At 36.4% G+C, this 50,874-nt stretch overlaps 1 protein-coding gene across 1 annotated transcript; it reads right to left on the reverse strand.

Moving 5' to 3' along the window:
• Positions 1-1,507: 1,507 nt before the first annotated feature.
• On the reverse strand, positions 1,508-38,852 carry LOC140227970 (uncharacterized). The gene is made up of 12 exons (XM_072308352.1): positions 38,831-38,852; positions 34,678-34,893; positions 12,597-12,674; positions 10,353-10,634; positions 8,879-9,073; positions 8,465-8,485; positions 6,817-6,882; positions 6,564-6,629; positions 5,159-5,180; positions 4,565-4,660; positions 3,111-3,261; positions 1,508-2,320 (listed from the first exon to the last, which is right to left on the reverse strand). Exons 1-12 carry the CDS (start codon positions 38,850-38,852, stop codon positions 1,508-1,510), a joined length of 2,028 nt encoding a protein of 675 aa, XP_072164453.1.
• Between the last annotated feature and the right edge of the window lie 12,022 nt (positions 38,853-50,874).

Raw genomic sequence — 50,874 nt, forward strand, 5'->3', positions numbered from 1 at the left:
ATAAATCAAAGCATGTATGTCGCCATTCCTAGGTTACTACCTGCCCACAGGCAGGTAAGTACAAGGAAATGATATAGAGTGCACTGTTACAGCACAATTGACAAGGGCGCACAGATATACTAACATTTCAAACAAATACGATACATTTGATAAGCTGATTTAAAAAAAAAAATAAATTAATGCGATTTAAATCATTTACAATACATCGTCATCTATAATTTTCATCACCACATTCTGATAACCATCACAGCTTCAATTATTTCGTGTTTCTGTATTTTCGGGAAACGTTCCTTATAGTCAAATTAACTCTGTATTACAATCCAATTTACTAACGGCGAAAGTGAACTCTTCTTTGGAGGCGCTCTTTATATGGGCATTAGTTTCCATACGTTTGGATTAATACAGAATGGATGCAATATAGGTTCATAAATCAGAGAATATAGGTTTGTGTTTGGGGTAACTGTCGTATAAAGATGAGGGCACTTACGCATTCTTTGATTTGATTCGATTTGATTGGTTCCTGCATTATATCATTGCTCATGCAGATACATACACATTATATTATATACATTGATGGTGCCATACATATATATATATATATATATATATGCATATATATATATATATATATATATATATATATGCATATATATATATATATATATATATATATATATGCATATATATATATATATATATATATGCATATATATATATATATATATAAACATTAATTGTTAACCAAGTAACTTTCTTCATTACCTTTAGAATATACAGCAATACAGTTTCTTCATTGCCTTTACAATGTTCAACAGATTATCTGCTTAAGCATTGCTTGATTTGCATGCAGCCCTCGTACATAATACATTACATATAGGAAAATAGGAGGGAGGGATGACTTGCATAGAGATAGGATAGAAGAAAGGAGAGAGGAGAGGTCTATCTGCTTTCGCTAATACACAAAGTTAGATCACCTTGATCACTGAATAGTAAAGCATGGCAAAGTATTTTCTCACCGAGATACAGGTGAACAGTTACAGGCCATGGTCGGCTACATAACATTACGTAATAAATTCAGAACGGTGATATTTGCACCAGGGAATTTCATATACATTGTACAACACAATTACAATGACATTATATGTCATACTTTGAATTTATACTCCGAGACCATTTAATGGTCCAACCCCTATGATTCCCTATTACCCCGTGAGGAATCATTCACAGATGGTTTTAACCAAAATATAAGTTACAAGTTTCGTTAATACAGAACCTTTTTTTTTTATAATTTGATTAACGAACCTTCGAAACATCAAGCTTCATAAAATGTTTAGATTAACGACCTTCTGAATTACTCCACAAATGTACAGATTATTTAACCCTATTCCCTTTTTGGAAAAACAAACATTTCGGTATTACAAACATTTGGAATGACGAACATCACACATCGTAATTCCGTCCTTATTGTGACATCAGTTGTCATACAGCTATCAGTATAAGAGCGTCTTTAGAGTTTTGGTTCATCAGGAATACTGTCATACACTGTTGAATTGAAGTGATCTTCTGTTCTCGGGGAAATTGTGCTTTTGTACAAAACTATTTTTGTGGGCAATAAGTTGTTTTGGTTCTCAAAACAATCATTGATGTTCCCATCAGTATCTGCTTCTAAAACGAGATAGCCATGTTCATCCACTTCATGCTCCTCTCTTGACGTGCTAGGATAGATAGATACCGAATATGAAGGGTCGTTCAGGGTCATCGCATAAGGACCTAATTCGTAATTTCCTTCGATATGCAAGTAAGTAGGAGAGTGTTTCGGTTCTGGAATAGCTGCAGATTGGTCAGAAGCTGAGGAAATTTCATGGTAAATTGACGATTGCACGTTCTCAGATTGACTAGTGTCACCTGCAGCTCTTGTGGGCTGATAAGATAATGCTGTGCCGACTTTGTTACCACAGGGTAATACTGTGTCAATGCCACGAGGCTCTTTCGAATCTTGACTTACTGCAGGTTGAAATCTTATACCTCTGTGCAGACTAACATTGGAAAGGAGGTAGCCGTCTTCATCAACATCTTCTTCCTCTTCACTGATATGCCTGGATTGAAGAATTACGACCTTCTTCTTCCCCTTCTTCCCTGCACCTGACATTTCCATGTATAGTGTTTTCGTGTTATCCGCGGCCTCATTTGTACACTCATGAACGTGTTTAAGGTGGTGTATGACGTCATAAGAAGAACGTGATCCAGTTTCAGTTGAACTTTCAATACCTCTCCCGCTGTTCACTGTAGTTTCAAGGGACAGGTTCGGTGACATGTGACCCTATGTAATAAAACACGCACAAAGTCGCCACGAGACATGTATATCACATGCAATAATATTGTGAAAAGGTTAGTATATTATACTTTAGAACGATATATTACTAATCAAGCTTCCACGTTCTCACATCATCAAACTCATAGAAAAAGCACTTTACAGAAAAAAAAACTGAGAAAAATAGGGTCAATTCTAGTACAGTGAATCAACTAATGTCAACGATTGTGTGTGGACTAAGTTAGCATTTAAAACTAATAGGCAACTACACTTAATTCACTGACAGATAAACGTAAACCTTCGGGCTTTTAGTAGCAATGTTTTACGCATGGTTATGTCAAGGTAGCGATCAAAGGCACTGCTATCCGTAGTTTCTAACACAGAGTTCATACACATTTTTACTTGTAACAGAAGTGTTGTGATCCACGAAAACTGCTAAAAGCTACTGCTGCTCTCAGGCAATGATTCTAAGGTCAAAATTTAAATTAAAGATGTGCACCCTTGTAAGGAAATACTATTACCTGTTTTGTGGATTTTTCTTTCTTTGGATAACCTTGAGAATATTTTTTTTTCAGGTTACTCGATACTGTCTCATGTAAGGTCAAATTCCATTCACAACCGCCACTCTGCGCTCTTAATTTCTAAAGAAAAACAAAGTTGAAGAGGGTTTCCTCTTTTATATTTCTTTTCAAGCCTGGGCTCAACTCCATAGAACACACGCGTGCACACACACACATACGTACAGTGAAATTCTAAAATCGAAACTGTAACTTAAAAGACGTAATTTGTATGTCATTACCGCTCCACGGTTCTCATACGTGTTCTCTGGATGAGATGAAGTGCCTCCGTGATCTCCCGTGCCTTCAGTATGAGTGGAAGTGTTTGGCGGATCCAGCTTCGACAGCCCTTCACTGGAGAGGACTTTCGAATGACTCGAAACTTGTCGACGCCTACGAATAACATTCCATAAATAAAGAGTGGAAACAATATTTCTTAGAACATGTTAATGAATTCATACATTTAAACTGCAGGGGATGTTACTGTAGAAAACATTGCAATTGAACATATGGTTTTAAAAAAAAATCATATTTTCATTTTACTGTTGCTCTAATAAACTAGGTGTGATACACGATTCCTGCAACTCTAACATTTTCTAACACAGGCTTCGTAGGTCAAATGATATCATGCTCCTCAGTCATCCACGGTGCAAGAGGAAAGTTACATCAGGAGACCGTACTTTCGTTAGTGCTGCACCAAGACTTTGGAATAACCTCCTCCTCTCTCTCAATCAGACATACATCACCAGTCGACAGTTTCAAAAATCTTCTTAAAACACATGTTTCAGGAAAGTTTCCCATAGTCGTGGTCCAATACATGTCTGCATGTTTCCCAGATATCAAATTTTTTATGAATTTGAATGATTATGCAATTATTAGTTCTTTAAAGTCACAATTTCATTATTTTGTAGGATTTTCAGTTAGGAATTAGTTTGTCTTACTTTTAGATTTTTAGAATAGATTTTTGTTTTTGTCATACCACGTTGAGTATTCTATGCTTCAAAGAAACTGCGCAATATAAATTTACAATCATTATTGTTATATCACTATCATCATAAAAATGAAATACACGTACCACAAAGAATTTATAACAGTTGTAGTACATAAAATAGGCCAAGTTAGTGTAAGTTCTGATCTTTCTTCTTCTCTTTAGATAACTTTGATCACAATTATTATGTTGCTACACATCACCAGAAGAACATCTCAATGGACTGAAGCATGCAATACTAGCACAGGTGCTTTCTCTTCTATGTGACACTTTGATTTATTTATAGAGATTTCGTGACATCTTACAACGGCTACAGAGCCAACAAATAAGTAAATAAATAGGCCCTGAATAAATAACACGTTCTATTAAAAAATTGAGCTTATTAATTGGTCGCCGTTGTAATTGTTTTCATGGTGACTTTCCGCGAATTCTGAGAAACAAATCTATTCCTTGAACTCTCCGATTCCAGCGGAAAGCAATTACAAAATCAGAATTTTTTTCTAGCGACCTGTTTGTTGTTGTTTGTTTTTTTCCGTGATGACCCGTCACACTTTCTGAACAACAAAGGGATATCTATATACAACAGCAATAAAGCATCCATATACTTCCTAGCAACGCACACACATTGCTGAATGTTAATCATCTATATATTTTGATGACTATCAAATAATTCACCACCCACTTCCCTACAGTTTACACAAAAGTCACCTTTTCTGCTGATGTTTGCGCCAAGCCGATAGTATGACAAGCACAGCGAAGACAACTCCGAAAAGGGTTCCCAGGATGTACGTAATAATCGGAGGTCTGAAGGACAAAGTAGTTTAGTTATCCCGTTGTTACCTTGGAAGTGAATGAATGACTGAACAATAACTTTCTCTCGTAAGGACTTTCTCTTGACAATGACTACAGACAGATATCTGCTGCTGTTAATCAGATTGGCAAAAATAGATATTTCAATTTCATAACCTGGCAAGAATTGTTAATTGCTTGATTCCTGTAGCATGCATGCCAGTATACGAATCATTGCATTATTAATTTTGCTGTTGGCGAGCTACCATACGCTTTCAAGATAGAATGACATGAGAAAATTAAGAAAATTAGCTTGGTTTCAGTATTGTACGTAGTTACCTCTGTACAACCTCACAAACTTGAAGAAAAGCTTAAATGGCGCATAATCAAAATTATAATTAGCCTATAAAGATCATCTGATGTTGGCAAAGTACTCAGACTTACCAAAATTATAAAACAATAACGAGGTTACAAGAAAAATTATACTTAATCAATATTCATTTTAGACTAGACCTTTTTTTGCGAAACGGCAGGGCTGTTTTGGTTGCAATGGCACGCTATTAACCCTTATCGATTTGTGAGTGTGTGTTTGCTTGTTTGTTTGTTTTTAGAAAATGCCATTTCATAAATACCAATGGGAGTTTTCAATAATAATAGTTACGTCTCCACGAGAGTCTGATGAAATCAACCAATATCAATTGCTTTTTAGCCCCTGTTTAAGGAAAGCGCATTACAAAAAAAGCCGTATTTTTGTGCACAGTGGACATCGTGACTTGCTATCACTTTCTCTGTCACTTTTTTTTTTTTTTTGCTTCAGTGTCTCCTTCTTCTTTAATGTGGCCATTAATAACATGTAATCTCATATCATGAACTTTCATTTAAATTTATATAATTTAATATTTAAATATGTCACATATATAGATATATATAATATATATGACCGTGCACCTCAAAACGAACATAAAGTCGCACACACTGATTTTGCGTGAGGACTGAAAATAAATGAAATTGGTCAACCTAGCCGAACTTGACTTTTTCATATTTTTTGAAAGAGCGGGTCTTCTTTCACATTATGCTAAAATTTGGTATCATAAAATGGGCAGGAAAGTGTGGGTTTTTGTTAGCAGTTTATCTCGAACATTTTTGGTAGAATAGTGTGATTAGGTGTCTCTTTAGAATCCCTTTTTCATTTCTGAAAAACCTTGTCCACACTCTTCACTTGCAACTCGTATAACTTTTGTGAGGATAGTGCTACTGCTTTGAAAGACAGCATTAATTATGGACAGAATGTGTTAATGAGGCATGCTTAATTTCAGTTTAATCTGATAATCCCTTCATTGTTGTTACTCTGGTGGTTTATTTCCTGTTTTTTGTCCCATTCATCGCACAGCCTTCACGGTTTGGTAAAGATTAAGCGCTTGAATAGACACTGTACTTCAGAGCCTCTTTTCTCAGTTCACACTTTTCCTGAGTTTGTGCTTTCTTTCCAATATTTAGATAGGTTTGGAGAGTCCATTTGATTCGAGTTATACATCATTTTAAAGCTTAAAGTCTGCTCTTTCAGAATATGGTCTTAACTAAAAATCCATGTCTGGCGACTTTTTGTTTGTTTTGAGGTGCAAGGTCACATATTATGTATATGTATATGTACATATATTTATATATATCTTTAAAATGATGCCTGCTGCATATGCCTCACCAACCATAATAAGGAAAAGAAGGTCCAATTTCCGCGAACCTTACCTATGCAATAAGGGCTACAAAATGATGGGAAAATGGCTCACACTTAAATTTTTCACAAACAAGACAGCAAGAATGATTTGTCACTATTTTTGTCAATGTATTATTGCAGCAGCATAATTGTATTTATGGCAGAAAACGCAAGCATAAGCATGGTGAGATTAGATTTATTCATCACCTGAAGGAGACACGACGGTTGTTTCTTTCATTGTCGTTGGCCATTGAGAAGCATAGCTGTCCGCAGCTTATGAAAATAAAAGAATGAAAATATGACACTGTAAGTACTAAGATCCTACCTACATCAATATTCAAATTATTATCATTGTTTTCATTATTTTTACTGCAGATGCTTCATTATCACTTATCATCCTATACAGGAAGACAGAGTGGCAGTGTACATTTTGGCTGGTTTTAAACGTATTACTACTCACCGCTATTACTGTAGTCTATACTATTTCTAGTGCTGGTGCTGGGTGTAACATTTTGTAGTGTATTTTCTGTAAACAAAAACAAAAACAAAAACAAAATACAAATTATGTTTATAAGAAGAAAAGATCTGTCAATGAATGCCATTTTGTTTGACAGAAAAGTCACATAGATGTAATATAATCCATGTCTTGCGACGTTTTGTTGGTTTTGTGATGCAGGATCAAATACTTTCACCCGTCCTTCTTCATATTTTTTTCCGTATTCTCTATCTTTTTCATGGGAATTAAGAGCTTCCTTTAACCAAGGAGGTTGAAGAGATGGAGTAACAACAGAGTTATTCCCTTTGATCTATGTTCGAAGCCGCCGCTCAAAAATATTTGAAGCATGTGCCAAACAGGATTAGCCGCGCCGATACGAAGATAATTGACTCGTGTCTCCATCATAGGCGTTTTTACATCAGCCCGATAAAAATGCAAGCTCGAGATATTCTTCGCGATCGCTAATTAGCACGCTATTTCATTTCCTATTCACATCAGCCCGAACATTATCAAATAGCGCGCTAGTTCGCATTAATTATCCTGCTATTTCCGAAATATCCCGCGTCGGACTCGAGAATTTTTTTTCGATCAATTAGCGCGCTAATTTGTGTTCACATTATCAAATAGCGCGCTATTTCGTGATCGGTTTAATTTCCCAAGTCAGAAAATAGCGCGCTATTTCGAAACATCGTGCTGATGTGAAAACGCCTATTGCCTAATCACCAGCCACTTTCAAAGGAAGATATGTCTTTGTGATGGTAATTACTTTTCGCTATGCCTTCTTATAAAAGCTTGGTGGTACAGACACGAGGATGCATGAACAGAAATTGAGGAAAAAAGTGCTGAGATGAAGATGAAAATTGCTCGACTGGACATACGCGGGCACTAATCTGATTATCTATCAATAAAGAATTATACTTGAAGATTATTACATGTCAGTTTCATTTGGAGAAATTAAGTCGAAAAGTGATAAAACCAGCTTGCCAGGATGGTATAGTTTTAAACATTTTCACATAATACAGCTCTGATTTACACTTTTGCGCAAATTTCTGAACGGAATTGACTTTTGTCTTACATGCTTTATTATTAAGTGAAATTTCATTTCATTTAATAATTAGATAAGCAATATTAAGTGAAATTTCATTTCATTTAATAAATAGATAAGCAAGATAAGATAAGATATGGCCAACATTATGATCACGTTCAAAATGAATCTTCATGTTGCTCAGCAAGAGGGCGGCTTGGAACATCGATCATCAAAAGCACATGTGCACCTGGGGAATTCTTTTGTACATGAATAGAAATCTGACAACTGTTTGAATGATTACAGCCAGTTGGAACTCCATGTATAAAACCTCCTTGCTTTAACCGATAGGATATGAAATTGTCCTGCTCGACAAAAAAAAAAAAAAAAAAGAAAAGCGTAGGGATTAGAATCGAGTTTCCTCTTGCTGTCTTGGTTGTATGAAGTGAAAAGTTAGCCCTTGTATTGTAACTCAAACTTGACGCAACGTTCGCGGAGATAGGGTTTTCTATCACTTTTTACTTGTTCGAGAGGTATACCATAATTTGATACATCATGCATCATCTTCAAGATCCAACATTATCTTACTATGGCATTCGTCAGGATACGCTCAAAAAGTTTCTCTTTCAAGAATAGGAAACTGGTGAAAGCGACGAAATACTCTGTGTGTGTAATCATTTACATTCAGATACACACTCTTAAAAAGAAAAGAGTAAATCAGCGTTTTAAAAGGGGCGAGGAGTGACAGCGTTTTAAAAATGTTGCATTCACCCCTTTTCTTGCTGTATCTAGCACATCTAACTGTTCGATTCAGCTGGATAAAAGGGGTGATTACAACATTTCAAAAACGCTGTCACTCCTCGGCCCTTTTAAATATTGATTTACCCTTTTCTTTTTAAGAGTGCATCCACAGAGATACGTGTGCTAAATTGCATTGAGGGAGAATGACTTTAGAAGGTGGAGTTTTATGAATATACATGTTTGTAAGAAAGATATATTCACGGCATGGGACTGTATCGTTCCAGACAGGAAAGTAGGTCGACTTTCCAGGTAGAGATAGACACTGCAATGTCTTGCTACCATTGGTGACGTAACCTTCGCCACAGCTAAGAGTTATTACGGACCCAAAGTTAGTGGTGTTGGAGTTCCATTGACCATTTGACACATTGCCTGGATGGTTACAGAACCCGACTGACACTGTAGAAAGAAGAAGAAACAAAACGGCTGATCTTCACGTAAACCCCATGAATTATGTTTAAGGGAAAATACCAACATGAGGAGTTGCAAAATAACTCACTGGTAATCTTTCAGGAGTTGTCTGGTTTGCCCTGTTGGTATCGTTCAACGATATCTGAAGAGTTTGTTCGCAAAAACCGATAAGTCCATTTTTGAAGATTTTGAAGTACGGTCTCTGTCATAAAGTACAAAATAATACATTTTAAGCCTAACTAGGCCCCCTCGACGTTCCGCTTGATGTATCGTAATCGCAAAAAGCTATTGCTGCGATGTTTCATGACTTTTTTCTTTCGAGTCTCTCGCATCTTTTGACACCAAATTTGCGACGCCCGGGCGCGCGGTTCCGAAGTTACCCATAAATATGTACATGCATGTCGGGCCAAAAATTGCTCAAAAACGTGAATTTCAATGCAAACTGTGCTTACAGGCAAATTTCATAAAAGCATGATTATTTGAGGGTTTATTGATTAAAGTCAATGAATAACATATTTTCTTGTTCGGAGCGATATCACGGACAAATTTCATCAAAAAAACAGTGAAAAACATAAAGTCGAAAAAAAAAAACAAAGATGTACATAAGAAATTCAAGAAAACAATAAAATACTTTCTGATATCACAATTTGTCACAAAAAGGACACTAGAAAGAATATCTACACAAAAAATGTGCCTGTTTTGAGCTTTATTTTGCGATTTATGCCAAACAGTCTGATTTCATGCATCGTTATGCATGAATTTGCATAGTTTAGCATAAATGATAATTTTTTTGAAAAATTAACTTCAAGGTATTTTAAACTACATCATACAAATATGGACTTATCGGTTTTTGCGAACAAACTCTTCATCTGCTCATCTCTGATTTCGAAGATTATTTGGGTAAACGTTTTACTTCTGAGAAAAAAAAATGCTAGAAGTTTCTGCAGTCACTATCAATTATTCATGCCTATAATTGATATTGATTTTATTGATATTGATTATAATTGACGTATTATAAGAGTATTTGCAGCGTTGTTAGTAAGAAGATATGATTGCTTCATTGGTATTAAAGTCACAAATTTGTCCCTTGTATAGCATTTCTTATCTATGGCATTAACGGCAATTGCGAATAGTAGCTCTGAAGGCCATAGAACCGATACCAGAGTTATCATTTTGATCCTTCTATCCACTCATCTTTGCCTTTTAAAACAGTCATGGAATTTGTTCTGAGAACAGTCATGCTGGGAAGTCACAGTTTTTAACTCACGATTAAATGCTGTAAAGAAAACTTGGTCGGAGTCAAGTTGTGTCTGGCTGGGACAGGTCCAGTTGTGGGAATATCTTCCGCCAGTAATAAAGTTTGCAAATTCCTCTAATTGCAAACACACACACGACCTTCGATGTACGACAGCAACGTCTTGGCCTCCGGACACTCGTTGACAGGTAGATATGCATTCGTCTTCAGAATGAACGTGAATTTCATCATTGTGTGAAAAGAGAGACTGGAGTGTTTGTCCGACACCTTTGTAGCAACCAATAAACGCAGGTTCTACATGGATACGATACAACATACAAGCGAGATGACACACTACCAGGAATAAACTATTGTGATTATGAACGTTTTCAAACATTACAAGGAGTAGTTATGTAGGGAAACACCAAATTTGCCACGTCACCTAAATGGACGGAATGTATATTCCAGGACTTACCGGAAATCAATCAGTTGGACCTCTGAGTATTTTGTGGGTCTGAGTCACAGGAAAAGCATGTGTTGATATAAAGGCAGGAAGTAAATCAAGCTAAGCTTTTCTTTTTATTCAAAGTATCGCTCATACACGTTCATTACGCATTGTGAATGAAGACTATGACCCCGTTTAGAGTGCGAGGCTCGACCGCGGCCGAGCCACCTTCAGTTCAGTGTAAACGCGCAAAAGGCCAAATGCGAGGCCAAAATTGGCCGCGCATTTGGCCACGCTCTGGAGGTGGTCTCGGTCGCGGCCGAGCTGCGGCTGAGCCCGGCCTTTTCTCAGACCCCGTTTACAGTGCGGGGCTGGGCTGAACCGCGGCCGAGCCTAACCTCAATTGCGGGGCCGAGCCCCGCAATTTTGTCGGTTTACACTGCCGGGCTAGTCCGCGCTTTTAATTCAAACCTTTCAATATTTTTGTCGTAGTGGCGCTCTGCTTGTAAACAAACGCAATTTGGTAAAGTCTGGTTTTCAGACCCTTTGCCAACTGGATTCCGTGACGTCGCCGTTCTGGCAAAGGCCTTTGCCGAAGGAAAAATCCTTTGCAGGACAATGCCACCTTAAACTATACTAGTTTTCGACGTTGAGGTGATTAATATCCTCAATAACGAAATAGTTCGGGCAGAGGGTTTGGAAGCCAGACGAAAATTGGCCGCGCATTTGGCCCAATTTGCGTTTACGCTGAAAAAAGGCCGGGCTCGGCCGCGGCCGAGCCGCGGCCGAGCCTCGCACTGTAAACGGGGTCCTTGTGTAAACGTAAACTGGGTCAAATGCGGGGCAATATTTTCGTCTGGCTTCCAAACCCTCTGCCTATACTATTTCGGTATTAACCCCCTCAACGTCGAAAACTAGTACAGTTTAAGGTGGTTTTGTCCTGCAAAGGATTTTTCCTTCGGCAAAGGCCTCTGCCCGAACGGCAACTTCGTCGCTACGGAATCCAGTTGGCAAAGGGTCTGAAAACCAGACTTTACCAAATTGCGTTTGTTTACAAGCACAACGCCACTACGACAAAATATTGAAAGGTTTGAATTAAAAGCGCGGCCGAGCCCGGTAGTGTAAACGGACAAAATTGCGGGGCTCGGCCCCGCAATTGAGGCTGGGCTCGGCCGCGGCTCGGCCCAGCCCCGCACTGTGTTACGGGGTCTAAATCACTGTGAACGCAACTCATGCATCATTATGCTACCACCAATGTGTGTCAATATACAATGACATAGTAATCACAAACCATTAAGAAATAATCAATAATTACTGGAACTCATCAAATTGTGATCTAAGTCCACTAAGATTTTTTTTTTTTATTTTCAATCAAGTATGTGTGGGTGGCAAAAAAAAAAAAATCAAACATGTGCCAATGAAAGATCTGGTAACGTGCAATGAGACACACTTTATTGAGCGGAGCAAAAGGGGATCCACTACATCATGTTAGTGGCTTGAAAGCTACATTTAAATTGTACCCAAAATTAAAGCTAGAGTCATACTGTAATGCAAACAATATTTATTCTTCTTGATAATTTTAAAGTATCAAATTTATCTTTGACTGTATGTAATTCGTAAGGTTTCAATAAACACTTCCAAATACCTCAGTTATGAAAACTAAAGAATCCGAAACTGAGAATGGAAATATCTATCAAACCCGAAAGAGGCATTATAATATGCTAATGATAATTGTGCTTCCAGACATTGATCTAGACACGTCGCTAGATAAGCCGTGCCATAAAACTCCAAACTCTCCCAATATAAACCATAATTTTCATGCAAATTCTCACCTCGGCATTTCAGTCTAACAACTTGGTTCGAGGGACATTCGATGGTTGTCAATGAGCACTCCTCGAGGAACTTGTCAGCTATCGATTGATATTGAATATTAATACAAAATTATGTTTTATTCAGGGAACCCAAAAGCCAAAGAGAAGTGTGGATTGAGTGAATACAGCAACATTAGTCATGTTAGTTGAACACATCAGTGAAAGTTTGAGGAAAATCGGACAAGCGATGCAGAAGTTATGAATTTTTAATGCTTTGCCGTTGGTACCGCTGGATGAGGAGACTAACATAATGAATGAGCACTTAATCAACCATTATATAAGAAAGCAGGAGGAATAATTTTCATTATACCCTTAACATATGTGACCCTGCACAACAAAACCAACAAAAAGTCGCCAGACATGGGTTTTTAGTTAAGGGCAGATTCTGAAAGATCAGGCTCTGAGCTTTAAAATGATGAATAACTCAATTCCAATGGACTCCCCTAACCTACCCAAATTCTGAAAGAAAGCACACACTCTAGAAAAGTGTGAACTGAGAAAAGCGGCTCTGAAGTACACGGTCTATCCAAGCGCCTAATCGTTACCGACCCGTGCTGGCTGTGCCATGAAAGGGACAAATCACAGGATGTAAAATCACCGAAGCAACAACAATAAAGGATTTATCAGATTGACTTGAAATTGAGCATGATCTATTAACACATTCTTCCCATGAATAATGCTAACTTTCAAAGCAGTAGTGTCATCCTTTCAAAAGGTATTAGACTTGAAAGTGAAGAGTGTGAAAAGGATTTCAAGAAATGAAAAGGGACCTCTAAGACATACCTGATCATTGTAATCTTTATAAAAGATTAAATTTTTGTGGAATTCCATTTGAATTCCATTTTTTCTTCGAACTGTTGTCCACATGACGTCATAACCTCCAGTAGTCTCCTCATCCAGTGGTTTTAACGCCAAAACTTTAAATATTCCTAACTTTTGCATCGATTTTACGATTTTCCTCAAACTTTTACTGATGTTTTTTACTAGTGTTAAGTACTGCTTTTACTCAATCTACATTTCTCTTTGGGTATTGGTTTCCTTTGATTTAGGTATAACAAGAACATAAAAGATAAAAGATTAATACTTTACGGTGACTTATTTCATTGCCGAAGTGAGAGAGAGTGATTGTTTGTGTCTATGAACATTTAGGACTGTTTAGCTATACTTGGGAGACGATTTATTGTGCAGCTCCCGATAATGTCCGATTTCATTGAAATAATCATGACAACATTTGCTTATCACTGCGCCATATCCTCGCTCAAGCGGTGAGACGAATATGGACAAGCCATAAAAAGACAAATCGCGTTAAGAAATACGGAAAATATCACACTCTTCGTGTAAGAATTAAATCTTTGTTTGTTTACATTTGTTTTGCTTTTCGTACAACCTGCAAATGAATGTACGCTGTTGTGAAGACTAAACAGAACATAACAAAACTACAAAAAAAGAAAGAAAACGAAAATACAAGTTCAAGTGATACTACAGCATAATAATAATCCATCTCCCAGGGTTGTGCTTTCAAAATGTAGATTTTGCAATACTGAATAAAATGCAGTGGGAAAAAGATGTATGATAGCGCTGACACGTGCAGTTGTATTTCTAGTCCAGATACTGGACAATTTTAATCGTCCGCATTCCCCACACTAAAGCCCCAGTCACATAATGCTCTGCGTCTGGCGTTACGTCCAAAAAAGTCATTTTTTTCCGCGGACCACCGCGGATCCTTTGCCGTCACCAGAAATTTGTACAAAACATGCGGGCAAAAAATGCGGGCGATACGGACAGATACGACCAGATGCGAATACTTTCGTCCACTTGCGGATATTCTTACGAATTGGCACATAATAGTTCTGGACACTTGCGGAGAGTTATGCATTTTTCGGATAGTTACGGATAGTTACAGATTGCTATGAATAATTATGGACAATTTGGTTTTCTCTTACGATCCCTGCTAAGTCAGTGTATTATGACAGCAAGGTTATCAGATTTTGGACTGTCTTACATTGTACACTGGGGAAAACTGAAATTGAATTACGTACAAGTTGTGAAAAAATCGTAATCCTTTAATTTACTTTACAATAATAAAAGATATATCAAATTTTGAACTTGAAGTCTGAATTTTGTTTGTGCAACTCAGATATGAATAAACGTCATAAATGTAAAGAATGTATGTGACCGTGCATCACAAAACGAACAAAAAGTAGCACACACTGATTTTGTGGGAGGAGTGAAAATAGGTGAAATGGGTCAACCGTGCCGATCTTGACTTGGCTACCCTGGGTAAATAAGGCCTTATCATTATTATTATTATTATTATTATTATTATTATTATTATTATTATTATTATTATTGTTGTTAATGATATTATCATTATTGTCATTATTAGTAATATTGTTATTATTATTTTTTTATTATTATTATTATCATTATTATTATTATTATTATTATTATTATTATTATTATTATTATTATTATTATTATTATTAATTTCAGCTTAGTCTGATAATCCCCTCATTGTTGTTACTCCGGTGGTTTCCATCCTGTTTTTTGTCCCATTCATCGCATAACCAGCACGGCTTGATAAAGATTATAAGCGCTTGAATAGACACTCTACTTCAGAGCCTCTTTTCTCAGTTTACTCTTTTTCTGAGTGTGTGCATTCTTTCCAATATTTAGTCTATTTGATTTGAGTTATACATCATTTTAAAGCTTAAAGTCTGCTCTTTCAGAACATGCTCCCAACTAAAATTTCATGCGTGGCGACTTTTTGTGTGTTTTGTGGTGCAGGGTCACATATAACATCACTATACCACAAATAAAATACAATATAGATCGAAAAGTTAAACATTAGAGTAAGAAAATATTACTTGCAGTCATGGAATAGACAAACTGTGGTTACGCTGTCGTTGTTCAGCGATATTCATGACTTACTGGGTTATGTTAAGGAGATATTTATGATAAAGCAATGCTTATAAGATTTACAGGAAAAAAAAAGACATCAAATTAACCTTCAAACACCCCTCCCACACCCAAGTACAATATCAAGTCATCTCTTGAAGTAATGTATTTTCTGTTTGAATTTCTTGTATGCATGTCATTTTGTAATGCGCAGTAGAGTATATTATTATAGTAGCTGCACAATATAATATTATAATTGTCCTTATTATTATTAGTAGTAGTAGTAGTAGTAGCAGTAGTAGTAGTAGTAGTAGTATAAAAAAAAATGTAATACACATTCGATGGAGCGTAAAGTGCATGGGTAAGACTATAGAGAAATACTAAATTCGTTCTCATTTTATATAGTTGCCCCTGTCCCACACCTTCCCCCGGCCAGAAAAGTTAATAAAATGCTGTCACCCCATCCCCTACCCAAAATATCGCTTTTTTCGAAAAATATACATTCGAAGAGTACAAGAAAAAAAGTTCAGCACCAAGAGTCAACCGATGTCATGAGTATACATGGTATATGGGTGCCACTTAAAATGACCATTAATTGTGGGAGAAATTTCATATAATTTGACCATGCAGTTCTGCCTCTCCACCGCTCCGACTGTGTTGTAGCATTCCTTCAGGTAAAGGCGCTGCAGCTTGGCAACAGGAGTAGTGTGCCTTTCCACGAGTCTCTGTGTTCCCATGCGAGAGGAAAACGGCCACGTCGAAGGACGTAATTGTCCGCAACATCCGTTGCTGTCCGTAAATATCCGTAAGCGGACGAAACTGTTGTGATACGTTAACTTGCGGTTAATTTCGGATACTTACGGTGGACGTAAGCGAACGCAAACGGACGGAAGGTAAATTCTTTTGCGGATGGTATGCGTCCAAGCCACGGGTAGTTACGTTCAGTTACGGATAGTTACGTTTGGTTACGGTTACTTGCGTAAGTTTGCGTCCGTGGCGTCCCTCTGCGAAATTTTGAACATTTCAAAATTTCGCAGGTTCGGCGACGTCATTTTGCGTTTCTTTACGGATGAGTTACGGGCAGTTACGTTTACATACGTCCCTGCGGATGCCTGCGTCCACGCTGCGTCCCCCTGCGTCCACTCATTCGTATCTATCCGCGGCGGACGTAATCCATCGTAAAGCACTGTGTGACTGGGGCATAACACACGCATACACAATCATGCATGCACCCACACAATGCGCCCAACCGCTGATTGCGACAGTCCAATTGGTACTCCCGAAAAAATCGTCCAGACTACCCTGCCAGAGCGAGCGTGATAATGTAGTATGACATCATCTATTTGATATGCAGACGTAACCAATCTTAATGAATATGCATCACGAGTAGACGACCACTCGTACATGCACGTAATCGCATTTTACGAGACACAGCTGATCGCACCAAGGAGGTATGAGTTCTCTCATACCTCCTTGATCGCATGCCCCTGGGCCATTGTTTGCGATATTCACTGCGCAATATAATAACTACCAAGTGCACCGCGCGGGGAGAGTTTTTCTCATCTGGGGGGGCGTTTCATCAACGAGTTCGTCGGAGGTTTTCACCGACGAATTTGCTATCAGCCAATCAGACGCAAGGATTTACACTGACAACTGTTAAAAGCTAATGAAATCCTTGGTCTGATTGGCTGATAGCAAATTTGTCGGTGAAATCTCCGACGAACTCGTTGATGAAACGCCCCCCAGGGCTAGTCTAGCGGGCGACGTATTTTTAGCCTAAATCAGTGATTGGCAGTCAATAGAGGGCGCGACGATGTGGAAGTCAAGTTGACTAAAAATACGTCTAGTAAGAAACCTCCGAATAGAGGCGTGGAACCGGGCGTGGCATGACAGTTGTCAGTCGTCAACTCTCGAAGTTTTATTGGCTGAGCATCGGATGTCAATCAAAACACGTCGCAGAGCCCGAAGAAATGCTAGTCTACTCTCCTAGGTATACTACAGATAATCTTTCAATAAAAATACAGTTTGCCTGTCTCTTTCAGCTTACTACAGTATTTTTTCACTCTTCTCCGTTCTTTTTAAGGTGTATTACATTTTACCTTACTTCAAATAGAAAAGAATGATGGTAATCAGTGCAACTGACTTCAGTTGTAAATCTATGAGGGTTTTGCACGTGGAAACTACGCCCAAATTACTGCCGAATGCAAACCTTCAATTATTGGAGTAAAGTCTACTTGATATATGCTTTAATTGTACGTTTCGGAAATATATCTGATATCATTACTCCCCTCTATCATTTTTAACCTTGAGTTACCATATATTTTTGTATCAAACTTTGTAAGATATTTGCTTAACATCAATAAAGCTGCCGTCAAGACATCAATCTCTATATCGGAGCACCGTAGACTTTAAACAGGCATTTTCTGTCGTGTTCACGCGTGATCACACTGTCACGGAAGAACTCGTCCGCGGTACATGGGCGTCCAAGGGGAAAACAAAGAGGAGCTGCGACACAAAAAGATTCCTGCAAAGCCAAAGGCATCGGTGAAATATGGTGCATCCTTTGCAATCATAAAATTACGAGATGCCTTCTACGTGGTGCTGGCAACAAGTAAGGAGGAACCGATTCAATCTTATTCACATTTCTTTACAAATGCAAATTAGGACATCTTTCTGACCATTCCGAATGCATGCCAATGCAGAAAATTAAGCTAACCAATGTGGCTGATGCATACACACACACGCAAAGGAGAAAAAAAAACCCACGACCTACTTACGAAACTGAAGCATAACACGCACGATATGTGACCATGGCCAAAGCGCCGGAAAAGACAAGTGATGGCCATTTTTTATCCAATTTCCCGGTTGTCAAATCAAACATCCACGAATGTATACATGCTTATATAGTTGGTAGCTCATGGTAATTCCTATACCTCATTTTCCTGGTTTTCATATCTTAGAAATTGCTTCGAGGGACGTTATACATTGGTTGAAAAGTTAAAGTTATATTTCCAGGTGTACAGCAGGTCAACGTGGCATCATAAAATATAGACATTAGGCAAATGTTTGGAAATGCGCGAGCACCAGCAGTATTTTTTATATTTTTCTCGAAAGTGTGAAATATGACTAGGAAGTATAGGCGTAAATGGGTAAAGCATACTCTTTGAATATGGATGCACCTCGAGTGGGCATGAGGACTACATCTGAATTGGAATTTACAAAATTGTTGCTCTGAATGCAGTGACGAACGATTTCAGATAGAAGCTTCGCTTGCATGTAGAGATTCACCATTCTCACTCCGTAGATGTTAAACACGATACCGCTTTTACGCTTCGTGAAAGACCCTGTTTTCTCTTTTATCAGCACACTATTATAGTTTTCTTATCAAGCTTTATCCACCATGATTTTCTGCATCTATTTAACCAAATATCTGTATAAATAACTTGCGTTAGTGGTCAGCGCACGAAAGCCAGAATTTTCATTGCTTTGATATACGTTTGCCTGAAAAAAGACACTTATTATTCACAATGTCCAATTCAGCTGACAAATAAAGTGACTCTGTTCGAATAGCGAAACATGGAAATGCGATCTTCTATAAAGCTGTAGATTCTGTCCAGCGGCACATACATCACCAGTCATGATGGAAGTGCCTAAATAGAGTAATAATTTATCGAGTAATAGATATGAAGTGAAACCTTGCATTCTATATGTGTGCAAATAGGCCGACAAATTACTTACCTCAACGACTTGTAAAACATGCTATCATAGAACGCCAAGAGTCGTTTAATAACTATGGAGATATAGCATGGACGATTTATAATTATGATCATGGTGAAAATGACCTAAATCTATGATGATTATTATAACATATCAATTTGGGAGATAAATATATTTGTAATTTATAGATAAATGATGGAAATTTGTGACAGAGGCGCTGAAACGCTTTCTGTATTGCCCTTCTTTTGAGAAAATAAGGTTGCCTGTGCTTTTCCACCATAACGTGCAAGACGAACGGGTCAGTATAATAATAATATGACTACAGTTTAATCATCCATATAGCACATATTTTATCTCAAATGGCCATGATATAGTCGAGATAGCATTTATATTAGAAAGCAAAGGGGATTAAAGTTATGTTGGCTTTGAGAAAAGCAATAAGGTTGTTCAATCTTGCTAGTTTTGCCCATATTTTCTAAACTGGAAATTTATTCCAACAGGCCTACATTTGCAAATAGGCCTATATTGTGTAATACACTATGTGTCATATGATGTTCACTCACCTGAACCAAATTCGGTTTGCAGTTCAGTCATAGTACACATAACAATGTGATTAGTTTACAGTTATAATTGAAGAGTTTGTTTGCAAAAACCGATAAGTCCATATTTGCCAAATGGAGATAGTTGCGATTAAAGGTCAAGAAAAATAAAGAGAATAATAGGAAAACATTTTCTTCTTTTGACCATAACTTCAAAAATGTACCTTTATAATGTAGTGACCAATATAATCATTTAAAAGGCATTATTTTGTACTTTATGCAATGTCATGACGGAGACCGTACTTCAAAATCTTCAAATGAACTTATCGGTTTTTGCGAACAAACTCTTCAATTCTACCAGTGGGTTGCAGTTTGCTCCAGCGCAGGGCTTGAGTATTGAAGTGCACTGATCATAATTCATAATAATGTTGCTTATATTCCCTTCAAAAACAAGCAGACCAATTAAACACGGTTTTTATTATAGATGCGAGCGAACCCTAACGATAAGAGCAGATCATTTAAAAGGAATCCTAGAAACTATAAAAAAATGTTATCGAAATGCTGTGTAGGCCTATCCAACACAAAGAGATGGATACTATTCATTAGTAGCAGTAAAAAAACATGTAACGAGGCAATGCAGATCATTAAAGGCATTGTTTACCATTGGGAGTAGTGATTTAAAAATGTTCGAATTATCATGTCAATTATGATGCATTTGTGTAGGTCAGTTGTATACAAAATCCCCAACCAATAAAGCCTTACTCAATAAACTAAAACTTAATATGGTTTAGTCTAGCTACATGTTTTATTATAACTATTGTACCCAATTTATAAATCAACAATACATGGTACTTAATTTTTACATTTGTCGTTTCTATCCCTAATCCAAATTTTAGAAATATTTTGAAGCACTTAAGCTGGACTTTTGTTTCATCTGGACATGGTAGATAATGCATTTAATTCAGTAAAGTATCTTGAACTTGATCTACTCCCGTATCTAATCATTATCACTGTCACTATTCCCTTCTTGTGCATCAGCATACTCGTTCATAGGCCAAACATCTGAGCCATCTTCACACGTGAGATCATCAAGTTCAGTGTTCTCTCTTAATATGAAAGCTCAGTTTCACTTCTTCCCAGACAAGTGTAATAAAGTGTCCTTGTATACTTCAATATATCAGCACATAAAAAGTGATACCTCCTGAGAAATCCATTCTTGGTCATAATTATGTACATTGCATTCAGTGATAATTTTGTTTATGGTGGCCTGGGGCAAGTATGAGGATTTGTCGTCAGTACTCATACTTGGCATTTGTCACCATTGAGCCTCATTCCCCTGTCGGATGCCCATTTTTTTTTTTTTTCAGTTGAAATAAATCTTGCAACTTGAGATAATCACGCTAAGACTTGACTTATTATTATTTCTTTTTTTCAATTGGCAGTCATCTACCAAAAGGCGTAATGAGTCGGGACTTGAGAGTATTTGGTAGGTCGTTTATTCAGAACAAAAATAGTAACCGCCTGAGAACCGTTCGGTAACGTATCGAAAGCTTTGGAGACATACAAAAAGATGTTGTCAGTCTGGACCTTCTTGCCATGGGCAAGAAAAAGATCATACATTGTTCTGAGGAGCTGGGCAATTGTTCAATCAGTAGTCTAAAATCGTGATTAAAGGGCGACGGGATGTTGTGATTCTCCAAATGTTGCAAGAAGGCTTACATATCATCTGCTCATGTTTTTAACACATCACGGATGTCAGGGAGACAGGTCTGTAATTGCCTGGTTGATGTGTATCATGCGTGTCCTCCAAATCCAAAGCATTTGTAATTTTGAGAAAACTTTTTAATATACATAGCGATTTAATGTATTATTCAAGCATATTGTTGGTTGAATCGATCTTGTCACTGTTGCCTCTCATTTTCGTCACCCTATATGTACAACTGTCTCATGTATTTAAAGGACAAGTTCACCTTCATAGACATGTGGGTTAAGTGAATGCAGCAATATTAGCAGAACACATTAGTGATAATTTAATGGAAATCGGACAATCCGTTCAAAGGTTATAAATTTTTGAAGTTTCTGCTTAGTCATGGCTAGATGACAAGACTACTATGGCTTGTGATGTCACATGTGTACAACAATATAAAAAAGTACATTTTATAAAGACAATCAAACATGTTTCCACTTTTCTCGCATAAAAAAAGAACAATCGACTTCTCTATTTCAGAAGGCGAGGGGGGTAATGTTTCTTTAAATATAACGTAGGTCAGTAACAAGTCCAGGAAATATGCACTTTATTCAAAAAGCGAAGTTTTTCTCTTATCATTTTCCTCATATGGTCTATGCATATGACATCACAGTCTTCTCATGAAGCAGTGATTGTGCATATAATTTACAAATTCATAACTTTTAAACGGATTGTCAAGTTTTCCTCAAACTTTCACTGTGTTCTACTAAATATTGTTGCATTCACTTAACCCTTATGTCTATGAAGGTGAACTTGTCCTTTAAGTACATGAGACAGTTGTACATGTTGTACATATAGGGTGACGAAAATGAGAGAGTCAACATGACAAAAACGATTCAGCCAAAAATATGCATTCACTCAATCCACGTGTCAGGTGAACTTGTCCTTGAAGAACTCGAATGCAAAGCATATATCTCTGCGACAAAAATATTTTGAAATAGATCATTGAGAAGCCTGTACGTCTAAACAAATTGGTGTATCGATTTGATGTAATATTTTAGCATATTGTTGGTTTAATCCATTTCGTCACCGCTGTTGCCCTTTTTCGTCACCCTTTATTCACTTTGTCATCATTTATTTGAGCCTATAATCTAGAACACTTGTCTCTGGGAGAAAACATATTGATGTAGAGCATTTGGAAGCCTGCAACTCTCAGCAAAGTGGTATTACGAGTTGACGCATTACCTAAACACATCGGGGCTTGATTAAATTTCGTCACCGTTACTGCCGTTTTTTTGGTCATCCTTCCTGGTTCTGGATGTAGTACGGTGCAGGACCTTGCGGTATAAGGCACCGGGTGAGAGAGGGCACATTTGGGAGCGTTGGTATTCAAAGTGAAGAAGACTTTGCTCAATCTTTGCTTTGAAAACCTCCTTAATATACTGTTAACGACTTCAGCTGGAAGTTAATTCCAAACCAGGATCGGTTTCACAAAGAAGAGGGAAACTCGGTCGGTATACTGATGTGTTACAGTGCCTTAGTGTGTAACATTTCGTTTGATTTGTAACGTAATTTTCGACATTTTTTTTTGTTACGTTACATTCTTTATATGTCTTTGCTGTAATATTTCGCTTTGGTCTTACTTTAGTGAAAACAACTCCAGAATGTAGGGCTGGGACCAACCCCTCCACCGCTTTGAAGAATGATTTTAATCTCCGGACCTGGCATCCCAAGGTAAGAGTTGGCAAGTTCAGTTTCTCCCTCATGCACGTGGTACAGTCTGGATCGCGGATAATGTAGTAACTGCATATGAACCGTACAGCTCTTCGTTGTGGGGTTTTCCCCTGTTTGTCAACTCTTTGATGTACTTGAGCCATATACTATTCCAAAACATTTTTTCTCTTTGATATAACGTCATGATATAGCACGTTGAGAAGTAAACAAGTCTCAGTTAAGCGATATAACGAGTTGATGTACTAGTAATAAAGAATATTGTTGGCTGATTCGATTCCGTCACCGCTGCTGCCTGTTTTCGTCACCCGTCATTTACAACTATCTGATGCGTTTTAGCCCTCTAATCCAAGCCCACATGTCTTGCATAAAATGTCTTCATAAAGCGCAATAAGAAGCACACAGCTCTTAGTAAAGTGATATGACGAGTTGATTTATTACTTGAGCAAAATGTGGGCTGATTCGATTCCGTCACCACTGTTGCCTGTTTTCGTCATCCTTTATCTACAAATGACTGATGCATTTGAGCCCTCTAATCTAAAGGACACATCTCTTGGATATCACACCTTGACAAAGCACATTGAAAAGCATGCATATCTCAGTAAAGTGATACGACGAATTGATTTATTGCTTAAGCAACATGTTGGCTGATTCGATTTCGTGAGTTGCTGCCTGTTTTTGTCACTATTTATTTACAACTGTCTGATGCATTTAAGCCCTCTAATCTAAAGCATACGTCTCTTGGATAAAACGTATTGATTTAGCAAACTAAGAACCATGCAACTCCCAAAAAAGTGGCGTGACGAGTTGATATATCACGTAACCACATTTTGATCTGATTTGATTTCGTCATAGCTGGTGAATTTTTCGTCAACCTTTACGTACAACTCTCTGATGCATTTTAGTTGTCTAATCCAAAGCTCATGCCACTTGAAAAAATACTGATAAGGTACATTGTGATATACGACTGTAAAACTTGTATAACAATTTGATGTATTAGCTAATCATATCCTGGACTAAATCGATTTCGTCACCGTTGTCGCCTTTTTCGTCACCCTTCGTGTAAAACGGCATCATGTATTTAAGACCTCGAATGCAAAGAGCATGTCTCTGGGAGAAAATGCCTTGATGTAACACATTGAGAAGCATGGAACACTAACTAATTTGATATAACAATTTGAAGCATCATTTAGACACATTGTTTGCTTCCGTCACCCTTTATTTACAACCTCATCATGTATTTTCGACCCCTCTAATATAAACACATGTCTCTTTTATAAATTTCTTGATATAGCACATTGAGAAGCATGCAGCCCTCAAATCCAAAGTACACGCTTCTTGGATAAAAACGCCTTGATAAAGCACAATGCGAACCATTCGGCTCTCTGTAGAAAGGTATAAAGAGTGGAGTAGTACTTGAATAAATTTTAGTCCAAATCGATTTCGTCACCGTTGCTGTCTGTTTTCGTCACTCTTTATTTACATCTCCCTGATACAAGTGAGCCCTTTAATCTAAAGCACAATATGCCCCTTGGAGAAAACGTCTTGCTGTAGCACAATGAGAACCATGCAACTCTCAGAAAAGTGGTATGACGAGTTGATATATTGCCTAACCACATTTAGGATTAGTAAAATTTCCTCACAGTTGCTACATTTATCTTCATCCTTTATGTACAACTTTCTTATGTATTTGAGTCCCCATAGCAAAAGCTCATTGGGATACATGCAACTCTGAACAAAATGAACAATTCGACGTATTAGCTAATCATATCGTGGACTGAATCGATTTAGACACCGTTGCTGCCTTATTTCACCACCCTTCATGTACAATTAGTTTCATGTATTTGAGCCCTAGAATGCAAAGCACACGTCACAGGGGGGAACTTCTTGATGCACTATAAAGCACACTGAGAAGCATGCAACTCCGATCATAGTAGTCAAACGATTTCATGTATTATTCAAGCGTTTTGTTGCCTGAATCGATTTCGTCAGCGTTCTCCTTTCTTCTTTTATTCGCCCTTTATTTACATCTCATCATGTATATTAGCCCTCTAATCTAAATCACATGTGTCCTGGAAAAAAAGAAACTTTTGATATAGTACATTGAGAGGCATGTAACCCTTAGCAAAGTGGTATGATGTTGCTTTACCATAGCACATTGTAAGTTGATTCGATTTTGTCACCGTTGCTGCCTTTTTCGTCACCCTTTCTGTACATTGGTCTGATGCATTTCAGCCCTCTAATTCAAAGCTCATGCCACTTGGAGAGAAATTATTGATATAGCATATTGAGAAGCATGCAACTCTAATCAAAGCGGCAGAATGATTTCATGTCTTCGCTACGCATATTTTTGGCTGAATCGATTTTATCACCCTGCTGCCTTATTTCGTCATCCTGTATTTACAACGTCATCAAGTATTTGAGCCTCTAATCCAAAGGGCACGTCTCTTGGATAAGATGTCTTGATTTGGCTCGTTGAGAAGCATGCAACTCTCAGCAATGTTGAATAACGAGTTGATGGATTAATTAAGAATATTGTGGCTGAATCGATTTCGATACCGTTGCCGCCTTCTTTCGTCACCCCTTATTTACAACTGTCTGAGGTATTTGACCCCTGCAATCCAAAGCAAGTGTGTCTTGGACAAAACGTCTTGATAAAGCACATTCAGAAGCTTGCTACTCTAAGCAAAGTGGAAAATAAGTTGAGGCATTAGATAAGCACATTGCGGGCTGATTTAATTTCGTCACCGTTGCTGCCTTTTTCTGTCATCCTTGGTTTACATCTGCATGTCTGATGCATTTGAGTTATGAGAGTGGGAAGGGGCTGATCTATGATTTGGGCCGTATTTCAAAGGGGATTATCAGCACATACACGAGTGCTTTATTTTTGACCTTTTTAGTTTGTGTATGTTTGTCATTATACTTGATTTTGTGTGTCAATGCGTGTGTGTGCACGTGTGTAGGCATGAATACGTGTGCGTGTTTTCGTTCAATTTTTAATGCATAATATTCAACCTTTTATTATTGGTGTCACATCAACGTATTTTGTAACTAAAGGAAGAATATTTCGTTTTTGGAATAACGAACCTGATTTTATTATCAGATTAACGATCCTTGAAATGATGCATCCCAGAAAGGACACGAAGGAACATAATCATTTCTGAAATCTTGTCAGAAAATACGAGTATAATTTATTTCTGACAGGTCGAATCATGTGAATGTTATTTTAACAACCACGCCTTACCTCTAAACGAGATCTTCCAGGCGAAAATCGTACAAGACTCTTAAGCAGGGCCATACGTGTCACTTCTAGCGATTTGGACATGGACACAAATCTTGCGTGTTGTGCCTCAGTTGCGTAATACGTCTTGTGCGTGTGTGTGTGTTTGTGTGTGTGTGTGTGTGTGCGTGCGTGTTTGTATGTGTATTTTACCACAGTTGTTAGCTTGTTGATGATACTCAATTTAGGAATACATAATATGCATTCAGAATGGCCACAAAGATGTCCTCATATGCATTGTAATAAAATGTGATTCAGATTGAATCGGTTTATCATTACTTGTTGCCAGCACCACGTAGATGGCATCTCGTAATTTTATGATTGCAAAGGATGCACCATAGTTCACCTGTGCCTTTGGCTTTGCAGGAACCTTTTTGTGTCGCAGCTCCTCTTTGTTTTCCCCTTGGACGCCCATGTACCGCGGACGTGTTCTTCCGTGACAGTATGATCACGCGTGAACACGACAGAAAATGCCTGTTTAAAGTCTACGGTGCTCCGATATAGAGATTGATGTCTTGACGGCAGCTTTATTGATGTTAAGCAAATATCTTACAACGTTTGATACAAAAATATATGGTAACTCAAGGTTAGAAATGATAAAGGGGAGTAACGATATCAGATTCATTTCCGAAACGTACAATTAAAGTATATATCAAGTAAACTTTACTCCAATAATTGAAGGTTTGCATTCGGCAGTAATCTGGGCGTAGTTTCCACGTGCAAAACCCTCATAGATTTACAACTGAAGTCAGTTGCACTGATTACCATCATTCTTTTCTATTTGAAGTAAGGTAAAATGTAATACACCTTAAAAAGAACGGAGAAGAGTGAAAAAATACTGTAGTAAGCTGAAAGAGACAGGCAAACTGTATTTTTATTGAAAGATTATCTGTAGTATACCTAGGAGAGTAGACTAGCATTTCTTCGGGCTCTGCGACGTGTTTTGATTGACATCCGATGCTCAGCCAATAAAACTTCGAGAGTTGACGACTGACAACTGTCATGCCACGCCCGGTTCCATGCCTCTATTCGGAGGTTTCTTACTAGACGTATTTTTAATCAACTTGACTTCCACATCGTCGCGCCCTCTATTGACTGCCAATCACTGATTTAGGCTAAAAATACGTCACCCGCTAGACTACATCAGGGCCTGTACGTAGTGTGTTATTCACTTACAAATCATTCAAGCAATATTCACAACTCTTTCATGTCTGTACAACATCGGTACCAGTATAGTTTGTTTAATATTGCCAGTGTGAAAACTTGCGGCAAATTATTTGTACAGATCTGCTCAATACAATGTAACTCTGCAGATTGTTCAAACTACCTGCTACATGCATTTGCTTTTGTCTTTTTACTGAGCTTCACGAGAAGAATTATTTTTTTTTTAAATGTTCACTGTACGTCACAGTCAAGACTTCTGTTCCTGTTCACGTTCCTACTCACACGACCGCTGAATCACTTGATTATGCTGCTAAAAAGTAGATTAAACTGTAGACTGCTTGTGCACCTCTTACTTTTGGTAACGTACGATATTTTTTGTCATGTGTGTGATACATTGCCAGGAAGATCGATGGATACCTTGAAACTAAACTACAATGTAGTTCTTTCAACACCTACTTGACATAAATATGTGGAGATGTATATGGGTGAGAATTTTGAACGATGTGCAATTGCCAATTTTCGCACCTTATGACATTCGTTCCCTAAGAACACGCCAGGATGATCTAAGAAACCAGATTCTTTCATGTTATCTCAAAGCCTGGTAAATTTCCTTTCAGGAAATGTATGGTTTGGTTGATTTTTGACTGATATTTTCATTTGACAATGACTTTAACCGTGAAAATACGGTAAAAACGCTATTTTCACAATAATTTTTGTTTTTCAAACTTGATGTGTCTTTTCATATGGTACGTGGCATCTAATATCTGACCATGTTCTGGAGCTGACATATCATGGGTATGTACCACAAAATACATATAAAATTACAGAGAACAATATCAAAGCCCTAAACGGGGAACGTCCGTGATGCTTTTATTTCTATCGCTGCTGCAAATTATACTTTGTTGTCCCAACTGTAATGTATATACGAAAATTTGCTGTTCCACCTCATGAACACATCCTGCAAAAACTGTACGTCTGTTGGCTGTACATGGGACGTAACATTCTTTTATGCAAAATTATACTCAGTTTACGTCACGGACGTGCTTCCGCTATTTACTAATAAAGATCGTAGCCCATTAAACGTTATTGGCGATATTGTTCTGATTCCAAATCGACTAAGATCTAGCAACACGATAATATGTTTGTTTTGAGTTTCTGACCATCCCTTGTCAAACGGGAACCGAAATTACATTTTTAGACAAACCTCCGAGAAAAAAAAAAAAACGTCCGTAATTATTAAAACGCTATCGAGTAGGACACCATCTTGCTTTGATGGCGAAGGTACATTTTACTTTTGGCTTTAGCCTTTAGCCGAGGAGCTGCATGTCAAGTTTCGAACGGACTGAGGCTCGTCCGCAGTTGTTGGACCATGCAATTAACCAAAAACCAAGCAAACAATTAATATTTTCTCTGAAAATTCACCTCCTAATCCCCCTCTGAGCAATTTATATGTTGTAAGGATGTCAAATTTCTTATAATTTGCAATGACAATACTTTTTAAAATCTTTGAAAGAGTCAGGAAGGCTATGTATTCTCTGCCGATTAGTTACCCGTCCTGGAACATGACCCTATAGAGAGTAGTATAACAAACGTCCATGACAATTCCAGTGAACGTCCATGACGTATAATATGCAATCCGACTGATAGGGATAACTTTTTTCCAAAAGTTTCCTGTATTCTTTAAGGCTCCAATAGCGACAAATAAAGTTTTACAAAGTAAACAACTAGTTTAGAGCAGTAGTTTCAGAATTTTTAAGGTGGTATGTGATCATGATGAACAAACAATTGAAAATTTACTCACAATTTTACGCTTGTTTTCCCTCTAATTAAACAAAAACAGGTTAACACTGAAAACCAATAGGAAAATGGAATTTTACGTAATCTGTAATTTCTGTGCATTTATATTTCTTTCTAATGATGTTTTGGAGACAATTTGCAGTGTTACAGGTTCTGAAAGTTTCGCTCACGGACGTTCGGTCCGAGAAAGGAAATTTCTGATAATTACAAAATATATCACTGTAATATTACCAAATCGCAGAGTCGCTCATACCCAAAAGTGAATAACGTTCAGCACTCAATTTACCTGTAATAACAAAACGAAAACGTTTTGGTCACAGATGTTCGTTGGTAGAATAAGTCCATGGATTACATAGTAAGAGAAAGAGGAACAGTGCCACTTTGTAGTAACAGATGCTCCAAGTGTTTCTCTTTTGAGTATGGTATAGCTGCCATCTCAAACAGAATACATCCATTTTTTTGTCTCATTCTCATTTTCTCTCATTCCCTAAGTACCCTGAACATGCTGCGAGCAAACAGAAAAACAAAAAACAAAACAAAACAAAACAAAACAAATCCGAAAAGTGCTACGCAGTCACATTCAGAGTATAGTGAAACAAAAAGGATGAAAATAAATGACGGAAGAAGTCCGTAATGAGCATGTGTTGAAGAAGAAACGGAAAAGTTTCAAAAGGACGTGGAAGCAGTTGAATGAAAATGAAAAGAAACACAGAAGGGATCGAGCTCCAAGACGCAGAGAAAAAGAATTGCCAGTGCACTCCCGTTATATGGAATTCCTCTGGAGAAGTTTTTTGTTTGTTTGTTTATTTTTTTATTCCTCGAAATGTCGTCACAAGCGAACAAAAATAAATGCAGTATAATACAATTTTTGTCTGATGAAAACACGCAAATCCTCCGCTTATCATGACATGGTGTTTTTTTATACTCATCAATGAAAACCAATGTTACTTTGTAATTCTGTCCCAGATGGTTTTTTTTTTTTCATTTTACATTTAAGAGACAGAGAGATCGTCAAGTTGTTTGTGCTTTTGTGCTTATTTTGAAAACACATGTTAAAAAAAGTAATGATTTAGAATAGGTTTAAGGTTGCACTTATGTATACGTTCGCTCTTCTAAAGATTCGTTACTCCGAATGTCCAAAGGTTTATTATTCCGAAAATGAAAAAAAAAAAATGTTCGTACTTAATTCAGGAGGTTTCTTATTAAAAATGTTCTTATTACGAAAGTTTGTTAATCCGAAAATTAAATATTAAGATACACTTCTTTTTTTTTTAGGTCCGTTCTTCAAAAAGTGGAATGGGCCTGATATTCGTTTATAGGTGAAAACGATTATCATGAGGTTTTGAAATCTGTCTTGTTATGACGAAACTGACTGATATAATAACACAAATTCTCCTCGGTAACAGTGTGTACCACAAGGAGCGAACGCAGAGGGATTTCTTCCTAACGTATTCGTTTGCCCTCCCCAGCTAAACTTCGTATTTCTATAACGGAGCATATTTGTTTTGTGTTTCTATGTCAATTCTTTGTCATATTTAGCTGTGACCTTGTTCGTTATAAGCAAATTTTGCATTGTAGACTACAAATTTAGGAACCGAATCTTTACTTCGTGATAACGAAGTTTTGATAAATATATTCGTTCCCAAGGATGGACTATACATCACTGCGATTAAGACACTTACACGTTTGTACGTTAATTTACGAGAGATGGAAAATTATTTTCTTTGATTCCTCAGCATGAGAAGATAAACAAGCTTTTATAATTGAGAATTGGTAATATATCTATTCAGGATTTTGCAGAGGAATTTGTTCTCGACATGAAATCGCTGTTTGTTGTGAATAGAATGTGTTTCCAACTCAAGAGAGATGAATTGTTCATTTTTTTTTCCGAACGTCCGTGAGCTATATGCGAACCTCCGGAATGAAAACTATGCTACAGTTGGGTTATAGAGACTGCCTAGATCAGATACATCTTAAAATGGTATGTTATTATTTGGGAGTAAGGATTAAAGTACATGTAATGGGATAGTGAAATGAGGTCAAAATATTGAGTTTCTGTAAAATGGGCGTAAAGTGGAGAAAGTGTTTAGCGGAAGAGCAATATTTCAACAGAAATGACAAATTTGGTTAAATGATCAGTTGTCTACCATTACGTACAGGTTGAGAGTACAAGCTTAACATTCTGCCAACACATACACATGTCCCTTACGATATTTCGTTACGATTTTGAACTGAATCAGATCGTTACACTATGTTAAATGGTATTCAAATGTATGTGCAGTACTATTCCTCACGGACGTTCACTGCTCTGGACATGGCAAACTTCCGCGGTTGATAAAAACTTGTTCCTCTGGGAAAATCCTAGTATAATTGGGTTATACTCTTTCAGGTAAGATAAATGATTTGGACAATTTCCTACTTTTTAAATTTTGCGTTGTTTTGGCTCAATTGTACATCTGACATCTCTACATTTTGACCCATATACATTTATAAAGGAAAAACAACTTGTCGATTGTGCTCCTTTCTCTGTTGTTATTAACGAGAAAAAAAGAATATTTTACTAATTAATGAGAATGATATGTGCAATAATGTATCTAAAGTTCTTTGCCTAGTTAGGTAGGCCTATAGTAATAGAGAGAATAGGCACAGTGCCCTCCCATGGGTAGTGAAGTCCTTGCGATTAGCCGTCTCCTTTTGTTATATACGACGATCAAAATGTTGTTGTAATCGAGCAAATAAAAAAAAAAAAAGAGTGGATAATGTTGTAAGCGGAATTTCGATATTATGTAACTGTGGTTCACTTTAACGGGAGTGAACGGTATAACTAGTGGTTATAATATATTTGAGTGGATGCTTGCGCTTTGAATTGAGAGAGAGTGATCTGAATGAGTGGACAAAAGCAAACCAAATAAACATATTATGATTTACAAGAACAAGAAAAGACATATAATCGAAGAAAGAGAGGGAGAGGGAGAGAGGCCCAGCAAGAGGCAGTAGACTTTTAGTGCTGATGTCTAATGACAGACACAAGTATACAGCTAGACGCTCACAACTGACCATGTCGAGTAGTACGCTGCCTGGGGTCGCTCATAACACACGAACAAAGGCATCGTGGACACACGTCAATTTCCACATGTGGGACAGTGCTATATTTTCGCGATTTCGTGCTGAGAAAAAAAGGAATGACATCCCTATGATTTCAGCTGGCTGCTGACCCATCTACAAATCATCACATTACACCTTAGGTATCACCTTAAAGCTGAATAATTTCTCTTTTACATGGTATAACTTTCGTTGGCACCCTAAGATGAAAAAGAAGACTTTTAGGAAAATTTTAGAAGAATATCTGTACCCATTATTTCCGTAATATAGGCAATTAATTAGCCACGAAGTTGATAATCTTTCATGTCGTTCTTGGAAAAATTAACAAGATCGCATCCAAGTTTTAACCTTTACCTATCAGATAAATGAAAAAATCAGGTGAAAACGTAATTCAGTGTCCAAGAGCATTTGAAAACAACTCTGCGATCGCGCTCTCCCATGACCTGCGGGGTCAACTCGAGGTCACGCGTGCGGGGACAGATTCTAGACGGTTTTGGGGTGTTTTTTTTTTTCGGGATTGCCGACTGTGCGCGCTGACCGATAGAGCCCACACACAGAAATAAATAGATTAGTCTGACTTCAATGCCATGTTATATTTGTTTTGTTTTAATTGTCGACAATGACGTAGGCAATCCACAATTGTGTTTCATAATAATAACAAAATTGAATTTCTGACAATCTAAACCACGTAGGAAGAACTTGTCACTGATCATATTGTCTTGAATACAGACTACGACTTCGTTTTGCATACAGCCTGATTGGCATGTCGATAAGCTAATCATAATAGGAGTTGGCAAATTAGGTGGAGCCTGGCGTTACGAGTTCCCCCTGAAATGAGGGGGAGATGGCAGGTTTGACTGGACTGTATTCAGGAGGGATGATCTTGTGTAATACAGTGTACATACAGACACCACGTCCGTACGTACCCGGGTACACTGCATACTAATATAGTCCAGGAAGTGGACTATTGTATTTCTTATATGAGTATTGCAAAATTCGAAATTAGTCCTACGAAATTTGGTTGACATTGGTGCAATTACCGACATGACATGTACACGTATGTTCTGTTCATCATAATAAGAATATGAAGCACTGAACTGTTAACTAGTTCTCGACATATCAATTGTTACTTTCTACACTTTAGTTGTTTATTGTTTTTGAATAGTTCAGAATTTGATATATTCGTATAGGAATATCCGAATTTCTCTGAAAAGAAAAAAAATAGGATATTTACATCAATCCCGAAAGGTACAAAATGTTATTATGGGGCCAACTAACCATATTATTTACATAACCAAAGATGAATGAACACCTTACCAAGATGGAGCATTGATGGAGACAGATCATTTTCAGTCGTTGTGACTACAGTTTTAATTAAATATAGTTAGAGTATAGTTTATCTTAAATAATGAACAAAAATCGTAAAGAAAGAATCCATTGAGTTAAGGATTCAAATTGTGATTTTTTTTTTCATTTGTAAATATGTCAGTGTTTTAACGGTATTACAGTTTGATAATATGAGGAATCACATGTATTACTAGCAATATTCGACGGATATTTCTTACGAGAGTGGGATACATCAAATTTGAATCGACGCAAGTTAGCTGAAGTGAATTCGGGGCGTCAGAGAAATACATAGAATTCAACGGAATTCTTTAATTGCAAGAAATTGTGCTTCAAAAATCGATGTCCATTATATATTACGCAAGTTGGGGATTTGGCCTTTTTGGGAATGGATTGCTTTGTCTGGACAAAAGCAAAATGCAAGAATGATAAAGAACTGCAGTATGCTTCAATTTATAGTGTCCTGGCACAAAGACGCAAACACTCTGCAAAGATCATAATAGAAATGAAGGTGTTTCTTCTTGTCTGTTTAATTGTACTCGTGAACTGCTTGGAAAATGGTTAGTTAAACAAATTCTTTAATTCCATAAATCTGCATTATAGAGCTAGCTTGCTCTGAGGACCGATCCGAAGGAGGACTGCCATTTTTTTTTTCACTGCAAACTAATGACAAAAAAAAAACCCAAACTTGAATGAAACAAAACAAATGAAGCACAACATGTCGGTCGTAGCAAAGTCTGGGTCATACATGTAGGTCAATAATGTTTATAATCATGTACTCACCTTCACCACATCGTAACTGAATAAACCCGTTTATTGTCACAATGCCGGGCAATGTCTGATTCAAGTATTCCTCCACGGCTGGAAAGCCGAGTCTTTCGCAAAGCGAATCAGCAGCTTTATTATCAAATCCCTCAGGGCACACATATGTGTTTGTTTCAAAGACCACAAACCCGTCATACGGCGAACGTCCATGAACCAGTTTCACGGATGAATTTTCTTGATGAGGAAGAAACCAATTAGCTATTATGGCAAATAATATAGTTTTACATATATGTGATGTATGTATCACTTCCCTATGTTCATGTGTGATTTGACGAATAGGCTTTTTAATAGTGAAAACAATTTTCCACCTCAATCCCTTCACCCTTTAACAGGTTTTTAACTGCCACATTAGCTTTAGACTTGGCACACTTAGTTACAACACTCTACAATGCATTTATAAAGGCGTCAAACCATTGATTGATTTGTAGTTTTATACACAGTTCACTTTATAAATCAAGAGAAGGAAAGTGAATAAAAGCCGGCTTCTTTGGAATAAGCATGGGTGACATTTAGAGTGTTTTAAGGGCTCTTCATACTTTAATACCTCAAGCTTATGCTCTGTTCTCAAAGGCACGTTATTGGAATAACTCCAGCATCAGGCCGCGGGACTTTTATCTTATTTGTTTGCTTATTTTTTTAAGGTTTGTGCATTGTATTGCATTAGAGAATCAACTGCAAACCAAATTGCCACTGATTGACAACTTACCCTACATCGTCGTAAATAAGCACTGAATTGTTCAATGTTTAAGTAGTGGCCATGATAAGAAGGATTAGAACCAACACTCGGTGGTCTAGGTGGTCTAGTGGAGATGACACCTCTCCAGAGATCAGGAGGTCATAGGTTCAAATCCTGCTCGAGTTTATACGCCAATTTTTTTTTCTTTAATCATTGCTACTACTAAAACACTGATCAATTCAGTGCTTATTTACGTTGTTGTAGGGCAATTTTCAATCAGCTGCAATGAAAACATTTCGAGGAAAATAATTTGATTCGATTTATTGATTTATTGGTTTCTGTATTAATATTGTACATGAGCATACATGTACATGTATATTAATATACATACCTTGATGGAGCCATACATATACATAAATATCAGTTGTTAACAACATATTTTTTTTCTTCATTGCCTTTAGGTGAATTTCATGAATTTGACTGGAAACCAAATGTTTCTGACAGCATGACAGATTTTCTGCCTGGGGATTACCAAAAAAAGCCTGCAGAATGATATTATGTGTGCGTGTGTATGTGTGTTGTGTGTGTGTGTGCATTTGTGACCGTGCATCATAAAACCAACAAAATGTTGCAAGCACTGATTTTGTGTGAGGACTGAATGGGTCAACCTAGCTTATTTTGACATTCTTGAGTTTTTCATATTTTCTGAAAGAGCAAGACTTCTTCTTCATTATGCTAAAGCTTGATATATACATATATATATATAAACGACTAGGAAATTATGTTTTGACCAGTTTTTTGTTTTTTTGTTTTGTTTTGTTTTTTTTTTTTTTTTTGGTAGAATAGTGTAGTTAGGTGTCTCTTATAGAGTCCTTTTTTCTTTTCTTAAAAACCCTGTAAGTGCTCTTCGCTTTCAACTCTAATAACCTGAGAAAAGATTATACTGCTGCATTAAAGTTGGCATTAATCCTAGGCAGAATGTGTCAATAAATCATGATTGATTTCAGCTTAATCTGATAATCACTTCATTGCTGTCGCTCCGGTGGTTTATATCCTAGTTTTTTTCTCGATTTCATCACACAACTAGCACGACTTGGTAGAGATTAAGCGCTTGAATAGACCCTGTACTTCAGAGCCTCTTTTCTCAGTTCACACTTTTCCCAAGTGTGTGTTTTCTTTCCAATATTTAGATAAGTTAGGAGAGTCTATTTGAGTTGAGTTTTACATCACTTCAAAGATTAGAGTCTGCTCTTTTAGGATCTGCTCTACACTATAAAAAAAAAAACAGATCTGGCAACTTTTTGCTAGTTTTGAGATACATGGTCACGTTTTGCATGAACAGGTGAACTTAAGTTTCGCTTAACTTTCACTTTCACTTCAAAATGGAAAAAAAAACTGTCCATATATGTTTTTTCTCAACATTCAAATGGTAAGACTTGTCAACGGTTAGCAGTTTAGTGGATCTTGCAAAATTTCATATTCAAAGGCTGTTGATCGCTTTTCTACTGTTAGTGCAAATTTTGAATATTACTTTTTTCTTTGTGTTAATAACATTTATACAATAAAATCGACCAGGAATGTAATGACAATTTAGGAGACTGTGAGAAATAGAAATAACATAAGTTTATATTAATGTGACCATTAATTTTTATAATGTCACTATGAAGCATTAATGACCTGCCTCACATTTTCCAGTCATGTCGTGTTCATCTTTATGCGGATGATACAGTCATTTACTACTCCAACAAAGATGTTAAAGTCTTGGAGTCCATGTTAAACAAAGAAATGCAAGTTTTGGATCAGTGGATGTCACAGAACAAGCTATTGATCAACTATTCAAAGACCGTCAGTATGCTTTTTGGTACGAGATTTACGCTCTCAAGGTATAATTCGCTAGATGTAAAAATAACAAATACCCAGATTCGAAATGTTGAAACGGTAAAATAACTTGGAATTCATATCGACGCTGAGTTGAAATGGAATATTCATGTTGATAAAAATGTGCCAGAAAATCAGTAGACTGATTGGTTTTCTTGGAAGATTAAGACATGTTGTAAATGAATCAAATTTGAATTTGATATATAAATCCGTGGTTCTTCCACATTTTGATTACGCAAACGTTATCTAGTATTCCGCTCCACAAGGTTCTCTGTCAGCCCTTCAAAAGCTACAGAATAGAGCGGGTCGTATGATTTTGAGAGTAAATCCATATTCTTTTGTTTCTACTCAACATATTCATGATATTTTGGGCTGGGAATCTCTAGAATACCGATATAAAAAGAATATGAGTATGATGATTTATAAGATATTGCAGAATTTACTCCCTAATTACATGTCTGATAATATTTCTAGAAGATTTCTTAATTATTCACTTCGTTCAAATCAGAATTTGAATCTTCCAAAGCCAAATTCTAATATCTGTAAAAGGACTTTTTTTCTACAGGGGAATATCAATGTATAATCAATTGCCCAATGAAATTCGTAACGTATCAACTTTAAGATCCTTTTAAATGTTATTATCCGATTATCTAGATAGAGCATTATGGTAAAAAAAAAAGGACTCAATGAAGTACCAAATGTAACAACCATTTTTTTTTTTTTGGGGGGGGGGGGAGGGGGTATATGAGTCTTGCCTTTTCTTTTGTAAGTTTGTTCTCCTTCTCTTTTTCTTTTCCTTGCACGGCTTTTCTCTACCTATCTCTGACTATTATTGACTCTTACTGTATCAATTCGGTACATGATTTTCATTATTTTTCTTATGTTTTGTATATACATTGTATTATTTTTGTATTGTATTGTAAATTCGGGACCCTGTGGAAGAACAGACATATTGTGAAAATATGACTGAACAGGTAATCCCCCGTTTCCTCTGTTCGTATATGTAATGTATATGCAACTTGTAATATGTGAATTTTTATATGAAGACGGGAATAAAAACAAACAAACAAACAAGCATCGTGAAACCTTCTGAATGTTCCACGAACTTTTAACGAAGATGAAAGCCCACCTGTTAATACACTTACCTTCCAAATTTCGCCTTTGTTTTCAAAAACAGCAATTCTACAGGATAAATTTTCCGCCGAAATTCCATGACAAACATAACGTAAAGATGTCATCAATGCAGTACTCTTCATTCAAGACAACGTAACTGTGTATCGGGTAAGTCTATAATGATATAACGTTACTGACTTTACCTTCATCTTTTTTTTTAAACGTTACCTATCTGTTTTTTTTTTTCATGTCTTTATATCAAAAACAAGGCATAGTTTAAGAATCTCAAAGCTTCATAAGGTAAAAGACAAATTTGGATTTTACGATTTTATTATCATAATTGTCCTTTGAAAATTTTGTTGTCAAATCTTCATGCATACTTTCACGCAAGAAAGAAAGGTGGTAAGGCCTATCCATAGTAATACTGAAGGCATAACTACTTACCCTCGTAGCACTTCACGCTCATATTGAACTTCACTGGGTCGACATATATATGTTATCCGTAGCTCCACTTGATGGGCCAGAGATAATGGGAGGGATTCGGCCTGGTTTATGATCACACTCAGAAACGATTTGTTCACTACTTCGTCCAGAACTTCAAATCCAATCACTGTGTGGTTGACAAACATAATTTCAGAATGTATTCGATGTCTACGAGGTGCCTGGAAAACCCAGCTATCGCCTTTAACGAGGCAATCTACATCACACAGTATCTCTTGCTGTAGTGGCGTCCCCGAACAGTTAAGAAAGAAGTCTGGAAGGAATTTGAGACGCGAAGAAGTGTTTTTCTAAATAAGCGAGTAATTTTTGAATGAATAAGAAAAAAAGGATAGCAAGGGATATTTGATAATATTCGATCCTTGGAAATGTCGCTACCCTGTCAACATGACAGAAAAAAAAAATCACAATTTTCTCACACTATTTTTTTTTTCTGAATACTTTGCAGTAAAGTCATTGTCTAATAATGGAGCATAAGGACTCTAAATATCTCAGAAGCACGTTATCTAAAAAGATTGATTTGTCTGCGTCCAGGTAACACGTAGACGACCAAAATTTCAGTCAACAGTAATGGCTTATGTTATACGAAAATGTGTAGAAAAGAAAAGTTGGGAACAGAAAGGACAATAGGCATAACAAATGTGCTCAAATTATTTGATAAGTTGTTTTTCCTCCGTTTTCAATCTTTACGGTATGAGATAGTTTTTAAAACATGCCGTAAGGAGACTCATGAAATAGAGGTAGCTTTTATATTTGACATTCTTATGAATGAAATGATTCTACCGAGTTTGGGTTTATTGTGATTGAATCCCATCTAATGGCTATCATAATGCCCAATGTATTTTTTACAACGCTCAAGGGAATCGAACACTTGCAAAGACCCATAGCATCAAAAGTGTTTGATTCTTTTTTTTTTTAAATTTCTTAATAGTTGAATTGTTTAGAGCGGAGGTGGCCTGGTAATAACTCCAAACATGAAATTTTGTGTTTGTTTCTTTTTTTGCTCTAAACTTTGTAAATAAAATCACACTTTTTTATCTCTGAAACTTCTCATTTCTGTATAAGAAGAAATACTACATGTCAATATAATGGTGTTGTAAAGAAAAGAAAAGAAAGAAAAATACGTACAAGTCTTGTGAGCTTCTTCGGTAGAAAGTGTAAGGAGCGAATTGTGAAGAACGACACCTACAAACCACCACGCTAAAAAAGTTATCGGTCTCTCCATCGCGAAAAACCAAATTAATCGAACACTGATATGCAGAATATCACTGGCAAGGCCTGCACACAAATTCTATTCAAGTGGGGGCATCTGCAGAAGAAAAAAAAAAATGAAGTATTTGGTGCAGTGTACAGAAATGAACAAGTTAACCACTGGTGACTCTGTCCGTGTTAATGTGGGTCTACAAGAGAGTTATATGCCCTGGTCACTCACTGTAGGGATCAACGAGTCAGTCGATCTTAAAGTCAGTCTGAACGTGTGCCCAAATAGAATTACAATGTGATATCTCGCTGCATCCTCCAGGATTTCGAGAAAGCTTTGTCATAGGTTCAGTAATAACCACTTGAGAATGACACTCATTCTCCGATCCATGTGTACAGAATACCCATGGATATGATTAATAGCAGTGTGTCTTGGTTTTGTTTGTTTTTATAGCATGTATTCGCATTGAAGCTGAAAGCTGACGCACATCCTGAAGTGACAGGGAAAGTATCTAACCACATTCCTCTTCCTCTGCTTGTACATTATTATTTGAGAAGCACACTTATAATGTGGAAAGTATCTAATCTGGAAAGTGTGAACCGAGAAAATAGTTTCTGAAGTACAGAGTGTATTCAAGCGCTTAATCTTTACCAAACAGTGCTAGCTGTGCGATGAAAGGGACAAAACATAGGATGCAAGCCACTGGAGCAATAACAATAAAGGGATTGTCAAATTAAGCTGAAATTGTTCTATCAACACATTCTGTCCATGATTAATGCCAACTCTCAAAGCGGTAGCATTATCCTTTCAAAAGTTATTAGACTTAAAATGGAAGAGTGTGCTAGGGATTTCAAAAATGAAAAGGGGCCTCTAAAACATACCCGATCATTCTACTCTCCCCGAAAAAGGGGTTGTAGAAAAACTGCTGAACACACACTTTGTCATTCATGATATGATCCCAAATTAAAGCATAATAAAGAAGAAGGATAGCTCTTTCAGAAAATATGAAAAAGTCAAGATTGACTCGGTTGACCCATTTCACCTTTTTGAGCCCTCACGTAAAATCAAGAGATGCGACTTTCTGTCTGTTTTTTTTTTTTGGTGCACGGTCACACACACACACACACACGCACACACACACACACATATATATGTATATATATATATATATATATATATATATATATATATATATGTACAGGGTGTATAAAAATAAACGTTACACTTTTGAAAAAATTGTCTATATTACATGTCAAAATGAAGAGTTTGTTTGCAAAAACCGATAAGTCCATATTGGCCAAATGGAGATATTTGCGATTAAAGGTCAAGAAAAATAGAGAGAATAATAACAAAATCTTTGCTTCTTTTGACCATAATTTCAAAAATATACCTTTATATGTAGTGACCAATATATCATTTAAAAGGTATTATTTTGTACTTTATGACAGAGATCGTACTTCAAAATCTTCAAAAATGGACTTATCGGTTTTTGCAAACAAACCCTTCAAATATTTGGAAGATTTTTTCATATGTATGGATGCCCAATAGTCTCATCTATCAAGTGCAATCAACAAAACAAATTTTCGTTCACGCTTGGCTGAACACTGACGCTCTTTGTCCAGAGTGTGAAAAATGACTTGCGGCAAAATGAAAGAAGATGGAAAATTCAGTCAGCAAGCCAAATGAGTGCTCCCATTCAAACAAGCTGCTCTTTTGCTTTAAGCTTTTATTATTTTATGATTGTCTGAGATTTTTTTTGTCAGCTTTATCGTAATTTTATTGATTTCATTTCTAGATCAATCAGTGAGAATTAGAGTGTGTAATTACGTCAAGATCTTGAAAGCACAGTTTTCACAATACACGGACACGTCAATACCATATAATGCCAGTTATTCATTAATGCGGTAGTGGTACCAAATTGATCAACATTCAAATCATTCATCCCATTAATCAATCAATCAATCAGTCAATCATTCAATCAACCCATCAATATATCAACCGATATATCAGTTAGTCGGTCATTGAGTCGTTCAATCAATCAGTGAATCAATCCAATAATTAATCAATCACTTGTCAGTTATTGAAATAATCAATCGGCTGATTGAACGAATAAATTAACAAATAAATCAGTTTTTCAAACATTGATCAGCCTCTAAGCCGGGGGGGGGGGTGATATTCCCTATGTCAATCTGCCACTTTTTATGAAACATGCATACAATAAAATTGTGACTGACTGATTGATTGATTGATTGATTGATTGATTGAATGATGATTGATTGCTTGATTGCTTAATTGCTTGATTGATTGATTGATTGATTAATTAATAGGATTGATTGATTGTATTGATTGATTGCTTGGATTGGATTGGATTGGATTGATTGTATTGATTGAATGATCTGATTAATTAATTTTGTACTTTTTTCTTGACTGAGTGACTGGCATGTGGGTTCGATATGTCTGTGCATGATTTGTGTAACTGTGCTTAAAAGATCTTGATGTTGTTAATCAACCTTCCATAACACAATGGAATCATTTAAAACGCGACAGAAAATCGCCAGAAATTCCTAAACTAGCATAATATAATCAAAACTGTAAGCAATTTGTTTCAATGAGAACACTTATCTAGACTGCTGGCTGAATTTTCCATCTTCTTTCAATTTGGGGCAAGCCATTTTTCACACTCTGGACAAAGAGCGTCAGTGTTCAGCCAAGCGTCAACAAAGATTTGTTTTGTTGATTGCACTTATAGATAGATTAGACTATTGGGTATCCATAAATATGGAAAAATCTTCCAAATATTTTGAAATGTAATTTAGACAATTTTTTTCAAAAGTGTAACTTTTTTTTTGATACGCCCTGTATACACGTGTGTGTGTTATTATAAATAATTTACTCGCAAAAAAGGCCTAAATCATTTTTTTTTTCATTTGGTAGTTCTTTACATGCCTATTAAATACTAAACATCTACAATTTGCATCAACTAATAGTAGTCCAACTTCAAAAGGATTCAGGTAGTTATTTTTAGATATTGATATAAAATTCCTGATTTGTTTCAAAATTGACCTATATGATAACTTCAAATATCCTGTATCCTGACTGTTTGAAGACCTATAAGAAATCAGCACACAACCAGCTGAGTAGAATACTCTGTGTGAGGATGTCTTATGAAATTAAATTAATCAACTTTGTTAAAGATAATGACGGTGATAATGACGACGAAAATTTATCCATTGCTACACCTTTTGATATTGCATATTTTTACCAAGTAACATGAATGCACAATTTTCATGATACAATATACTGTACACTACTAAGACCAGATTCCACCATGTATTTCTAAGATATCTGAGATTTTGTACTAGCATACTCACTGCCATCATGCATACTCTTCCGCACATTCTCGCATTTTTCCGATATACTATTAAAGGAATGAATTATTATTATTTATCATGATTCTATTATTTATAATCATTTCTACATTATTATCTCTCTCAGTTTGCATAAGATTTTCATGGAACACTCCATACAATTGACATGAAATGGAAGAGATCACCTAAAAAGTACAGACCTTCTCTTTTGAACGACAGTAATGTTTGATTCTTTTTCCCGAAAAAAAAAAGTGTGTGGACGTACCGAATAAGGATGAAAATACTGTATACTGATGGTGGTGGAATGGGTAGATAAAATGCGTGCGGGCTACCAATTTGCCGAGTCTTGCTTGTAATTTTTGTCATGAACACATTGTCATCTCAATGTGATATGTCATGTTTTTATTTTCAAATTTATCTCTATCCTGTTTGTGAGCGTACGTGTTTTATATTTGTGGTTTTAGTTTCGTTGGGGTTATATTTCTCACTGTAGTAGCTCGTACGTATACGCTTACGTAGCTGCGTTGCTGATGAAACAAAAAATGAAAAGAACAGGCAAGCGTCGGTTTCGCTTTAACTTTTTAGGTACTGATGAATTAGCGCATGGCAAGGGGCTATCAAGCACATGAGTTCATGCTACCATCATGATAGTTTACATTATGCACACAAGCAACACTGGTGATTTATATAGATCGTTGCTTGTCAGTGTAATGGCGCATCTCTCCCCTTTGTTCTCTCACATACTTTATTTATACTCTCTCCCATCCTTTCTCTCTCTCTCTCTCTCTCTCTGTTTCTTTCTGTCATTTTTTTTCTCTTTCAAGTAAATAATCGACCATTCAACTTATTCGTCATTGGGGCATTTACATCATGTTGAACTTTAACATGGTCATTAGTGGTTCCTTCTCTCCTTCTATTTATCATTATCAAAATCAAATACCCGCACTTTTTCTTTTTTGTTTTGTGAGAGACTATGCCTTTATAACATTTTCATTATTGTCATCAGTTGACACAAAATCAATTTAATAACTTTTAAACATCGTTAGGGTTCCAATTCACAGGGAACGTCCTCTTGCATTATTGAACTGGCCACACCTTATGGGGGCTGAAAATCTACTTTCATTGACAAAGTTGTTTTTTCTTTCCTTTGGGGGGAAAGCAATTCGTTTTTGATGCACACAGATATTTTTCCAAAACTTGTTAAAAAATAAAAAGGAGATAGTTATTTCTATCCAACTTCCACGCTTCCCTTGATGTGCAAGAATAGAAAGAAGCAAGAAAATCGTTCGTTTTAGTTCAGAGTGGAACGGTGGGATTTTTCTTATACTTCCATATTCCAGTATGAGGTAGGACAAATATTCTTTAAGAGTGGGTTGCCAAGATTGGTCGGACTCTGAGAGAGGTTCATGGTAGATTGACGAATAGAAAGAGTTTTCCAGAATTACCAGGGTGATCTACTGCTGTGGAGTGAGTAGACGATGATGTGCTGGCTTGTTTATCACGTGGTAAGACATTGTCAATGTTACAGGCCTCTAGGTATCTCGACTTGCCTGCATAGGAATGACACGGGGAAGCAAGTAACCGTCCTCATCTATGTAATGTCCATCTGCAGTGATACATCTTGTTTTTCCTCTTCCTGTCCTTTACTCTGCACAGCACCTGTTTTTGTTTTCAAATTGTTACATAATTTACAACCACAATTTATTTAGGAAAATAGTTTTGAAAATTATCATTTACGAAAATAAAGTAATATCATTATGATATTTATAACAGTTTCGATAAATTTCTTGAGATTTTGGTGTGGATTACTCCTGTAAGTGCTCAGATATTGGAAAACCTCATGATGTGATTAATTTGCTCTTTGTTGTATTGTTGTTGTTGTTGTTATTGCAGCTGTCGCTGCTGTTTTACCATTGTATACATGGATGTTAAGAAAAAAAGACCTTTCTGCCTCATTGAGCACATTTTAAAACTTGAAGGAATAGGATAAAACAGTCTACCAACTAATTTGATCTTAAAGATAATATAAAGTTTTGGTACCTCAAAAGTTTTCATTATTTCATGATTACTAAGACATGAGAGCACTTTGGGGCGAGTAAGTCTCACAGTGTTAGTTATATGAAAGGTACTTTAGCCTGAAACACAAACTAAGACAAGGAAATTCAGGGTACCAAAACTTTATATTATCTTTAAATGCTGTGTTTTCATTTTCAAAAAGGTTGTTACCAATCTGCCGCATGACGTCAAGAGGACGGATCTTATAATATCTGCTGAATTTGTCATATTTCTCTTTTTCTGCTTCTTTTAGTTTCAAGAAAGTGGAAGGTTGAATATGACTTATCATAGAAACCCATAAATCAACCTGAAGAAGGATATTTTAGCTTTAAAATGACACATTATTCATGAAAACTGCATGTTCAAACCTCACCATAACACATGCTTGAAGATCTAATACGAAAGAATAATACTTTAAAGGAAAAAGAGACTCTGGAGATGAGGTTCTCTGAAAGAGTCAAGAAAATTGTGCGAGGAACAAGTTGGTGTTAAAAACTAAAGGGCATGAACCGAAGTGAATGAATGACCTTTCTCTATCTTCATTCAAAGCATCAACAATAATATAGCAAGCATTAAGCTAAGAGTCAAATATTAATGCATTTTTTTCAAAAACTTACAACAATAAGTAATAACATAATTATGAACTGTTGTATTCAATATCACACCACTATTGCTATTCGTCAAAACACTTGCCACTTAATTTGAATTTATTTAAGAATACGTATAATACACATCCTTTTAAACCATAAGGCTTTGTTATCAAATGGGTCAGAGATAAAACATGTTTAATAAGAGAGTGCCAGAGTGCCTTAAAGATTCAGCATGTTTAACTTCCTGTTAGATATGAATTCATTCTTTATTCCATATTCGAGCATTCTGTCAATGAGATACTTAATTTCAGAGGGATCTTTGTCATCCACGAGGTGCTGAATTTCATATCCCGATTATATCCGTTGATGACTCATTCTTCTTCGCACTATTATGCTTCGTGTTTTATTGACTTCCCAGAACAAATTAGAGTGCAGTATTATTTCTATTTTTGTTTTAAGACATAAAGAAGCCACACTCCATTAAAGGGGAAGTGAGAAGAAGGTGAAAAAAATACTCAGTCGAAGGGAGTAGGATCGAGCTACTTACAGTCAATATCACTTCAGCAGAATAGAAAAATGATGAATCATTATTACTTCTTGTATTACACATTCTTCATTTCTCACCGTGTATGTCTTGTTCGTTCATCTTCTGTTTTAGAGTCATGGGAAAGACAATGGCTCAATGTTTCTAATTCTAACAGACGGACTATAACGATGATCATTAATGATGTAGTTTGTAGTTATTATATTATGCCTATAGTGTCGAGCTCGAGGGCTTTATGACTCGTGGTCTGTGTGACTCGTAAACTGCACGACTCATAGACTGTTTTTTTTTTTCAATGTCGAGCTCGTGGGCTATATCACTTATGGGTATCGAGCTCGTAGGATGATTTAGTATACTCGGCCACACCCTGCGTGAATGTGCGTGCTATTCTCTTAACATTTTCATTGTCATGTCACAAAATATTCCCCAGGCTCCCAAGTAGGCATTACAGGGAGATCTGTGATAACAAATTTGATTAATTTACATTCACTGGCAAGATACTTACGGATGAAGTGTCCATGAAAGCCCTCAATATTCAATTTCACGATTTTTCTGACTTTCACATCCGTGATGGTTAATGACCGGGTTTCAAAGAATTTAATGATTGAGATTTTCGAGTGCAAAAGTTTAACGCATTACCGACGAATATTTCTTTTCATCCGAGTGAGCTGACAATCATTTCTAAAGGCACTGAAAGGCTTTCGGTTTTGTATATTTGAATATGCGATGTAAACACGCTTATGGCCCAAGTATCGAACGACTGGTTTTGATTAATAGAATGGTACTTATACACTCGAACAATGTATAAAAGTTAGTCTAAACGCATTACAGCGCTAAGAGAGCCAAGGGTATGGCCGCCTACGATACCATTTCAAAGCATAGATGTAATATTGGCGGATGATTGAAATGTGCCCGATCTTGATTAGCGTTTTTGTCTTGATATAGGGACATAATCATGTGCATTTGAGTCCTTCCTTGAAGGTTTCAATACATTATCTGGCCGACCCCCATGGAAGTATGACATTCCTTATATGATTTTTAAACCTACCATTTTTTTTAGAAAAAAAAAGAAAAAAAAAGACTACAATTTTGATGCCTTCTTATTGTTATACTTATACGAACTTTTTGTATCTCTTGCACAAAGATTTATCTCTCTGTCATCGCACAAAATTTCATCATTAGAGCGACTCTTTCCCTTGTTTAACCAACACACACAGACACACACACACACACCAATAGAAAAGAATAGATGTAGACACTTTGGTAAAAACTGGAAAACAATACTATTAATATCCAAGAAATGTCTTCACTCTGGTACGTCACTTTTTTTTTCTGCCTCTTACGTACAGGGTGCTGTTCGTTATTCCGAAGGTACGCTATTCCGAAGGTTCGTTGTTCCGAAGGGTCGTTAATCCGAAACACGCATATTCCCTATACCTAGAGGTTCGTTAATCCGAAAATGAAAAAGGGTTCGTTAATCCGAAAATTTGTGGCGTTATTCCGAAGGTTCGTTATTCCGAAGATCGGTTAATCCGAAAATGAAATTCGGAACAATGAACCTTCGGAATAACGAATCTTAGGAATAAAGAACCTTCGGAATAACGAACCTTCGGAATAACGAGCTGTAACCTACGTACAATGCCCAATGCGTACATCCTGGGATGTACAATCCCTATAAGCGTTTTGACACATAAATCTTGCTAAGCTAGTTGTAACAACAGTCTTCTTGAGAACAAACGTCTTTCCAAGAATGATGGTTTACACGTTCTGACGACTAACTGGTCATCAATATTATAGGTATCATATAGTATCATGATGTCATTCCTTTACTATCATCCAAAATATACTAAACCTTCAATGTCCTGAGATGAATGATAAAAAAAAAACAAGACTGTAGTTGGTGATATATTGCGCAAAAAAAAAAAAGATTAAACTCAATTTTAAACTCAACAGCATTTTTGGCTTGGCGTGTTTAGATATTGTTAGTTTTATTGCTTTTCATTTTATTTCTTTTTAGTCATTGACATTCATCTACAAATAAGGTGTAATATAGAGTAGAGCTACGTGCAATTCCGATTTCAGAGATAAATTTGATGCAAAGCTAGCATTTTGCTTTTTGCCCAAAATTGAAGCACCTTCTTAAAAGAAACTAAACACTTTTTCAAGTTCACATTTTCATGAAAGAAAAACCAACAATATATTATATACCGTATTAAAGGTAATTAAATTGGTTATCAAGCTATAGAAGGTTAATACAAAATGAAACATTATACATAAGTGAACACAATCGTTTTTGTCCTCCAAAGCACAAAAGTAAAAAAATGCAAAAATCGACATGTTGTCTTTCATAGCAAATGCCCTTCACGATAACAATGACAACAAAAGACCAGTTTAACACAATGAGAGACATGAATGAAATAGTGAAATAGCAAAAAAAGTTTGCGTTCTCTTAACTTCGGACAAAAACAAAGAGGGGAACTAAAGGGGGAAAATAAGAATTTTCTGACACGTCAAACTTCAAATGACAATGACTAATATGCATAAATATGATTAAATGAAAAGATTTTTTTTTATTCTTTGAAATTGTAATTCAAGAAATTATAAGATGAATTCAAGAACCAAAATGTATTTACAATTTCCTAATTTAAAAAAAAGAACTAAAATTTCTACCATTTTTTTAGTTAATGCTTCTTCTCTTATTTCATTTGAATTGAGATTTTGGCCTTTTGAGATATCATGGAGATCATAGGTTTATTTCAGCAACTTAATTCATGTTTCTTTTGTGTGTGAAATTTGTTGTTTGTTCTTATTGTTACATGGAAGAGCACATACGCGTGAATGGCAACTTCTCGGTTTTGTGACTTTTACTTTTGTGCCCTTGGATAAAAAAACAAAGGTGTTCATTCATGCTTAAGGGTCTATTTTTTTGTTGAACTACCAGCTCGAAAGTAAATCAAATTATCTGGTAATACATTCACTTTTAGCTGAATATTATATGAGAAATATTTCTTTAGAAAGTGTTTACTTTCTTCTTCTTTTTTCTGCTGAGTGTAGATCATTGATAAAGCTTCATTGTATGTATAGGTTTATGTTTTCTTCAAACAAAACACTCTAAAAAAACTCAGTTCTGTGTTAAGAATGGAAAATTTACGGGTAAGGATGATGTAATTACGGTGTGATTTTCATCCTTTTTGAGTTGAGGGAGTGAAGTAATTTCTACAATTTTCCCTCTGTTGAGAAGTTGATGTATAAAGTTGTACGGGGTGTTATGTATTTCTGTTATGTAAAATTGTTATATCTAATTGTTTTTATGTGTAGTACATTTTCTAATTTTTAGTCTATGTTTATCCTATAAGTAGATAACTATATCATGTATGCATTATGGTGTACATTGAGAAACCTTTAATGAAATAAGAGCATCACGAATTTCCATTGGCTTATTACGCAAAACTTTATATCAAGAAATCGAATTTCTGATATCACAAATTAATTTAGTGGCATGAAAATTGAATTATTGATATCAAAAACTTGAATTTGTGATATCACGAAATGAAATAATGATATCACAAATTCGATTTCTTGACATAACAAATCAGGTTCATGCGTTACACTTACCAGACTTTGTGATATCACAAATTCAATTCTTGATATCACAACTTGAATTGTTCACTTCTGCCGTATTATCACCGTGGTGATGAAAGTAAAAAGGAAAAGTTATTCAGAAGGCCATTATCATAAAAGTCTTATAACAGAATTAATGTTTTAAAAGTTTATATCAATATATTTTTCCTACTTTTACAGAAAACTGTTACTTTAATGACAGCAAGGTACCTACAATGTCTATTAAGTCCAGGTCTGACCAAAGGGAGGAACTGTCAGAAAGCCATGTTGTAATTCATGAGCAAAAAGCGCTTGCGAACTACATTGATATACGTACTCTTCATGACGTGTCTACCTAAACTTGAGATTAATGTACCAAAAAAGAGAAAGTGAACACTTTTTAAAATTAATATTTCTCACAAAATGTTTAATTTAAGTGAACACCTTTGATTCTCTCTTCCAAGAGAAAACAAACAAGTCTCATCCTCCCTAAAATGTTGTCCCCGTCTCCCTGTCCCACGTATTGGTAGCGGAGTCCTCTTCTGCAGCTACATGTTTCTTCTTTCAAGGTGAGAAGATGGCGGGGTTTCCTTGACTCTATCCGTCCCTCTTCGTCTTCTAGTTTGACTTTG

Source organism: Diadema setosum, chromosome 4, assembly GCF_964275005.1.
Source record: "Diadema setosum chromosome 4, eeDiaSeto1, whole genome shotgun sequence".
NCBI lineage: Eukaryota > Metazoa > Echinodermata > Echinoidea > Diadematoida > Diadematidae > Diadema > Diadema setosum.

What these genes read in the sequence shown, in the direction of transcription:
- LOC140227970 (XM_072308352.1), bottom strand. Translation starts at nt 38,852, where the DNA reads ATGAGCGTGAAGTGCTACGAGG. An exon ending in GAACGATACAGTCCCATGCC is followed by an intron (nt 8,486 to 8,878) that starts GTGAATATATCT and finishes AAACTTTTTGAG; the next exon opens with CGTATCCTGACGAATGCCAT. An exon ending in GTATCCTGACGAATGCCATA is followed by an intron (nt 6,883 to 8,464) that starts GTAAGATAATGT and finishes TTTTGTTTACAG; the next exon opens with AAAATACACTACAAAATGTT.